Consider the following 72,089-nt stretch of genomic DNA (forward strand, 5'->3'; position numbering starts at 1 on the left):
TTGTGTCACCTGATCATTATCATTCAAATACCTGCTGAGATTCACATATGCTTTGTATTCGTCAGCTTTTTGTCTCTGTGACAAAATACCCTAGGAAAACAACTTAAAAGGAGGAAAGGTTCATTTAGATTCGTGGTTTCCAAGGGTCCAGGTCATGGTCGATGGGCTCCATTTCCTTGGGCTCAAGGTGAGGCAGTGCTGGAGACCAGAGAGACGCTTTCAGGGCACACCCCCAGGGACCTACTTCCTCCAGCCAGGCTCACCTTCTCCTGCCTCCCAGGAAGGCCATCGAATTATGAATCCTCCAAAGGGCAATGCGCTGATGAGTCAGCGCCCTCAGGCTCCAAACGCTTCCCAAAGCCCCACCTCTGAACATCACTACCCTGGGGACCATTCCTTCAGTTTACATGAGCCTTTGGAGGACACTCCACAGCCAAGCCATAACATGTGTCCCCCGAATGTTCATGTGTGGGGAACCTGGTTTCCAGAATGGTAGATGGTCTGAAATCTCTAAGAGGTGGTCCCTGGTGGAAGGTCCTTATGTGATGGGGCATGCTCTTAGAAGGCATTGTGGGACCCCAATCCTTCTCTCTCTCTCTCTCTCTCTCTCTCTCTCTCTCTCTCTCTCTCTCTCTCCCTCTCTCTCCCTCTCTCTCCCTCTCTCTCCCTTTTACTCTATCTCCCCACTTTATGGCTTGGGATGTCACCACTTGCCCTGACATTTTTTTTTTTTGGTGGTACTGGGGTTCCTGGAAACCCTTCTACTTCTGGGCTACACTCCCAGACCTACTTTTTATATTTTTATTTGGAAACAGGGTCTCCTAAGCCAGTGTGGCTGGCTTCGAACCTGCGCGATCCTCCTGACTCCGCCTCCCAAGTGCAGGGATTACAAGCGTGTGCCACCACGCCCGGCCTAATGTTCCCTTTTTCTATCCAACCCAAGCGGTAATACAAGCAAGGAGCAGCCCTCACCAATGACCCCAGGCTCTGCTATTTGGTCTTTCAACCTTCAAAACTGTGAGCTAAATAAACTTTTTCTTCATCAACATCCAATGTCCAATATTTTGTTGTAGTAATGAAAAGCTGACTAATTCAATTCCCTAAAATGGGTGAATTGAAAAAAAAAAATGTCTAAGATACGCTGTTCGGTGAAAAGATCAAGTTGCAAGTGAACATGTACAGATTCGTGTGATCTGTGTGGACACATTCTTTTAAAGAATGTTAGACACATATCACTGCACACATATACACAACGGAAAGACACAGAGTACGTGCCCACGTGGGTGTCGCGACAGGAACACTTCTTTCCCCATGGAAGGACATGCCTGCCTCCCCCACTCATGGCCTGGGTACAGGAGGACCTGGCCTGGGCTCGGCTTCCTGAGGCTCCATAAGCCATTGGGTCCCACTCAGCCAGGCTTCCTGGGGCAGGCCGCTGGATAGCAGAAAGGCAGTTAGCACAGAGGACCTCAGTCCACTCTCCGTTCCCATCCCTGACAGGGAGAGCAAGGCCAAGGACACTCAAAGGAGCAGAGAATCCCAACAGCAGCCTGTTTAGGCTGCAGCGCGTATTGTCTAAGTAGGTGCCTCACGCCTCTGCTTTACAGTCTTTGCTTTCCACTTACCCATTCCTTATTCATTCAGACAGCAGGTATTTACGGAAGACTACCAATGACAACCCTGCTCTGATTGCTGAGGAGAGAGCAGTGCTAGCAATAAATCTCAAACTCTACCCTCCCGCAGCTCGTAATTTAGTGGGAGAAAAACAACAGCAGCAAGATAACTAAGTATAATATTTAGCAGATCAGAAGCCAAGAGGTGCAAATGAGAAAAATAGGGCCAGAGAGGGAAAGGCGAGCGTGTGCGGAGGGCTCCCAGTGTCATTCTCCCAGCACAGCGTGGCGTTGGAAGGCCTGTGAGCGCAGCAGTCTGCTGGGTCGTAGAGAGAAAGTTCCCCGATTTTCACAGGGAAACCAGCGACAGGACTGCCCCTTACAAGTGGCCGAGTGTGTCTGGCAAGGGTGGTTTGTGACGAGTTACTAAGAGGCGCCACACAGTGCGGGCTCAGGACTGTGTGCTTTGGGCAGCCCCTGTGTACCGAACACTGGCACCGGCTCTTTGGATGTTTCTGCTTCGCATCCCTGGATGGTCAGCATGCACCTGATATTTATGAAGTTCTCACTGCACAGGGCTGGGGAACTTCAGTTGAGGGAGGCCTCTGGACGCAGTGGGCCCTGGCCTCCACCTCTGGTTCCACACATGCGGAAGGGAGGTCGACTAACCCCACTGCCATTAGACTAACCCACTGCCATTAGAGAGCTGCTCCCTCAAGACACGGCTTTGCACAACCTTCCTGAGTTGTTTTTTTAATGTAACTCTTAGACTTTGAAAAATTTAATCAAAACCTTCATAAAAGGACATTCTCCTTCAATATTTGAATCAAAAATGTTACATAAGGCAGAGGGAGAAAATAGTCATATAAAAATGCCACTCAAGTGAATCTGCTTTGCTGCTGCTGGAGCTGTATTTCACAGCTGAGCCAAGTGGATCACATGGTGGCTAGCAGCTTGAGAGGGCAGATCTGTCTTCCCATTCGGGGCATCACCAGGGCTTTAAGTAAGCGTGCAGCCTTTGCAGTGCTGATTCCAAGGGCTCCCTGGGGTGGGCTGCACAGAGGACGAGGAGCGCCCAGACTGATGTTCACATTCCCCTGTGCTGACCTCCCACCGCGAAGGCCAGTCATGGAAATAAGAGATTGGCCACTGGACCCGGCGCTTAGTAACAATCTAATATCACTAATAAAAGCCAATCACTAATAAAAGCCAAGCAACAACAGCCATACTTCCATTGTGACTGCTATGCGCCACTTTATGCTAACTGATTGCATTAATTCTTAGAAGAACTCTCTGAAGTCGGTACCATCTGTCTCATAGATGGCTGGAGTGACAGACCGATTGTGGCTTGGGTCAGTCCACACGGCTTGTAAACAGGAAGCCATGATTTCTTCCCTGGACTCCGCAGCCTGTGTTATTGACTAAGCACCATAGGAATGACCATGAGTGTGTTACACAGTCACCGCCTGCCTCAGTTTGTTCCAGCTGCTATAACAAAATGTCTAATCACAATAACCATGCCCAGCTAAATCTGCCAATTCCAACCAATTCTGAGCATCGATACCTGCAACCTTGCCTTTATCTCTGCACCCATTTGTTTATCTTTTGTCACAGTCCTTCACAGCATCAAGGTGGTATTTACTAGAACCTCTGACTCCTTTGTTGTCAAAAGACCAAATCGATTCTATATTCTTTCAATGAAACAGCGTAAACCATGATAAATGGATTGGCTATTGTATAGGCATTGGATATACAATATGTAAAATCTATTTAGTAAGTAGATTATTTACAGATAGTAGTTCTTTTAAAACACTTTTCACGGGAGGAAAAATGAGATCCATGGTGTCGATGACTTTGCGGACCGTGGCTCTAACACACCTGTGTCAATATCTAGTGGATATTCAAGCCAAGGATATCAAGCCAGCAAACAGGACCATAAAGGCAGATCCGATGGCAAGTGCCCCCTTTGTCTCACGTGTCCACCTGTCCTTCCATATTGTTCAAATAGCAGACACACTGTCGATATGAGACTCTTGGGAGCAGGTCGGGGCTTACGGTTGCTGTCTTATTTGCTATGGCTGCCAAAACAAAGTACAACAAACACAATAGAGTGATCTCGCACTTTTGCAAACTAGAAGTGTGGAATCAAAAAGCCAGCAGAAGCTGGGTGTCCTGGAGCACGCCTGTAATACCATACTTGGGAGGCTGAGACCACAGGATCACCGGTCCAAGGCCAGCTTCAGTAAGGAAGGGAGGCCCTCAACAACTCAGCAAGAACCTGTTTCAACATAAAATTCTAGATGTTTAGGAGGTATAGCTCACAGGTAGAGAGCCCCTGGGTTCAATCCCCAGTGCCCAAAATGAAAAATAAAAAGTCAGTTCTGCAGGATTGGTTGGTACTGAGGGCTGAGAAGGAAGGACTTTTCCAGGCCTCCCTCCCTGGCTTATACACTGCTTTTTCCTGGTGTATCTTCATATCTTCCCTCTATGCATGTCTGGTTCTGTGTCCAAACTTCCCATTTTTATCAGGACACAAGACGTACTGGATTGTAGTCCACCCCAGGGGTCTCACTTTAAATTGGTTATCTCTGTAGAATTCTATCTCTGAATTAGCTCAAATTTTGAAGTACGAGGGCTTAGAACTGCACAGTGTGAATTTAAGGGAAACACCTACTCCTAGTGGAAACACCAACTCCAGTTGCCCACACTAGGAACAACTGCTTCCCTTTGAAAGGCTAAGCTCGGGCACATGCCCTGGCACTTTACGTGTGCAATATGCCAAGGTGTACTGACGGATCTCAACAGGGTTTATCTGGGCTTAGGGATTGTGGGTGGGGAGGAGGAAGGAAGGGATGACTCCCAGGCTCCTGGTTGATCTACAGGGTTGATCTTCTGAGCCACTCTTGCTGCAGGGATCACAAGGATAATGATAGCCAGATTCTGGGTTATCTCTGCTAGCTGAAGGGCAGAGACAGACTGGGCACCCTTGGCCTGCAGAAATTAAAGCAGCTACCCTTCCTCTCCTGCCCACTGACCAAGTTGCCCGCAGGATCTCAGTGAATCCCGCCCCAAGACCCAGGACCGCAGCCCCAGAGCACCTCCCTGAACATGCAGAAGGCGGTCCATACAACTCCCTCCAACACCACCCGAGGGCAGTGCAGCGCCAACAGAGCCCAGTCCCCAGTAATGTGACACTGTCCCAGGGCCCCTCCCAGACAGTGAGGCCCCGCCCAACCCTCCCCTGCAGTGGAACACCGTCCTAGAGCCCCTCCCAGCAGTTAATCCCCGCCTCAGGCTCCTCCCTGACAGTAAAGCCCCGCCCCAGGGCTCCTCCTCAGCAGGGAAGCCCGGCCCAGCCCCTCCCAGCAGTGAAGCCTTGCCGGGACCCGCCCAGCAGTGAAGTCCCACCCAGTCCCTCCCAAAAATAAAGCCCCGCATAAGGCTCCCCCCGCCCCGCGGTGAAGCCCCGCCCCAGGGCTCCTCCTCAGCAGTGAAGCCCCGCCCAGCTCCTCCTCAGCAGTGAAGCCCCTCCCAGCCCCGCCCAGCAGTAAGGCCCCGCCCTAAGTCTCCTCCCCAGCAGTGAGGCCCCGCCCCCGAGCTCCTCCCTGACAGTAAAGCCCCGCCCCCGGGCTCCTCTCCAGCAGTGAAGCCCCCCAGGCCCCTGCCTGACTGTGAAGCCTTGCCCCCTCCCCGGGGCGCTGGCTCGCCCTCACCTTGCTCTGGCGGTAGTAGTAGCTGTGCTCTTTGGGGTCTTGGCGGCGAGGCGGAATGTAGCTGAAGGCCGACATCGCAGAGAGGGGCAGGGTCCGGGGCTTGCCCCTCAGCATGGCGGCCGTGATCTCCTCCTCCTCCTCCGGGTCGTTCTCTTCCGTCTCACTCTTTGGGAAGGTTGACATAGACCTTTCCCTCTTCGCAGCCATCTCCCTCTTGGCAGCAGACATCTCCCTCTTCGCAGCCATGGTTGCTTTGTCCCGCCAGCTCAGAATCCCAGAGTGAGCCCTCTGGACACGGGTGCAGGGCCGCGGCATTCGGGTGTTGCCTGGAAACTTGGCAACACTGCCTGGAGTGGCCTGCGGCTGGGGGTGGGGCGCCCCTTCCCACCACCCTCCAGGCACCTCTGGCTGCACCTGGGAGGGGCGCCCCTGCAGAAGTTCCTGGTGAGAGGCCGCTGGGGTCACCCCCCCATTTCCAACTTGGTTCTGGCTGCCCCGGTCAGCAGTGCGGCAACTAAGGACCCAGCACCACTGCCGGCCAGGCGCTGAAGTCCGCCTGAAAACAAGCACCCCTGCCCCCAGGGAGCTTGCAGCCCCGAGGGCAAGACGGAGGGAACCCTGAAGCCGCTTGCAGAGGGGAAGGACTGCACACGCTACACAGCCACATCAAAAGCTGTGACCGCACACATAGAACGGACGCCCTGTTCCTTCAACTCAGTGTGTCCAGACTCTGCATCCCAGCGCGTGGCACTGGCCGCATTCAAGTGCTGATGGCCACATGTGACTAGTGGCTACAGTGCTGGCCAGCGTCAAGTGAATTAAACCTGTCATTCCAAATCTGCCAAAGCTCGAAGACTGCCAGCTAATTACGTCCACTCACACTTCGGTGAGCTATAAACTTGTGTGTGCGCATGTGTGTGTAAAGTGTGTAAAAGGAAAGGTTGCGGTGACTGAGAGATACTTCAGCCAGGGCGTGAGAGCCGCCTCCGAAAGCTGGTCTCTCTGAGAAGGGGTGCTGAGGTGAACTATCCCCAGAGGCTGGGTCTGCCAGTCTGGAAAGTCCTTCCCGGCAGATGGCCGAGTGGAGCTGGGCACCTGAAGCCGACCATTGCCATGTGTTGAAGGGCGTAGGAGAGGGTTGGTGGAGCTTCACGCAGGAGGAGACAGATAGAAAATATGGGTGGACAGTGGGTGGGCTCAGGCTGAGGAGTCTGTGGGACGTAGATGGAGCCCCGTCCTGCCTGGCCCTCCATCCCAAATTAGACACTCGGCTCCAATTTCTCCACACAGGCTATTGGCTTAAAATGCCTCTCTCTGCCCCAGGCACCAAGTAGTTACCTCTGTAGGGCTCCTTATAGTGGATTTGAAGACAGCCCTGTGCCAACCCCATCCTTGGGCTCCGTGAGAATCTCACTGCCTTCTTTGCCCTCGCCAACATGTCTCTTGGTGACACTGGCAGAACACACAACTTACAGAAAGGTCAGACACCTTCCCACCATATTCCTAAGCCAGAGAGAACACATGAACCTAGTCGGGACCACGTGGAGAGACAAAAGTATTCCTGGTTCTTGAAGACAAAATTTCTCCTACGTGAAAAAAAAAAGGGGGGGGGTTTCATTCTTCTCCCAGAGGCAAAAATCCTACATGCATGACTCATAATTTTTTGATCTCATGAAAAAAAAATAGTGTGTAAGAACCCTCTATCATCTACTATCCCTCTCGATGTCTCTCATCTCTGTCAACCTTTCCAAAGATGGACACAGGAGGCGAGCATTGGTGATCTGGGATCATTCTTTGGACATTGAAAATTATTGACAGCAATTATCTTGGGAATTCAGCTAAAATTGAGACCAAAATAAGTGCATTGTGAAATCCTATCACACATCCTCATCGATGTGAATCTGCTTCCATGTAAGTAGGGAATGGCATCGTATTATTAAGGATAAAATTACCCAGTGCCACTTGGTAAAGCACAACAGGGGATAATTTATTCAGGGCCATCTCCACAGGTACAGGGACAGCTGCAGAGGGGATTTCTGTGGGGAGAGAGAGCCAGCTAACCCCAAACACAGCACGGGGAAGTGGAGATTTATAGAGAAGAATCAGGGCAAGGGATCTGTGGATGAGAAATTACTAAGAATAAGCATCAGGTATAAGGGGCTCCCAGCTGAACTGACCTATCGGGATTCCTGCTGAAGAAGGGCCAGGGAGAGGAGACCTCCTGTGGAGAGGGAGGAGTACTATCAGATGAGGCGTGATCAGCTATGGGGGCTGGGGGCGGTCTTGCTAAACTGGCTTATCAGGGTTCTTTTGCCTTGAGGAAGTGCACAGATGAGCCTAGGAGAAGTCATCGGGCTGCTCAAGGCTCTTTGTCATGGTTGGTTAGATGGAGAGCTCTTGAGGGCAAGCTTCCCTGCATCCCTTTCACCTCGGTGTCTCAGGCCTGGCATACAGTAGGCACTCAGCAAGTACTCGGTGATAAATGCAGAGTCGTTGTAGCTTTAAAAGGTGAGACTAGACAAGTGCGTGGGAGCTCAGGGTTTGCTGGGGAGGAAGAAGCAAGGCTGAGGGACCAGGAGCAATGAGAAGCTGGAGCGCTCTGCAGGGCACCCAGCCAGGCTGCTACCCCAGGCAGGTGGTGCTCAGCTACATCCAGGACTTTCAGAGACTAGAAAACGTCTCCGTTTTTTTTTTTTTTTAATATAATGTGCTTTTATGGGTGCAGTGTAGCCTTACATCATGATGTAAATCATGTTGACAGTGACATTCATACACACAGAACTTGGTGGCACCCCATCCTGCCTCCCCATTTCCCTCCTTCCCAGTACAGACTATACTGGGATTGACGGTGGTAATTCACATATCTCTGAATTTTCACCAGTATTCAAGATCAACATGAAGGGCTGCCTTTCCTTTGCTCCCAAGCTCCTTGGTTGAGGCTCACCCCTTGATTGCTCCTGAGATGCTCCTGAGCTTGACCTCTGCCCTGGTAACTCAGCCTCCTCTGGGTTCCATCACCTTGGTGTCAAAGAACCTCTGGGGATGGCAGAGAAAGACACAGGGCATCCATGTGAGCTGAGACAACTCAAAATATCCATCCACAAGGTGCCTGGTGCATGATGGGATGATCCAAAAGCACCGAGGGGGAATCCGATGTGAGGATGCAGAGAGGATGCAGGGCTAGACTGGGATTGACGCTGGTACCAGAGATGGATGGAACAGAGCTAACAAACATTGCGAGTCATGGCTGTTCAAGAATTTTATTTTTTGAGTCTTGACTCACGTTAAAGTCTTGACTACTAAAGAGTTTAATTATTCAGGGCACTGAGGATTGTTCCTAGGGACCTTCTAGCTCTGAGCTAGACTGGACCCTCAGTCCTATTTTTATTTTTTACTTTGAAACAGTATCTTGCTAAATTGTGGAGGACCTTACTAAGTTGCTGAGGCTGGTGGCAAACCTGCGATCCTCCTCATCTTCCTGTCTCAGCCTCCCAAGTACTAGGATTACAAGCATGCACCAACACACTTGTCTTAGTAGTTTTAATTTAATCAACCCCCACAATTCCTATGTGATCATATTATGTATTTCAAGCTCATGAGTGGAATACAAAGTAAAAATAATAATATGCTTAAGTTGCTTACATCTAAATGTGTACTTGTACATTTATATGTCAGGGAAGAACAGAAGAAGCATTGAAAACATTCCTCTAAAGAAGGTAGTGCCAGGTGTGGTGGCACACTCCTGTATCCAGTACTTCAGAGGCTGAGACAGGAGGATCACAGGTTTGAGGTTCGACTCAGCAACTTAGGGAGACTTTATTTCAAAATTTAAATATAAATAAAAGAGAAAGGAGTAAATGTGGATCGAATATACAGATCAACCTCAGTTTCCAATGGCGAGGTCAGGACTCTGGGATGTGTGTCCTCCAGATTCTATCGCAAGACCGTGGACTCGGAACTCAGAGCGTTACAGAGTCGCATTTCCCTCGCCTGGCTTGCTCGGAGCTGACATTCTGTGTGTGTTTTCACATCGCTCTGTCCCGGGTGGACAAAAGGCACCCCAGTGGCTGCATGTGCATCTCAGAGACGCTCATTTACCAGGACCACTGGCGCCTGCATCTCCCCAAAGGTTGATGCAAGCCAACACTTTGCAGGGCTTCGAGCTCAGGGAGCTGGGCAGGTCATGGGAGTTCCCAGGTGTGAAGCCCACATGGGGGCTGAAAACTGCTGTCATTCTTCTCTGCATTTGAGCAAAATGGAAGCTCTTAAGAGATTTGGTGAGAAGACCCTTTTCTTTTAAGCTGAGGCAGGAAAAGAGAAAGCAAAGAGGGCATCTGTTGTGCCCCACGAGCAATGGCTTCAGCACGCCTGGCATGACATATGTGCCCTGTTTGTCTGGAGTCCTTGCACACTCGGGCTTTTGAAGCTGGAAACACCCATCTTGTTCTGATGGGTGAAACTGATGAGGAAACTGAGTCATGGGGAGATTTTGTGACTCAACACAGTCCATGTTGCTCTGGCTACTCTGAAAGGTCTTATAAAATGTCTGCAGAGAGGGGCTGGCTGGCAGAGAGTGTTCTCTTTAGGGCTCTTGGACCACTCCAAGGTGAGTCTAGCTCTGGCCAGAGACTCTCCAGGTGTGACTAGACAGCTGGGAAAACCAGCAGCCTCTTTACTGCCATGGTTTTTTGTTTTGTTTTGTTTTTTGCCCTTATTACCTGAGGTGGAGAGGAGGGACAGAAGCCAGCGACTACATCAGAACCACTCTCCTGCTGTGCATAGAGTTGTATGGTTATAATCCCTGCAGCACCTGTAGGCTGAGACAGGAGGATCTCAGGTTCAGGGCTAGCATGCCTATCTCAAAAAAATTTTTTAAAAGTTAATAGAAGGGCTGGGGTATAACTCAGAGGTGTAACACTCCTGGGTTCAATACCCAGTACTACAAAAATAAATGAATAAATGAAGTGATTCTTCCCTCTTTCAAAAGTCTTCCACTGTAAGTGCAGAGGTTTTCAAACAAGATTATTGCCTACATTCTAATTTAAAATCTTTACAATTGTTCTGTTGTTCAATTGCACTGCAAACTCGTTTAAGTGGTCCAATATAATTGGACTTCAATTCATAGGATCTAACATATCTTGAACATAATTGGAATAAGTACTTCTCTGCATTTGGCATATTTTGTGATGGTTCAGAGTAAGATGGATAAACCTAGACATATTCATGTCTGAACTACGTAGGAAGAGGGTTGCTCAGTCATGCATCCCGCAGACTCAAAAGGCGTCATGAAGTCACAGGTATGGGTCTGATCAACCCGCCTGCACTGGTTTCCAGAGCTCCTTCAGTGCTATTGAACAAGGACTGCAGCCTGGCAAGGAAGCCAGTGCCCATCAACCACCATACATCCTTTCAATCAGTCTTAACTGATGACCGACATGGGCACTGGTCTATGTGGAATAGAGTCAACCTTATTTGATGCCTCCTCCCTAGTAAAAGGATGCAACTGTTGTCAGTAGATTTACAAAATGTGTTTATCCTGTTTTCTCAGTATGCTGACTCATTCAGTTGAAGAAGTCCCTATGGTTGGTAACTTTAAGCATCCTACTTATGAACTGAGGCTTTTAAGGGAAATTTAATTTTAGTGTGTTTACCTTGTTAATTTTGAAATAAAAGCAAATATGATTTTAGATGATAGTTAAAATGAAAAATCCCAAACACTGACAGCTCTAGCAATGAAAACACCACTCACCACCCTGCAGGAACCAGCATTTTGCAGAAAAGGGCTGACTGCCAGGTATCAGTCTGCCAGGTGATGCCACCCAGGGACATCGCCTGTCACAAGGGGAATTTAAAAAACTAATATAACAAGGTCAAAAGAACGAGGGGATCAACATGAAGGGTGACCCGCTCTTCCAAAATGGAATCATTTAGGCAACAAGGAGAAAAACGCAAAGGAATCGAGCAACATGCATACATAAGAGTTCACGAGCTCAAAAATATTCTAAGACAGGCGAGCAAAAAGCTACTAGACGACCAAGCCCTTTCCTACAACTCGACAAATGAAAGGAAGCGTTCGTTTTGTTTCTTATAAAGAAAACCTTATTTTAGAGTACACAAATAGTTGCTGAGAGAAATTTCTTCTTTAGAGATGAATACAAACTCATTCGAAGTAGAAGGAATCATAGAATTAGGAAATGATTTTAGATTTCTTTTCTCTGCCCTTAGTGAAATAATGGATTCAGGTTATGTTTGACAGGAGATACTAAGATAAACAAGGGCAAGGTGGATGGGGAACCCATGATGGACAGACAAGGCCCATGGCCCAGGGACTTGCTCACAGCTTGTAATGACCATCACCAAGCGGGGATAACCAGACATCAGGTCACAGTGCGGAGCGGAACACAGCATGTCTCTATAGACAGTCAAGCTGCATTTAAACAGGCCTGGAGATTTAATTTTTATTTCAACAGAAAATACTCCAAATAGAGAACAAGTTGGTCAACAGAAAATCAGCAATGGGGGGCATTCCACAAGGGCAACTCATTTAATTTCTCCAATAACTTAATGACATGAAAACTACGTGAGAGTGAGGAACAGTTACCAACACCAGAGACTTACACAACATAATAAACAAAAGAAATAAGTGGACTTTGGATCTGGACCCAAACAAATCGACAAGTTATTTTTTTGAGACAGCATAAGTAACTTAAAAATAGGTCAGATATTAAATAGCAGACAGGAGTTATTAATTTTTTTAGTGGAAATAGTGGCTGAATGGATGGGAAAATAGAAAAGGAATAAAAATGGGAAAGAAAAGATGAAATGTGACTGGAAAATTATGGTAAATTTTTCATGCTGTGTAGAGGGACTCATGGGTCCATTACATAATTCTTTCAACTTTTATGCCTGCTCAAGATTTTCTACAACAAAGGTTAAAAACAGTAGGTTAATAGGAAATATTATTTCCTGCTATCAGAGCCCAGAATATAAGTTCTACCCCCAAAAAGTATGAATTATATGCCAGAGGCTGTGGGAGTCACTAGGAAGAAAAATGTTTGGTTTTTTTTTTTTGAGAGATGGGGAAAAAGTACATAAAATTTCTTTTTTGTTTGGTTTTGTTTTTGTGGTACTGAGGATTGAACCCAGAGGGCTTCTACCCCTGAGCTGCTCATTCAGTCCTTTCTACTCTTATTTTGAAACAGAGTCTAAGTTATCTCACATCAACCTCAGATCTTTGATCCTCCTATCTCAGTCTCTCATGTACTGAGATAACAGGTGTGCCACTGCACCCAGCTACAAAATTTCTTTGGAGGGAGCCCAGTAGCCAGAGAGCATCAATATAAAGTTATATTTCCTCATTGGGGCAGCAGAGGAGGCCGCACAACAGAAGAACCAAGAGGCATCTAGCCAGAGTTGTCGGGTTAGGGAAGGGCAGAGGTCAGTAAACCCAGGAAAGCTGGCTGGAGAGACTGAAGCCCAGAAAGTCTGTGTGTTGGAATTAACAGCAAGGCTGGCCTGAACAGCAGACCCGGGATCCTCAAGACACCATCGGTGTGGATTGTTCTGGCTTCAATTCCTGACGCTCTCTAATTGGGTTGGAAATTGAAGCTACTTCTGTGTGTCCAAATGTCCCACATGGCTCAGAGCATGAAGGAAGCAGTGGGCCTTCCATGTCCTTGACTTGATTTCAAACACCACGGGTGTTTTGGCACCGTGACCAGTGCCAATTGTCACAGGCTCACAGTAGTAACAACTTCTAGACATCCCTACAGAACGCTCCCTGCAGGCTGTATCATAAGGTTTAGCAGAGAATGAAGACAACACACGTCCAAGTAAGGATAATCACACCTGTGTTCAGTGAGTACTGTGTCGTATCCTACGCTAGGTATCTGGACTCCAGATGGATCTGGATGTACTTCGGTCAGGGAAATCTCCACCCTTGGAGGTTAATCTGCCTAGCTCACCATCAACAAGCCAGGAGGTCTGCCTGAATCTCCATACTCTTCCAGCACATACATCTTTCCAGAGGGAGCTGACCCTTTCTTATTTCTCCAGAATTTATTCAAAAATGATGAATTCTGCTTTTTCCTTGTTTTTCTTACATCTGAAAATATTGAGCCATGTCCACATGCCCTCAAACCAAGATTTGGACGAATCCTTGTCTGGGCCTGCATCAGGCAAAGTAGGTAAAAAAAATGAGAAAAATTGCCTATCCCGCACGACTCCAGGGTGAATTGTCCTCTCTCTCTCTCTCTCTCTCTCTCTCTCTCTCTCTCTCTCTCTCTCTCTCTCTCTCTCTCTCCACACACACACACACACACACACACACACACACACACACACACACACACACTCCACCAGTCTTCTCCAGGCCAAAGTTCCAACTACTGCAGCCCATTCAATGTTATAAACTTTGCTGCCCCCTAGTGACAGACTAGAATATCACTGCTGCATCAAGGGTTGTCTGTGCACAACTTTTTTCTTTGTTTTCCTTTTAAAAACTAGTATACAGCCAGGTCTGGGGGTGCATGCCTGTAATACCAGTACTTGAGAGGTTGAGACAGGAGGATAGCAAGTTCAAGGGTAACCTCTGCAACTTAATAAGGCTCTCAGCAAACTAGTGAGAACCTGTTTCAAAATAAAAAATAATAATAAAAAGGGCTGAGGGTGTAGCTCAGAAGTAGAGTGCCTCTGGATTCAATCTCTAGTACCAAAAACAAAACAAAAGTTAATATAGCTAATGGAGATCATGCCTCATTGAGCACTCAAGTGCTCGGTATAAACAGCTATCAATCAGACTGAATGTAAACATTCACACCCTTTTTGCTTCTGTAAGTAGACATAAAAATTCAAAGGCATGAAGATTCTATATATAAGGACTTCTCTTTTTTCTCTTCCCTTTGTGTGTTGTACTGGGTATTAAATCCAGGGGTATACTACCTCTGAGCTATACCCTCGGTCCTTTGTTTTTGTGTGTGTGTGGGTCTGGGGATGGAACCCAGGGTCATTTGACCACCAAGCTACACCCTCTGCCCCTTTTTTTATTCTTTATTTTGAAACAGGTCTCACTAAGTTGCAGAGGGCCTCACTAAGTAGCTGAGGCTGTCCGCGAACTGTGATCCTCTGGTCTCAGCCTCCCAAATGCTGGGATTACAAGCGTGTGCCACCACGCCTAGCTCTCTCAGTCCTTTTTTATTAATTTAATTTTATTTTTTGTTTTGAAAGAGTCCCACTAGGTTGCCGAGGCGGTCCTGGAACCTGCGATTCTTGTTTCGGCTCCCCAAATACCGGGACTACAAGTGTGCGTCACCACATCCGGCTGGGACCTGGCTTTTCTAACTTGACAGAGTTTGTCAAATTCACTCCTAGTGGCAAAGCCAGCAATCTCACATCTAGTAGCCCAAACTACTTTTGTAACACACTTATCCACGTTTTCAGGACTGAACCTTGTTTTAAGATGAACGACAGGTAGGCCTAGCCTCTCTTCGCAGGACTGCCCCTTTGGCTTTGCTCTGGCCATTACAGGTTTGGCCATTGTGGCTGCAGAGCCTCCTCTCTTCCTTCTAAATGTCAGCTTATTGGGAGGCTGAGACAGGAGGATCACGGTTTATGGACAGCTTCAGCTACTTAGTGAGGCCTTTTGCAACTCAGTGAGACCCTCTTTCAAAATAAAGAATAAAAATAGGGGTGTGGGTGTAGCTTGGAAGTAGAATGCCCCTGGGTTTCATCCCTAGCACTGACAAAAGAAAAGTCAGCTCACAAGTAACTCCAAGAGGCCACCTTGGAGTCCACCAGCATCTGGCATGTGTGTGTGTGGGGGGCAGCAGGCTAGTCTCTCATCGCCTGCTCACTAACCTGCTCACGCCATCCAACTCCCAGTTCTTCTGGCAGGGCTCCTCCCTACTTGTTCTGAGCTCTAGCAGTGAGGGTGGCACTCTGCATTACCAGAGTTCTTTAGTTGGCATCTGGTGAATGAATACACAGAGCTGGCAGGGGAGAGCCTTCGAGAAAAGGCTCCAGAGAGGTCGTAACGGGGCAGTGGGAGAGGACCTGATTCTAATGGGAGTAACCACAACACACGCTCAGAACGGATGGGGAGGACTTAGACAAACAGAGCAGCCGGGTGAGGCATGTTCTGGCAAATGATTTTGTTTTCTGGAGCATTTATGAAAGATTGTCATTCCTTTCCCTCTTTAAACCAGGGCTGTTAACCTCCATAATGTTTCAGGGCTGAGTTTCATGCCAAGAGGGATCTGACCGTGAGGAGAGTTAGCACAAGAAGGTGGCCAGGGTCCTGACGGGAACACCAGAGGCCACGCTGGGCGGGCCCGAGCCCACAGGAGACAGAGAAGTCACCGGAACAATTTTAGAGGTGAGGGTATATGAAAGGACTTCTGAAGTCTGATGAAACCCAGAGAAGATCTTGGGCTCAAAATCACACATACTGGTTTTAGGTAACTTAATTGCTGCGAAAAGTTGTCAGTGAATTTGTTCAGGTTGTGGAGAGCTGTGAATCCTATAAAATAGTCTGAGTGTCGGGGTCACCTGGGGACATGGGCTCCTCAGGTTCCACGCTGCCTTCCTTCCTCCTGCTGGTTAGTCTCCACTTTCTTTTCTTTTCTTTTTTTCTTTTCTTTTCTTTTCTTTTCTTTTCTTTTCTTTTCTTTTTTTTTTTTTTTTACAGTATTGGGGATGGAACCCAGGGGCATTCTACGTCTGAGCTACACCCCCAGCTCTATTTTATTTATTTAATTAATGAATTTATTTATTTTTTTGTGGTACTGGGGATGGAACCCAGGAGCATTCTGCCTCTAAGCTACATTCTTTGCCCTATTTTTTATTCTTTATTTTGAAACAGGGTCTCACTGAGTTGCAAAGGGCCTCCCTAAGTAAGTAGTTGAGGCTGTAAGCAAACCACGATCCTCCTGTTTCCGCCTCCCGAATGCTGGGACGACAAACGTGTGCCAAAAGAGATGCAAAAGCTTTAGCGAGGTATGCAGAATGATGGGGTGGAAAAGCAGACGCACAAACACGAGCATGTATGTGCTACGTGCCCTCCCCCCCCCTCTCTCCCTCTCTCCCTCCCTCCCCCCTTTCTCTCTGTGAAAGGCACTTTTGTGAGCATTCTTTTTACATTAACTAGTTTAATCTCCATTCAGTCAATTACAGGTTCAATTGTCCCTTCTTCTACCCCTCAAAAAAGATTCGCTGAGGTGCTAACTGGCACGTGTGAATGTGGCCTTATTTGAGTGTGGGGTTTTACAGCTGCAGGTGAATTAAGATGAGCTTATTAGGGTAAACCTTAATCCAATCTGGCTGGAATCCTTTAGGAGAAAAATGTGGACACAGCCATACCAGGAGAATGCCACAGAAGACAGACACATGGACAGGAAGGGTTGTCTGAAGACACAGGGACACCCAAACGCACAGAGGACCGTCATGTGAATGACACGGGGGTAGGGGGTAGAGACAGCAGAGCGTCTCCACAGGCTGGACTGAGCAAGAAAGGGTGCTCCTGCAGGGAAATCACAGGGGTCCTGCCCACACTTCCAACGTGGACTTGCAGCCTCCAGAACGGTGAGAAAGCTTTTGTTGTTGAAAGCCACCCACTTGGTGGCACTGTGTAGCAGCAGCCCTGGGGACTAAGACGCAGCCCTAAGTGTGATTCTCTTCCAGAAAAGGGAAAAGGTCAGCATAAGCAGGAAGCAAAGCTGAGATCAACTCAGGCTGTAGGAATCTGAGCCCTGATTCTGGGCTGCTCTGTTCTGTTGCTTCTCAGGACTAAGTTCGAATCTTCTATTTTTCACCAGTGACCAACAAAATAGGATGTGAATTCTTGCTGAACTGGTCCACCAACTGCAAAAATGGGAGTAATACCGCAATCAGAGGCACGTGAGAGGTACACCAGCATGACACCAGTGCTAAGCATGGCTCAGTCCGGCGGGCGAAGGACAGATAGCAGTGTGTGCTGGTCCATGGTCCCAGCCTCAGGGGCTGGCGGAAGCCCGCATCCCAGCTCTCAAGCTCGACTGCGGTTGGCCTCCTGATCCTCTCCTCCCTTCAACTTTCACCTGTCTATAATGGGATGATGAGACATCTACCGTGAAATAATTTAATTCATTCTTGATTTCAAATTTAGAAGAGCCCCTCTTTAAACACTTTTCTCCAACCCTGCTAAATTCAGCTTGTGTCTGTACTTTTTTAGTTATTTTTGCAGTACTGGGGATGGACCCAGGGGGCATCTTACCTCCGAGCTACACCCCCAGCCCTCTTTATTTTGAAATAGGGTCTCAGTGAGTTGCAAAGGGCCTAAGTAGCTGAGGCTGTCCTCAAACCACAATCCTCCTGTCTCAGCCTCCCAAATGCTGGGATTACAAGTGTTTGCCACCACAGCCGGCTCTTAATTTTGTAATTGTGTTTCCATCCAAAGTACTGTTTTTCACTGTTCCTTCTCCTTATCACATACCACTTCTTGACAAGATATAAAAGAAATGGGAGATAAAATTCCTTCTTTATATTTATTGGAAAATTAAGGTCTCCCACCAAGAGTATAGAAAAGAGTTCCTATTTCCCCACATCCTCACCAGCATCTGTTGACTCTTGATGATGGCCATTCTAAATGAGGGTAGATGGAATCTCAGTGTAGTTTTGGTTTGCATTTCCCAGATTGCTGATGATGTTGAACATTTCTTTATTATTTACTGACCATTTGTATTTCTTTTGTGAAGTGTCTGTTTAGTTCAATTGCCCATTTCTCAATTTAGTTACTTGTTTTTTAGTGTTAAGTCTTTTAAGTACTTTGTATATTCTAAATATTAGTCCTGTATCAGAGGAATAGCTGGCAAAGATCTCCCATTCTGTAGGGTTTCTCTTTAGACTCTTGATAGTTTCCTTTTATCTGCAGAAACATATTAGTTTAATGCCATCCCATTTATTAATTCTTATTTTATTTTCCTGAGCTGTGGGGATATTGTTGAGAAAGTTTCTAACTGTGGGTGTTGGACCTATGCCATCCTCTAGTAATTTCAAAGTCTCTGGTCTAATTTCCAGGTCTCTGATTCATCTCTAGTTGACTCTTGTGCAGGCTAAGAGGTAGGGATTTAATTAATTAATTATTATTATTTTACAAATGAATAACCAGTTTTCCCAAAACCATTTGTTGAAAAGGCTGTATGTTCACCAACGTATGTTTGGCACCTTTGTTGAAAATCAATTGACTACAAGTGCATGGATTTGTTTCTGTATTTTCTGTTCTGTTCCTTGGTCTATGTATCTCTTTTTGTGCACATACTATGCAAATTAAAACATCCGCTATGGAGATCAATGTGGAGATTCCTAAAAAATCCGGGAATGGGTCCACCGTATGATCCAGCTATACCACTCTTGGGTATCTTTCCAAAGGGACTAAAATCAGAATAATATAGTAATATATGCAAATCCATGTTTATAGCAATACAATTCACAATACACAAATTATGGAACCAACCTCTGTGCACATCAACAGATGAATAGATTACAAAATTATGAGATTTATATATAATGGAATTCTATTCAGCAATAAGGAACAAAAGTATGTCATCTGCAGGAAACGGAGCTGGAGGACATCATGTTAAGTGAGATTAGCCAGTCACAGAAAGTGAAGGGGCATATGCTTTCTCTCACAGGTAAGAGCTGGGAGTAATCAGGATACAAGAGGGACTTCAGATAGCGGGAAACTGCAGTGGAGCCAGGGAGGCGGTCGAGGAGAAGTGGGCGTGGGAGAAGAGGGAATCAAGGAAGGAAACTCTTCCGACATTATGAGCATATGTGAGACTCCATCTCAGCACCCTGTATGGGAAAGGGGAGTGGGGAGGCACCAGGTTCTGCGTGCATGCAGGTCACCATCACTGTGAACTACGTATTGTGTGAGACTGTAATGCACCAATAAAAGTATAAAAACTTAATATAAAAAGACAACTAAGGTCTTGAAAGAGCATAATCTTCATTTAGCAGAGAACTATTACAAATGAAAGATTCTAAACTAACAATGGTCCATTATATTCCTTTATTGTACTTGATCAATTCTTTTGATGTATAAAAATATCTGTGACATCAGTATTAAACTAAAATTAATTTTAATTTTACCATCAATAAATAGTAGTAAAGGAAAATACATGGTGTAAGGAAAATCACAGATCCTTTGTCTGTAAATATAATTCTGCATAATAGCTAATTTATAAACTATCTTCTTGGAGTCTGTCCCTTAGAAATTCAAATTCTTTCACTCTCTGAGTCCCAAAGCCAGTACTCCTTCTTGTTACCAATGAACGGTAGAGTTTTGAGAAAAGAGCTTTTTTTGTAAATATTCCACCAATTCGAGTCTGGATCTGAGCATCTCCACCTCATGATAGGGCACCTGTGAAAAGAAGAAGGGGACCAGTTGTGACTCCCACAATCCCTTGCTTCTCACACCCTCCCTCTCAGCCAGAGGTGTGCAGGAGGGCAAAGGTCACGCCCAGCTACTTCACCCTGTGTCTCCCCCAACACACACACCACTGGCATGGGGTGGTGGGCTCAGGGCCTGTGCTGAGGAAACAGGTGGATGGCCAGCCAGACCAGACACGATCTCCTCACAGATCTCAGGAGCCAGAGGCCAAGTTATGATGAACACAAGAAGCAAGGAATACATGCTGAGAAGCCAGAGAGGGAGCCAGCATGTGACTGGATGGGAGTAAGAGGTGAGGCCGAGCTGGGAGTTGATGAGTGCCAGAGACACTGAGGACCAGAGCTGGAGATGGGAGAGCCAGGGCGAGGGAGGAAGGGAGAGGAGGTGGGGGCGGGGAAGGAGAGAGGGTGGGGCCGGGAAAGTAGAGAAAGAGGGTGGTGAGAGTTGGGGAAGGGGAGAGGGGCCAGGGCCTGGACTAGGAGAGACAGAATCGTAAGAGACTGGGAAGGAGAGAGTACTCAGGTGCACCCCTGGGCTGGGCAGCAGCATGTGTCTGGAGGGCCTGGATGTGGGCAGACCACCTGAGGGTTTCAAATGTCAAAATTCAGAGAAAGCAGTAAAAAAAGAAGGTTTTTGAGCGAGCATACATTGGTAGAATTGGCTTTAGGTAATCTGGGGAATGTACAAGATACAGAGGAAAAATGCCACCAAGCCACCAACTAGGAAACCAGAGAGGAGACAGAAAGACCAGCCTGCAGGAGCGCACCTGCCTCCGTAAGACCTGCCTGCCTCACCGTGTGAGAACCCAAGGGAGGGCTTCACCATTAAGGGTGAAGTTCTAAGGATTTAATAATACTAAAAACAAAGTAAAGTATAACTTATAAAGAATACATGTATGTCACACAGAAAAACTGAAGCTTTGAAAGATCTGTGTTTCAAAATAAAAGACAAAATTTTTTTCCCCCTAGTACTGGGGATGGAACCCAGGGGAATTCTAACTCTGATCTACACCACCAGCTCTATTTTTTTTTTTTATTCTCTAATTTGAAACAGGGTTTCAGTGAGTTGCAAAAGGCCTCACAAAATAGCTGAGGCTGGCTGTGAACTGCGATCCTCCTGTCTCAGCCTCCCGAATGCTGAGATTACAAGCGTGCGCCACCACGCCTGGCTGAGACAAGAGATTTAAGACCAATCAAGACAGGCGTGGTTAAACAAGTTAAATTATAAATCTAAGTGTAGATACGCCATTTTTTGTAAATGCATATAACAGAGAAAAAAAAGTGCAACCAACCAGCTTCCTCCCACAAATTCGTAGTTGTGTAACTAGGGGCACTCTGACGGGACAGATGAAGGGATGCATCCGCACCCTGGACCACGGCTGGTTCGCTGTCTGTTTTTACTGTGCTCACCCTTTACAGGCTCCATTCCTATTCCCTTGGGGGAACTCCCAGGGACTATCCAATGACTCAGGAAAGGTTACGTGCTCAAATAAACTTTTAAAACTTTTATTCTGCCTCGATGTACTTAAGAGAACCTTGGAAAACGTCAATTTGAACTAGGAATTGTCTTGGAGGTGAGAAGAGGTGATACTGTACCTGCACAACTTGGTAACCTAGTAACCGTAGGTGTCTTTGTTTAATGGCTTCTTTTCCTAGTAAATGTTGGCTATTAGAGCAAAATCTTTTTGGACCATCAATGCAGAGTGCTATCCTAAGAAATCAAAAGGGAGAAAAACTTAATTTGTAAAAGTAATTTAAGCTATTTATATATTTGCAGTTGTCAGAAGGATTCGGCAAGTCCTTCCTGGGTGTGAATATGATTTTTAAAATAGTGGTTAGTGATTAATCTGCTGATAAAGGATTCAATTAATACTAATATTTACAAAATTCAAGGACTTCCCACACATAATTTGCCGAAAAGTAGCATTTTAGTTTCCCCAACTACATCTATTTTATCACCTTCTTAAGAAGAGTATCAGTTTACCAACTCCTAATAAGTCATACAGCCCTGAGCACTGCACCCACTTTCTTTACCTTTTGTGGACATCTTCATCCACTGTGAATGGCAACACGAATCCTTCTTCATCTAATTTAATTTCAACATCTGGTGAGAGAAGAAGGGAAGAGCCTTCCTGTGAGGCCGCACACTCTCCTGTGCTCCCCGTTCTGCTCTGGTCTTTTCACGCCGCGTTACCAACAAGCCGCAAAGTAGTGGCCACCGCCAGACAGTGGGGAGGATTTCAACCTCATCTGCTCTACACTGAGGGAGCTCAACGACAGGGAGACGCAGCGTGGGTTCTCAGGCGGCGTGCGGCGTGACAAGAACCAGGCCCGCTTCCTTTCCCCCTACAAAAGCGGCGAGGGCGTTTGGGTGCAGAGTGAAGAAGACCTGCAAGTTAAACACTTAGACGCTCGTGCACCTCAAAACTGCTGGAGCCTGCAGTGGAGGAGCAGAAGCTCCTGCACGCCGGCCTGTGGTCCTTGAGCAGGACGGATGCCGCCTTCCTTCCTCTCCTCTGCATAACACCCCTGCCTTGAGAAGGGGCCCAGCAGAAGGCAAGGACTGAGATGTGATCACGAGAAGCGTGAGCTGCTCTCCTTTGAGATGATTTTCTTTCATCATTTTAAAAGACGCATCAGGGCAGGACTTGGCCTCTCTAAGCACTGTGCAACAGAACTCTCTGCAGTAAGGAATGTTTACTCCAGCACCGTCTGCTCAGGCAGCCACGAGCTACAATGTGACTGCGGCACCCTTGAGTAGTGGCTGGCCTGAGGGAGTGAAGAATTGAGATTTGAACGCTTTTTAAACTTGAAATGGCTGCGTACACTAATAGCTACTGTAATGGGGCAGGGCAGGTCTAGGTAACGGCAGCTAACAATCACTGAGCATTTATGATGTTCCAGGTATTGTTATTTCATTCAGTCATTCAACAAACGTTTGAGGTCACTATTCTTTTTCTCTTATTTTGGAGGTAGGATGCAAGTAGAAAAAGTTAAGACACGCGACCTGGGACATTCTGCTGTGATGTGGCCAGTCTGAGGCACGCCCTTGCCTCTCCAGCTCCTCTGTTACCCCACTGTCAGGGAAGAGACAGCTCCATTCTGCGTTTCCAGAGACCTTCTATGGCTACCCAAGTCCCACGTAACCCCACAAAGCAAAACTCCCTACACTACTTACCTATCGTATAACAATAGGGCGTTAATACTTTGGAAGCAAAATACAATCTCTCTCCTAAAAGGTCAATCAGTCCCATCACCACGGATTTATAAAGCTGAAAATCCAGAGGGGTCTCCAGGGAGCAGCATGGAGTAAGAAATGTTTTCACTTGGTATTTAGGAAGAAGTTTTGGACCCTAAAAATCATACATGCAAATATGAGAAAGAAAAAAAAAAGATATAAAAATCAGGATAAATTGAAGGCCACCTGGGTATAGAAGTGTGACACACAATTACTTTATAAGCATGATATTTTTCCAGGACTTAGGACATGCATCTTTTTCAAAATGACTATGCAGAATATTCCTGCTACAGTTCAAAATATCTTTACATATGTTTGAAAAGTAGTCACTGGCTACCAAAAACAGAAAGAGAAGGAAGGAAAGGAAGGAGAAAAGACTGAGAGGAAGGAAAGAGAGGAAGGAGGAGAAGAAACAACAATAAACACAGCATAAAAACATCTCTGGAACTGAGAATGGCTTCCAGAGCCTCACACTCTCATCTAAACCTTTACCAATGAAAACTGTGATACACGTTGACATTTCAGCTGAGTAAGAAAGGATAGTGCTAGATAAATGCTGGCAAACTGGCTACCATGTCCAGAACAGGTCAACTTTCATCACCTGTCATAGACTATACAGTACTCCAGGGGCCTGAGGTGATGACTATGCTTAGTAACAATGCACTGTACTCCTGGACGTTGTAATAAGAGAGTAGATCTTAAGTGTAACCACTACAGGCATGCACAAAGTGTTAGGTAGCACGTGTGTTATATACATCGTGGAATGGCGAAACACGTACAGATTTCAAAACAACACGAATAGGATATATCTATGCTCTTCATTTGTCAATTAAAACACATAAACCAATAAAAATAAATCCAAGTAGATTAAAGATATAAAGGAAAAGAATTTTTAAAGATTTAATAAGATGTTCATATTGACTTGGTAGTAGTAAAATATTCTTAAGTGAAATAAGAAACCCAGAAGTAACAAAAGACACAAACTTTTTGCAGAGCAAAATAACATTCTAAACAACATTAAATAAAAAAAATAAAACAGAAGAAATACGTGCAAAATATGTAACAGTTAACATTTGTTTTATAATGAATCTTATCATAAAAAAGACGAACAATGGGGCCGGGCGTAGTGGCGCATACTTGTAATCCCAGCATTTAAGAGGCTGGACTTCCGGGAAGATGGCAACCGAGAAAAGCGGGGCTTAAGAGCCCCGCTAACAACCAATCTCCATTACCACAAAATCAGCGCCTTTCATAGCCAGAAAACACCATCACCAGAGAAACAAAAAAATCACCAGGCTCCAGAGAGAAAGCGGACTGAGAACAGAGCTCAGAGCCACAGAGGAGATACACTGGCCTCACGCCCGAGGACGTGGCAGCAGCACCATACTGCCAGTGGCAGCAGCGAACACACTGGACGGCCACAGCAAGCCGAGGCTGAGACAGGAGTGTCGTGGTTCGCAGCCAGCCTCAGCTACTTAGTGAGGCCCTTTGTAACTCAGTGAGGCCCTGTTTCAAAATAAAGAATAAAGAATAGAGCTGGGGGTGTAGCTTGGAGGTAGAATGCCCCTGGGCTTCATCCCCAGGACCACACACACAGAAAAAAAGACAAACAATGGTAAAGAAATGAATTAAGGAAGGTCTAGAAAATAACTTGTCGATTGCTCATTAGAATAAAGTTCCAACGTGTGACACGATCGATCGTCCTTCCTCCGTGGACGGGCGAGGGCTGAAGTGAGTACTGGCACCGCAGCAGGACGGGGAGACAAGACACCAACAACACTAGGGGACATCTGTCACTCTCCATCCAAGGCTCACCAAGACTCCGACTTCAAGGAATCTAGTTTACAGGTTACAAGCACAAAGAGGCTCTAGGGCATGGATGTTACTGTGCACTGCTGATACAGGCAAGGGCTGGGAAAACCCTGAAAGTGCTTTCCTACTGAAATGGCAGGATAAATACCATGACAAATCGAGTCCTTCTTAAGAAAGCATTTGACCTACAGGTGCAGAATTCTAGGAATACTCACAATACATTGGGCCTAAAGACAAATTGTACTTTGTTTAGTCAGGCCCATCCTATAGAAGACAAATGTAAGACAGTATGTATGTGTTTGTGTATGTCTAGGCACAGAAAGTGCTGGTAACACTGTTCCTTCAGAGATGGAAGGAGACTGGCTGTGACCACTAATCATTTTTAAATACATTTGTGGTTTTAAAGCTACTTAAAAAAAATGATGCTTTCCACTCATACCTTATTCCAAAAATCAGATACTCTAAAAGCCAAGCGTGGTGGCACATGCTTGTAATCTTAGTACTTGGGAGGCTGAGACAGGGGGATTACAGATTCGAAGCCAGTCTCAGGTACTTAGTGAGACCCTCCTTAACTTAGTGAGACTCTGTTTCAAAATAAAGAATAAAAAATAGGGCTGGAGGTGTGGCTTGGAGGTAGAATGCCCCTGGATTCAATTCCCAGTTCCACACACACACACACAAAATAAAAAAAAAAAAAATCAGATACTCTAAAACTGTAAGAGTATGGAGGACCAGGCAGGAGACAGCCAAGCTTGGTGATCCTATCCCTGATTGTTGTATGGAAACAGCATAATCCACCTGAACTACATTTTACCCAGTGAAAGTGAGATTTCTGGCTTGGCTTAAACAAGTATTGAGAAATACTTTAGGATCTGTTGAGTTTAGAGATTCACACTTCGATCAGAAGGAGATCTATAAGTGCGAACTTGAAGTGCCCTTCAAGTCCCTAGGAGAGAATCTGGGAGTGCAGTAACTCGCATGCACCCGATGAAGCCTTCTGAGGACCACACACAGCAAGAAATTAGTCCTTCCAGGACAAAAACACAGAAATAGGGCCACTTCATATTAAAAAAAAAAAAAAAGGCTACCTGAAGGCAACTAATTCCACATAAATGAAAGCTCTGTTTTTTTTTTTTTTTTTTTGGTGGTACTGGGAGTGAAACCCAGAGGCCTTCTACCTCTGGGCTATACTCCCAGACCTATTTTATATTTTTATTTGGAAACAGGGTCTCACTAAGTTGCTGACAGCCTCACTAAGTAGCTGAGGCTGGCTTCGAACCTGTGCGATCCTCCTGTCTCTGCCTCCCAAGCGCGGGGATTATAAGCGCGCGCCACCACGCCCCGGCTGAAAGCTCTGTTTTTTTTTTTTAACGAAGTTACTGAGATAAACCAAAAGTGAAGAAAACTAATTTCAGGGAGGAAGAGAAAGCCAGTCCTACAGGGAAATCAAGCCACACTGTTCACGTTCATGCTTTTACCTTATAGAAAGGACATTCTAGGATGGAGGTCAGGAAAAGTTGGGTCAGTAGTGCCAGACTCAATCTGTCCAAACGTGACTCTTCACCTGAAATGAAAAACACCCCGCCATAGTTCAGTTTGAATTTTGGTACGGAGAGGGCATGTCATAAATGTACATGAATGAATGTAGTCACTCCAGAAGGAATGAAGTTGTAAAGATACCAGGGAATGAACTCATTAGGATTAACAATGCCCTTTTCTTGCCACTAATGGAACTGACTTCCAAGAACCTAAGATCCTACCTACACATTATAAACTAGTGACAAAATGTTTGTAGAATTAGTGGAAATATTCCTTTATTATGGAGATCTAGAAATTTGACATTTTTGCTTGTGTTGAATTAAGATGAACAAGACTACTCTCTCTTGAAAAAGTGGTCACAGTTGCTTACTCACTGGCGACCCTAACATGTTATAGTGTCTCCTGCAACATTTACCCCGGTGCCCCACAGACAGGCTGCATAGCTCAGACAGGCAGCCATCTCACACTGCTTTCCTCTCTTTGCACCATGACCAGCAGACACTTTTTTGGTACTGGGGATTGGATCCAGAGGGATTCTACCTGAGCTAGACTCCCGGCCCTGTTTGACTTTTTATTTGAAACAGGGTCTCATTATGTTGCTGAGATTGGCCTTGAATTTATGATCCTTCTGTCTCTGCCTACAAAGAACTGAGATTGCAGGCATGCACCACCAAGCCCAGCTTGACCTAGCAGTCTTTAGCTCTGGGTTCATGCGAGCGTCACTAACTATAGATTTCACCTTCAAATTATTATCGAAGAAAAAATAAAAGCAGAACATTGCTCAGTGGAAATAGTACCTGGAAGACCTAAAATTATCACAAGGTCAAGGGTTAGGTTTTTTTTTCCCCTCCAAACGTTAAATGTTATAAACAACTCACCTTGCAACTTTTGAAGGAAAAAAGGGCTGAATATTTTTGCCATGAAGTTGACTGGATGGCATTCGATAAGTGAACAAGAATGGAGAAGTCTCAATAGTGTTTTGGGGGGAAAATGATTGAAATGAGTCAACAGTACATTTTCCAGCTTTCTAAATAAAGCAGAGGCATTTGGTGGCAAATAATTGAGTTTTCCAAATGGTTCAATTAATTCAGAAATCTGACTCAGTGAAAATTTTTCCGACTGGCAAACAAAAGTTTCTGCCACTGCATTGAAGATGGGTTTCGAAAGGAGCAGTTTTCTGTTGCAGTACTCCATGACTTTGCCGGTCACTTCAGGATCCAAGGTAAGACAGCGCACGGCCACGTGTTGTTCTAGGGCTGTGATAAAAAACCTGTCATGGTGTCCGAAATAGATGAAAGCCTCTAAGACATTCCCGAGCTCTTCATTCGTGAAATGAGGAATGTGCCTCACGACGTATTTACCCAATTTTATAACCAGAGGGAGTGCTGGAGTTTGATCAAGAACCACTAGGGCCGTGAGCATTTGACTGATGGATTTCGGACTCAGGTTAGGAACGATCGAAAGGGAAAAGTTGTTTATCTTATTTAAAAATGTTTGGTGTTGGTCCACTTTTTCAGTACATGCCTGAAATATTCGATAAAGTGTCACTATATCCTCCGTGGTAAATGTTTCCAGTTTTTCTGCTTGCAGTTGATATATAATCAGTTCTAGCATCTCACATCCTGGACCTTGCAGTCTAATCAGACTTTCCCCCAGAATACAAAGATTGTGCACTTCCAGGACACCTCTTTTGAGACGATTTTGGCATTCTGCCACCAGATTCAGTATCAGGCTACTTTGAGGGTCCAAATTCAACAAAATCAGAGCTTGCAAAACGGTCACCAAACCAGCGTTTGACAGGCGTGAGGGCTCCTGTTCAAATCGAAAGCATAAAGCTTGAAAGATGCTACTCTCTAGGATTTCTTTTGGTAGCCTTTGATCATCACTAGCTTTTTTTTCTACTTCACAGATCTTTTGTAAGGCTCCGGCAGCCATGGTATCAGGTAGAGTTTCCAGTGTGCTTATAAAACTTAACACTTCTTCCGACGAGGTAAAGTTGTTTAGTCTCCTGTAAAATATCTGTTCATCTTCATTTTTAAGATTTTGTTCCAGCCTGTCCCTGCCATGTACTTGAGAGAAGGCAGGCTCACCAACTGGATGAAGGTCATTTCCATTTTCTGAATGGAACTTTTTGCAACAGGCATGATGAGACCTGACCCTGACAGGCACGGGTTGCAGTGAACAGAACCAAAGCCACAAAGGCCCCTTGGCTACCTTATGAACATGATTCACAGGGTGGTTTTTCAAAGCAGACAGAGCTCCATGTATCAAAAAATCAGATAAAATATAAAAGTTCCTCCCCAAGGTGATTAAAGCCATGCCATCTGACTCTCAGCTCCTCCTGGTTAATAAGTAAAGAAATAAAAAGACATGGTCAAATACACTGAGAACATGACTAACTAAACATCAATATTTATGAACCTAAGAAAGAGTACCCCATAATAGGGATTAATAAAAAATTTCCACAAAAATATATGAACCAGAAAACAGTCTCTATGTTCCAGAGCTTGTAAAAGTGGCTGATATCTAACAATAATGATCGCTATCACTTGCCAGGATCTGAGTACTTTTTGTGCATCGACCTGGACGAATTGTCTGCTTTTGTCGTCGTTTAACAACTGAATAGTTGAAGCACAAAGTAGTTACGGTGCTGTTTCTGCAGTTAGTAAGCGGCAAAGCTGGAATTCAAACTTAGTGGCTCTTAACAGCTCCTCTCACGTGTTGAAAAGGAATTCCATTTGGCTAAAAACAAATCTACCTTTAAAAAACGCGCAAAGAGAGCAAAATTCAGACAGATCGAGACAAGGCAACACATGCTTAAAAGTCTCTGAGGTGCTGGTTTCCCATCGTTATGGAATTGAGGATGCTATTAGGATCGAGGAGGAAGAGGTCTGCCTACCTTGGAAAAATAAGTAAATCAGGGATGTTCAAGGAGGGGGGAGCCCGTCCTGAACTGAACACTCCCTGGGGGGATTTGGGCCACGGTCTGCAGGACAGAAGGGAACGGAGCCCCGGGGCCGCGTTCTCCCTGGAATGAAAGAACCCCTCGGGTCAAGCGCCCCAACCCGGCGCGGTAACGGCCCCAGAAGGGCGGGATGGACCAGGACCCGGGCAGGACTCTGCGCACGGGCAGCCAGGCACCGCTAACCTCGCCGAAAGCCCGCAAGGACTTACCGAACTCCGGCAGCACCGCGCCTGGACGAACCGTGGCGGGAACAGAGCCTCGAGGGCTTCCGTCTGTCAACACAGTCACGGCAGGCACCGCCTCGCGCATGCGCAGCGGGCGGAACGCGCAGGGCCCGCCCACGCCCAGAGCTCTAGGATTGGCCGGGGTGCCCTGCGCGGCTTCCTATTGGTCGAGGATGCCGAGCCTGCGCGCTGGGCCGTGCGCGTGGGTGCTGGTCGGCCCGAGTCCGGGTGATTTGCAGCATTCCTGGCTTGAGTCCCGCTGGTTATCTTTGGTGCGAGATTCTGGGGTTTAGCTGCTCGTAGCGGCGCGAGGTCTGCGGGGGCAGCCAGGTCGCAGGCGTGGGGCCCCGGCCGTGGGGCCCGGCTCGGAGCTCAGCCCGGATCCCGGCCAGGCGCCGAGGTCGCGGGCGCCTGCGGCTGTGTGCCCGGCTTCCAGACTCTGGGAGCCTCTGGCCGGACCCAGGGCGGCGAGACCGTGCCATACACTGCATGCCAGTGCTGTTCTGGTTATCACAGCATGGGGTGTGTGTGGGGGCGGGTGTGTGTGTGTCTGTGTACAACGTAGTGTGTGTTGATAAAGTGGTGTGTGTGTGTGTGTGTGTGTGTGTGTGTGTGTGTTTTGCCTTTAGGCCAGAAGAGTATAACACTGTAGTTGGCTCATTCACCAAAAGCCGGTATTTTGGTTTGTCTTTCAGTTTAAATTAGTCTCCACAGATTGACAGTTCTCCAGGAATAAGGTTAGTCAATGATTGAATATGGAAAAAAATCCTTTGAGTGTCTTTATTTTGCCCCTGGTTATCTTTAAGGAAAGACAAAAGTTTGGAAGTGTTTTTCCTTTGTGTTAACATATACACATGTTTGATGTTGAAATAACAAAGTCTAGGCACTTTGATTTACTATAGTACTCTCCCCCCCTCATTAGAATGAAATAGGAAGGATCCAGTAATCCTACAATTTTGCTTTTAAATTTTTTTTAAAAGCAGAAACAAAAATATAGCAAGACGTTTTAAAGTGATATTATGGCATATGCATTGCAGAGGTGCTTTGCATACTCCACATCTTTATCAGGCGCTATCCTGAGTTTAAAGACAAGGGAGCTGAGGTCGTTGGGATAGGCGAGTAGCTTGTCTACAGGTATGCGCTTCTGAATGACAGTTTCAGGCCCCAAAGTAGCTTGGCTTCATAATCTGATTTCAGAGCCAGCGATTTAGAGTTTTATTATTGTACTCTCCTGAATTTGGTTATTTCTCTCTTAATTGAATTCATTTAGAATTAGTGCTATTAATCCTAAAAGAAGCACATGTAGAGAAGACCATGTCATCTTATGGGTGAATATTTTTGCATTCTTGTCTAAAGATGGCGATAGAATTCATACCTGCAGGTTATTGCTTTTTCATTAAGACGGAAACCTTTTTTCTTACTTGTCTTTCAGTGTCAATCTTTTAGTTACAGCACGTGCCTTGACATGATGAGGAGGTTTTTGTTACTCTATGCTACACAGAAAGGACAGGCAAAGGCCATCGCAGAGGAAATAAGTGAGCAGGCTGTGCCGCGTGGGTTTTCTGCAGATCTCCACTGTCTCAGTGAGTTGGATAAGGTGAGAGCCGTCGCTCCCGTGGACCTAACTGGGTTTTATGCTCTGATGGGTTTTGGTTAGGAAGTGATACAGCATTTGTGATGCACATTTATCAGAACAAGAGATGGCTGTATTTGCATGCAAACCTGAGTTTTTTGCTTCATAAACTTCAGTGCCCCACTTTAGCTCCTCAAAAGAAAGAACTTGCCATTCATGTTAGAATTCTTCCAAATTAAGGACCACCTAGATTCTTCTGTGAAATACGATGTTAAAGTAGTGTTTACAGTCTGAGACCCCTTGTTTGTATATTAAGTTTCTGCAAGAAGTTCTTGCCCTACAGTAGAGAGGAGGAGGTCCCACCCTGTGACCGTAGGAGGCCCTTCACTGAGGTCAAGATGTGCCCTGGGAACCCTTTTCTGGCTATTTATTAATCATGTGTACTTATTATCTAGTCTCTTTATTTCTGAATATCACCTTCCCCCTTTAAAAATCATTTTACTTTTTATTTATTTATTTCTTCTTTGTTATGAAAAGACATTTCTACACAATTGCCTTTCCTGCTTAACAGTTCATGGATATGCATGTGTGTGTGTGTATGTGCCTTGGAGATCAGGGTTCACAGTTAATATTTGGCCCAGGGCACAATGGCAAAGGATTGATCCTATCTATTGCTTCTCTGATCTCCCTGAAATGAGGGGTTGGACTAGATGGGAATCTGGGGTGATGGGTCCCATCTGTGTGGGACTGCATGGAAAGATAGACATGGTTGGTTCTCTTAACCTCTTGATGCATATTAGCATCACAAATGAGTGGTTGTATTGAGTGATGTCCTACTTTAGGGAAATTAATAAAACAAGGGCATCTGGTCACTGGTCCGGCCACTCTGGTGTGCATCTCCAGTAACCTGGCAAGCTAGAAAACTGAAAGGAAATACAAGACCAGGAATGCAGCTGACTGCCTTGTTTCCACTGGTGTGTTAATTCACAAATACACCAGCATATGACTCTTCTATCATTGTTTTGCAGTATGATCTAGAAAGGGAAACTGCACCTCTCGTGGTGGTGGTTTCAACTACAGGCACTGGAGACCCGCCTGACACAGCCCGCAAGTTTGTTAAAAAAATACAGGACAAGACACTGCCAGCCGACTTCTTTGCTCATCTACGATATGGATTATTGGGTAATGAACTATATTTTCTTCTCTTACTGTACACCGTTATTACTGGTTTAAACCTGAGTTTGAGTATATCTTTCAAAACCATAAAATATAATTATAGGTTTTATCTTTATTTTTAATAAAAACCATCTGTATGTATATGCACACAAAAGGAATAAGTATAAACCATGTGCTACCTGTTCTGAATGCCTCTCAGTCTCTATCCCACAGTGCCCCTTCTGCACAACCTCTGGATGTAGTTTTCTTAACCAAGGGCGCACGTCAGATTCAAGCATGAAACAGTTTTCAAGATTAGTGGCTAAGCCTTTCCCCAGATCTGCCAAAACAGAATTCTTGAAGAGCAACCCTTTATGCTGTTTCATTGTTTAAAACAACAAAGCAACAAAGCTCAAAAAACTTCCAGATCAGGCCGGGCGTGGTGGCGCACCCTTGTAATCCCCGTGCTTGGGAGGCGGAGATAGGGGGATCCTGCTGGTTTGTAGCCCGGAGGTAAAGGGGTTTCCAGAAACCCCAGTACCACCAAAAAAAAAACCCCAAAAAACAAAAACCTTCCAGATCTTTTTCTTTTTCTTCTTCTTCTTCTTGTGGTGCTGGGGATTAAACCCAGGGTCATTCTACCTCCCAGGTCATTTTGATACCTTCTATAAACTCCGTACCTCAAGGATGGTGGTTTCCCACCATCAGCCACACATTAAGATCAGCTAAGGGATTTCTTAGTAGTTCCTTCAGCTGGGCCACCTCCCGTGCTTCTGGTGTTCTGAGGCGCAATCTGGTGTCTGGATGTTGAAAGCTCCGAGGTGATTCTGATTTGCCTCCCAGGTTAATCCATGGGTTCTGCGGAACATAGTTTAAGCAGATTAAAGGATCAGAAGGATCATCATAGCAACATGTGAGAACAGAGAGAATGTTGAGGGTCCAGGCTTGTGACAAGTATTGCCCATCTTTGAGGATTAATTTGGGGGAAGAGTGTCTAGCAAGGATGGATTGTTTTTTGATAAGGAACTGATTGCAAATTTGAGCTTGTAATGGTGGCCATGATATGGCCAACTTGTGTAATTTGTTCATGAGGGCATTTTATATTATTTACTAGTTTTTTAAATTGAGGTTTTCCCAGTTTCTGTTTTCAAGAGCACATATTGCTTTGAATATACTTAAAAGAAAAGTAGTATAAAGACAATCCTAAAAGCTCTCCAGCTGTTTTAGTCAATATGGGGCCCTTGTATAGACCTACTAACTTCTCACCATTTTATTGGAAAGAACAGGGGCTAATTAAACAACTAAAAAAATGTAAGCCTTCAGTTTAAATATATCAACCAATATGAAAATGCTAGTCTGTTTCCTTGCCACATAGAATCTTTTTCTACTTTTTCAATACAAACGTTTAGAGCGGCTGGTTATTTCCAGCAGATGCGCCTCTGTGCCATAGGTCAGGAGTTGTATAGGCTCTGGAGGGCCAGATAGTAGGTATTTGGGGCTTTGTGGGCCGTCTGGTCTCTATCACAGCAGCTCGACTCTGCTGTGGTAGCTTCAAAGCTGCCATAAGCAATATGCAAACAGATGTGCTGTCTCCCAATAAAAACTGCAGTCACAAAAAGCACAGTAGACTGTAGTTCAGGGGTGGTGATTGGCAGACCCACCGAGCATAGCATCAAAAATGTGAACAGATACTATGGTTTTTAAACATGTATATTTCTGTGTATATTTCTTTGAAGAGGAGTCACAGTAATTTGTTTTTAGTAGCAGCATATGTGGTACTTTTATGTTGTGAAATAGAAGAATGTTACCTGTACACTTAGTGTTACTCAAGGTAATTGAGAAAATATGAAGTTACATGTTAGTTTTTGCTTTCCCTTTAAGAGTGTGCGGTAATTTAGGCTTTAGATATTTACCTGTTTGTTATATTGTTGAATCTTAGTGTGCACTCTTATCTACCTTGACTCCTTAGGCTTGGGTGACTCAGAATACACGTACTTCTGTAATGGGGGGAAGATAATTGATAAGCGACTTCAAGAGCTTGGCGCCCAGCACTTCTATGACACTGGACACGCAGATGACTGTGTAGGGTAAGGGCAATGTATCTCTGTTTTTTCTTTTTTATTGCTGTTTGTGTGTTTTTTTCCAGTAAACCCTTATTTGTGCATGGTAATCAGTTTATAAAACAAGTTGACTTTAGGTTTATCACTGACACTTTTGTCTTGAGAGTCGTATTTTAGTTTCAGCTTGGTGAGCTCCAGGACCCACAGTGGCCCGCCGGAGCTTGCTTTGCCTCTTTTGCTGATTTACTTATTTGTTGTAAGTGCATTTGTCTGTGTCTCCTCCTTCTTGGTGTCTCTTAAAGCGTGGATGTATTTGTAATTGTTAAGTGTCCTTAGGAGCTCTGATAGTGAGCGTGTGCTTATCTCTGCCGTGTGCATGGGAAGTCGTTGGATTCGGCTCTTGACGTGGCGTCATCGTAGAGAAGATGCATCCCTGGGCCTTCCCGCAGACTGCTTATCTTGGCTGTGTCGCTTATCACCTTCATGGCTGTTGGCCACCATGCTAGTCAGAAATGTACCTTCTCTCTTCATTTCCTTCCTTCCTTCCTTGGCTATTCTGAAAAACATGGTATAAGCAATCTTCACCCCTGCCTCATAGCTGGGGCTACAGGCAAACACCACTGTGCCCAGCCTGTCTCTTGTTTTATAACTCAGTGTTTCCCCTGGCACCCTCCAAAGCATCCCAACATATCTAGTCAAAGATCTCTTAGGCACTGTCATGGCTCTTACTCTGCCTCTTACCCTGAAGCTGTTTTGATTTTAGCTAGCTAGCAGCGCACACACACTCATTTCCTACTAGGTGCAGGTGTTGAGTGAATTTTCACTCACAGTGTTAGTAAATGATTCTGTTTATGAAAATGACATATTCAGAAAATGCCTTGTTTTTTGCCATGCCTCCTCTTGATGGTGTTTATTATGGGTTAGATGTATATAGTATCCCATTCAGGTTAGATGACAAATGATAAAGATATTATTCCCTAAGTCCTGACACATCCCTTCTTCTCCATTCACTTTACTTACCTAGAGGAATATAGGAAATGTTATTGTTGAGTTATAGTTCATTAGTAATATCTAGATTACTGCACTTTAAGAATTTATTTATTAGTTCAACTTTCCTAAGGGATGGATGATTTCCTACTTTCCGTTAGGAAAACCTCCTTAAAAGTAATAAATTATTCAGAACTGAAAGAAAGTTTGGAACTTTGAATTAGTCAAAACACTGGCCTTAATCCAGAGTGATTTTTTTTGTGATATTTTATTCTGTGGGAGATAGATCAACAAAGTAGACAGAGAAAGATAGTGTGCTCAGTTGATGTAATGATCATTTGCAACTTTGGGTAGCCTTGGATTCTGGCTAAGTTCTTTTTGCTTCATCAGATTTTAGCATGCCTGTTTAAAATTAAAAATTCCTAATTATTTTGAGAAATTACGAATCGTATTCCTGATGTCTTGCTCATATCCCACTGCATTTCTTTGACTTGCGCATATTTGTTACATGTCCTCACATTATTTACAGCTAGAGTATTAATAAGCACAAAGTAATGTTCCAGTTTAAAAAATGTAATGATTCCTGTTTATTTAGAGTTTCTAATGCAGACAGGTGGGCTTTGCCGTTATCCCATTATCATGTTCAAATGGACAATTTACGCATTTGGTCCTTTTCTCTCTTTGGATTGCACGCCAGGTTAGAACTTGTGGTTGAGCCATGGATTGCTGGGCTCTGGGCCGCCCTCACGAGGCACTTTGGGTCGAGTAGAGCACAAGAGGAGGTGAGCGGCGCTCTCCCGAGGACACCGGGTGCCTCCTCGCACACAGACGCCGCCACGCCAGAGCTCCCACACCTTGAATCGGGAGTGCAGCTCCTGAGATTGGATGACCCGGGAGGAAAGCGTGCTGAGGTGTTGGAAAGTGGAGCAGACGGCAGCCAGTCCGCTGCATCTGTTGAAGACGCTGGCCCCTCGCTCGTCCGCTCAGTGCCCCCACTCTCGCAGGCCCCCCTGACTGTTCCCGCTTTACCCCCAGAATATTTACAGGTGCAGCTGCAGGAGGCGCTCGGCCGGGTGAGCAGATTTTTGTGTGCTGTACGTGATGATGTTTTATAGCCATGGGTGGTTATTTTGGTTCATTTTTTGATTTCTATAAAACAAAGGTCAAAAAACGATGGCTCTCTGGCCATATGTGGCCAATTGGCCTCTCTAGTAAATAGAACGTGTTGGCACACAGCCACCCACATTTCTCTAGGTAGCGTCTGCGGCTGCTCTGGGGCTGGAGTGGCAGAGGAGTTGAGGGTTACCACCAAGGCTGGTAAAGCCAGAGCTCTGGCTGTCTGGCCCTCCAGAGGACGTTTGTCTACCCAGGTGTTACAGGGGCCATACGTTATAGGTCGAACATTGCTACTCCGAATCCAAAGTGCTCGGAAATCCCAGACTCTGTTGCTAGAACCAGAAAACCCCCATCCTGACCTCATGGGATGGGTTGCATTCAGAATGCAGTGCTCGAAAGGTATTGCGTCAAATTACCTTTGAACTGCGCATGAGTTTCTGTGTAGACCTGGATTCCATCCTCAAGACATCTCATACATGTAGTCCATTGGTAGAGTGCTTGCCTAGCATGAGGAAGGTCTGGAATTTGATCCCAGGCATGGCAAAACAAAGAGAGAGAGAGAGAGAGAGAGAGAGAGAGAGAGAGAGAGAGAGAGAAAGAACATATCTGTGTGTATAGAGAGTTTGTATTAATAAAGTGTTTATTTTTAAATATTACATTAATTTGCACATTTTCAAAAATTCAAAATACTTTTGATTTTAGCCATTTCTTTTTCTTTTCTTTTTTTTGTGGTACTGGGCATTCTTTTTTTTTTTTTTTGCGGGTTTGGGGATGGAACCCAGGGGCATTTGACCTTTTGATCTCTGAGCTACATCCTGTGCCCTATTTTTTTTTTTATTCTTTATTTTGAAACAGGGCCTCACTAAGTTACAGAGGGCCTCACTAATTAGCTGAGGCTGTCCGCGAACCACGATCCTCCGGTCTCAGACTCTCAAATGCTGGGATTACAAGTGTGCACCACCACACCCAGCTGGGCATTCTAACTTAGAGTTACACCCCAGTCCTATGTTTTCATGTTTTCATTATTTTTATTTTTTGAAACAAGGTCTCACTCAGTTGTGAAGGGCCTCACTAAATAACTGAGGCTGTCCAGGAACAGTGATCCTCGGTCTCTGCCTCCTGAGTGCTGGGATTACAAGCGTGTGCCACCACGCCCAGCTAGTGATTTCTAATAAGGGATATTCAGTCTATATGGCATTACTTCTGTTTGTGAGGAAATAAATGGTTTATTTTGCAGAACTAATTTCTTAGTTTTTTTTTTAATCTTAGATGTGAGTCAAGCAAAGGTACGTTTTATTTCTTCATGAGCAATGAAGAAATTACCTCAGCAGTTAGATTTATTTATAGTTCAGTCTTTCAATGTGGATTTTGGTATCCTGGGATGCTTCGTTTTTTTTTTTTTTTTCCAGATAATATCTTGCATGTGTTTGTCTATATTGTCAGAATATATTGTCAGAATTCTGTTTTGCCAGAAATAGTTTTATTAGTAAATAAATGACTTTCAAGTGATTTGTAGGTTTTTTTGTATCAAGTTGAATAGTAAGCTAATTTGTCTTCACTAGTGCCAACATATGGCACTCTGACATTTCTTCAATATGTTTAACAAAAATTTCTAGTACAAGTGAATCTTTTAATGTGGGGCCTCAGCGGCTCCCCTTCGAGTTGCTCCAGTACCAGGGGGTTTCCTGAGCTGCATGCCGCAGCTGCAGGGCGTATTTGGGCACCATCACCTGGACCTCTGTCCAGCCCAGAGCTGGCAGCCTTCTGCGTCACCTGGAGCAGGAGCAGCCCTCGCTGGTGCTAGCAGGTGTTCTGTTCTGTATTTCTCTAGGGCAGGTGAGGTGAAGGTACACTTGTGCGCCCCTAACTTGAGTGGATTTCCTAGAGTGCAGCAGACCCTTGGATCCCATCAGGTTCTCATCAAAATGGGCCCTTTGCTCTGTGGGGCCTGGTGTTCCCTGAGGCTCCCGCACCTTAGTCACTCCTTGCATTCGGCATTATGAGCACAGGCCGCCTAGTGAGCTAGGTGATGCCTTGCGAGTGCCCCATGTTTATGAAGAATATCTTAGGGTGAAGACAGGAACATTGTAAACGCGCTAAATAAACTTCTCTCTTACAGTAGAAGACAGGCAGGTTGTAAACGTATACACTGAGATGAGAACGAGCACACTGTCGTCATCCAGGTACTGTGTTCCTGAGGCTGTGTCAGTCTGCTCTGCCAGAGAGAACACGGCTAGGAGGCGACAGTGAGGTCTCTTACTGGCCTGAACTTCCAACAGTTCACTGTTACTCCCCAGACACCGTCTGGTTATGATGAAGGCCAGATTGGCGGATTAACTGGAGTTATGATAAACACCATCCACTGTATCTGCCATTCCCACAGGGTCTGGGCTTGTACGGTCATTGATTAGCTATGGGATGTGGGCCTCTTCTGGAAGGAGGCGTGGCCTGAGAATGTCTGGGTAACTCTCACAGTTCTGGGGCTAGCTCAGGCTGACATCCTGTTGCTGAAGGCAGTCTTTCTCAGGGGCAAAGCCCCGAGTTCCCTGCGCTATTATACTAGACATCCATCCCTGGCCCTCCTCCCAGTTATAAACTGACTAGCACTTGTTAAAATGTTGTTTTCTATGTTTGAACATAGAAATATAAAGTTAGAAAAAGAATTGGGGCGTAGTACGAAGAATTTGGTTTCTTGCATTTTCTTAAGACCTGCTTAGTAAAGGGACCCCTTAGCCACGTGCAGCTACTTAAATTTATAAACAGTAATTAAGAGTTCAGTTCCTAAGCCACAACATCCACAGTGCAAGTGCTCAGAGCCGAGTGAACAACGCCGCTCAATGCTGGATGGTCCTGTGACCACTGCACAGGCAGGCCCAGCCTGAATCAGGGCCTTGCCTTCAGAATCACCTTCCTCACACTCTGTATCTACACTATTTTCCTTAGGAAGGTTACTAGGTCTTTATGTGAAAATGGTACTATTAGTATTTTCTATTTGTATCTCAAAAATTCTAATTCTAGTAGACAAGGAGTTAAAATGCACACCTACTGATGTTCTTAAAAATGAGATCAATATGTCTGTACCTGTTTATCTTAGAAGTGATTGCTGAACAGATAGCCAGAAAGCTTTGTAAGATCATACCGATCTTGAATGGTCACTAAGTAAAGGAATGGTAATTTCAAAATTGCATTTAGTTACATTTTATTATCATTCTTTCTCCAGGAGGAAAGCCAAACATCTGTGACTTCAGCGGATCCAATTTTTCAAGTTCCAATTTCAAAGGCAGTTCAACTTACTTCAAATGATGCCATAAAAACCACTCTACTGCTCGAATTGGACATTTCAGTAAGTACAGAATTTATGTCTCAGCACAGTTACATTGTCAAGACGTGCAGAGTGCCTCGTGTAATTCCTGGTCATGCGAGCTCTGCAGGAGGAGGTCTCTGGTCTCGGGTAGGACATCTGGCCATTTTGTTCTTGACCCATCGTTTTTCTGCTCCACCTTATGTCTATTGTCTTTTCCCTTCAGGGAAGGGGTAAGAGGAGGAGTGACTGGAGGTGACTCAGCCAGCATAGGATTGCAGTCTTACTCATTAAGCTACAAAAGAATAATGGAATCAGAGCAGCATTTTACGTAGAAGAGGTGCGCAACAGGAAGCTGTTCGCCTACAGTCAGCCAGCTGGTTAGGAACAGGATACACAGTCAGGTAAGGGTCACCCTCTCAGAGCAGTGGTCTGATTTCTTTGAAAACTGGGAAACAATTAGGGACTGTATCTCCAGAGAAACGATTATTTGGTAATACTTGCAGACAGTTTCAGGGGGTCATGCGTCACCTCTTGACTGCCATCCGTGGGCCTCTCCTCACCCCCTCCCCTGCTGGTCCGAGACCGTCAGCGCTTCAAGACTCCTTGTAGATATTTAGCTCAGTCCGTTGTTTTGATGACCATCCTAAGAGGTTGAGTAGCTTGTGCTTTCAGAACGATAAGAACACTTCAAGATTGGCTATGCAGATTTAACTGAACTTACTAGAGAAAAGAAGGATCTCAGGCATCAGAACTATAATGATTTTCTTTCCAGACCTTTGAGTAGTTCTACCTTCATTTTGAACATATTGGTAAACCCTATTATTAGATACTGGTTCTGTGTATACCCAGACATTTTATTGGCTTATCCTGGTAGTCGATATTTTTGTTATATAGAGAAGCAAGGATTGGGGTGTTGAGTCAAGTTGGTTTCCCTCCCGGCCAGGAATGTGAGAAGTCCTCGTGCCCACCCCTGTTCTTCCCCAGAGGAAGGAGCAAAGTGAGGAGGAGGAAATTGAAAAGCAGAACAGGTCGTCTTCATTAGCTTCTTGGGTTGTAATGTGTGCACACATGTGCGTGTGTGTGTTTTTAAGAGAAAAAATTTTGCATTGATTATTAAAAGCACTGTGTGGTACCTTACTCTGTAGAAAGGAAGTTCCGATTTGCATTCTATAACTATGCTGTAACAGAAGGAAAAAGACTGGATAATTACTGAATTTAGTTTTTAAAGTGATCAATAAAAGTTTGGTTGTTTGATGAGTTGCATTGCTTAGTTTCTTGCTGCTGTTAGAAATTCTTTCTCTCTGAGTTCCTATATTTAAATGGAAATACAGTGAAATTATATGCTTGTTACTTTGCTATTTAAACTCTTTGAGCCATACAATATTATTTCTTTTATTTTGATTCTCTTTTAAGAACACAGATTTTTCCTATCAGCCTGGAGATGCCTTCAGTGTAATCTGTCCAAATAGTGATTCCGAGGTGCAGAACCTGCTCCAGCGACTGCAGCTTGCTGATAAACGAGATCACCACGTCCTCCTGGAAGTCAAGGCAGACACAAAGAAGAAAGGTGCACTGGCCACGCTGGGCTTGCCGGTGCCATGGTCAGCGAGCCGGGCCGCGTCTGCAGAGGGCCGGCCTCCCATGCCGTGCGCTGGCTGCTCGGAAGCCGAGCCTCAGACACGCGTGGGGTCGGGTCAGGGGACAAGCACTTGCCAGTGTTGCTGGTTTCTTCCCTTTCACATTAATTACGTGGAGCAAGATTGCAGTAGGTTTTACACTTACTGGACACTTGTGGCCATGCCAAGGGAACGGAGCTGTAGTCTTTGAGATGCAAGGACTAGAACCTTGTAGCAAATGTTTTCCTTGTGTTTACTTCCCAAAGCATACTTTTTATAACATCAAAATAATTTTCCATAGTTAAAAAGTTACTGATTTTTAAATATAAATATCGGTTATTTGCTGACAATCTTGAACTTGAATTCAGTGCTAAAATTCTTTTTTAGAGAATAATAGGTAATAGTAAATTCTGATGGTATGCTGGTGTATTTTGCTTTTTCTTTAGTTTTAGATAATTTTGTTCTTTTATCTGGGATATTTTCAATTTATAATTTTTTATTTTCCTACAAGGCAAAATTTTTCTGCCAAATTCATTCTGGGAGAATTATTTGGCTAAACATTGCCACCCACCAATCATTGCACTTGATAGCATTATGACATGAAGTGCTGCAGCGTACTGTGTTTGGGGGATGCAGGACGCAGTCTGGAAATGTGATTTGTTTATTTTCTACACCATGAACCTCTTTCCTGTCTCTACCTCACCAGGAGCTGCCTTGCCCCAGCATATACCTGAGCGGTGTTCTCTCCAATTCATTCTTACCTGGTGTCTTGAAATACGAGCGACTCCTAAAAAGGTAACTGCCGGGGCCCAGCCCTAGCAGGAGTCGGGGTCCGTGAGCGGTGGGGTGGGGAGTCGGCAGAGTACAGCGGAGAACAGCATGCAGACGCGATGGAGGGTGAAGCTGCTCTCTTTATTTTCAGTTTTTGCTCTCTCTGCTTTCAGTTTTGGCAAGCATTTTATACTTTCTTTTTTAGCCGCATTCTACTCTTACAATTTTTTTCAGAATTAATACAGCGGTAAATATACAAAAAACTAATACATCAAGGCAAGGTGGCAGATGGCCAGTTTCTCTTTTAAGGGAACATTTTCTCTTACAAGCAACCAAGGAAAAGATGAGAAGTTTATTATTAACTACTAATGTAATATAATAATATCCTATAATAAGCATTAAACTCTGATTGATGTACATCATTGTTTTTTAATCAATAGGCACTACTAAGAAGAGGATCATTTCATACTTTCCCATGTCCCAAGGCTGTGCCTGGGAACCCATCTATTCTTCTGCTCTCCACATATCCAGTGTATGACCAAGGGGGTAGGGTTCCTGGGGGTCAGAGGCACTCTACCATAGCCCACCTCTGATAACACATGGTGGCCTCCCAGAACTCATGGCAGTTGGAACAATTTGCCTTGGCTCTGTTTTAGGTTTATTGTTAACATTTTCTTGGGAAAAGCCTGGGGAAAATCAGTTGCCTTTAAGGCTTGTTCTGATTGTGATTGTCTAAGTCTTTATAGAATTTTTTGTTAGCTTGGTCATTAATAACATAAGTCTCAAGTACCTTTTTGGAAACAAGGCCAATTTCAAGAAATCCCCAAATCCCCATGTCTAATCTATTCCCCAGAAGGAGATGCCGCGCGCCCGTTCCTGGGAATGTGTGCCGTGCAGCATTCCTGCCAAAACGAGCCTTGCTCAGTGTTAGACTGGGAAGAAGGCACGGCAGGTAATTTTCTGACTTTTGTGAGTACTGTTTTAAAATGTGCTTAGTTCTCTTTGGGCTTCTTAAATAGACCTGGTGTCTGTTCTTTCTTAAGATTTAAAAACCATGGTCTTCATAACACTTTTTAAAGTGATTCTCAGGAGTTTTTGGCATATTTATAATATTACAGACACGTTTTTATGTTATGCTTAGATCAAAGTATTTATGTTTTATATTATAATGAGATTTATAGAATAGGTGTCTTTCTTACTCTTATTTTTAACAGATATCAACTTGTAGCAAATAGCAATCAAACCTTGTGTTACCTGCTACATGTTGCTACTTCTATTGATGACTTATGAGAGCTGAGGGTTTTCCATCCCAGCCTGCTTGCATTATTACGTTCCGTGTCATGCTGTGTAATTACTATTATTGAGCCAGAGTTCCTCAGGAAAGTTTGAAGACTTGTTAGGTTCTGTTGAGGTTTGATGAAGTTGGAGCTAGAATGATCCACTAGAGGTCAGTATTATACCAGGAATTGTATTTTAAAAATCACTGGACCTGTAAACAAGCATTTTCCTCAGATGGCTATTATTGAGTAAAGTTTTCTAAGCGCTGCCTTGCCAAGCTCGTTTTGTTAGAGCGTCTCATGAGTGCTATGCTGAGGCCACCCTCTCCCCATGGTAGTTTTAATTCTGCTTCATTCATACGTTTATTGCATTTTTAGTCTTTAGGAAGCAGGCCACTTCAGAGAGAAGATAAGGTCTAGATATAACTTGAGTAAATTTAAAGGGGCCTTTTTTTTTTTATCTGTTTGAACTCAGGACGGTGCATTTGCTAGGCAAGCGCCTGCCACTGAGCTGCATCCCAGCCCTAACTTGAATACATTTAAAATTGATACCTGTGATGAGAACGTCTTGGTCAAATTTAGTACACTCACAGTTAGGTTTAATTCTTCCACTTAAGTGTTTGCAAAGCATATGTATGAACGTAGTTTTTTCTTAACTATAGAAATAATATGCTTATTGCAAAAATTATGGATGTGGAAATAAAATAACCTAGATAGTAAAAGTCTTTTACAATCAAACTCAGAATTTTATTATGAAGCCCTCTAGTGTTATGTGCTATTTCACAGCTTGTCTCTTATACTTTAAAAGAAATCAAGAGTTTGAGTATTACAGTGAGGAAAGACTAAAGATAATTCTAATGGACACATAACTTAGTGGTTTAATTATTGTCAATTGGGTTGATTCCAGTGGTTTGCTATGGTAGAAAAAAGTCTAGGTCCATATTCTTATATTTGTTTGTACACACTGGTTTGAAGCATTTCCATTAAAAATTATTTGGAGTAAAATTGCTATTTTAGAAACATTTAAATTGTAGAAATATTTAAATTACAGTAATGTTTGTCTGGTCTGTCAGTTTGCTTTACACAAACCATACAGTGTTTTCTATTTTAGGACCTATACGGTCCCTGTTGTTTCAAAGTAAAAATTAGTTTAAAGGACTTAGGATTAACATTGACTCAGCCTCTGATTAGATTTCCAGCCTGGCACTGGTAGGGCTCTTCTGTTACCTGGCAGTGGTCAGTGCAGACAGGGCCTTTGGTTCAGCAGTGTTGTGTGCACTTGGGGAATGCTCAGCTTCAGGACCTTACGCAGAGGCTCTTAGCACAGCCGTCGCAGACCTGCGACTGCCCTGCAGCATCGATGCTGTCACCCTGTTGACGGGTCCCTGGCTCGGCCGCCCTGGGCCATGAAGTGAAAGACAGGTGCCCATTCGCACTTCACGTAACGTTTGATCCAAGAACCTACTGATGGGCTTTGTTTCTAAAAAGCAGTAAGCTCTGTCACTTAATGAATAAGCTTGTAATCGTCTTGAAACCAGATTTGCTCATCACAAATTTGATGTTTTGTCCAGGAGCTTGAACGTGGTTTAGTGTTTGGGACTTGGGACTTAACCTTTCTTGTTTTGCCTTTAGTTTACACTGCCCTCTTTCCACACGGGGTGAAATGATTAAGAACTCACACACAGGGGGCTCTTGATACTCTGGCTCCTGAGCCTTCTGTTTCTTGCACCTGTGTTACCTTCTCCGTGTTCAGTTGCGCCGGGTCCCACGGGTGCCGGGCTTTGCCGGTCTCCCCTGCCTTCAGGTCCTGGACGTCTGCATAGACGTCTTCCCTCCCCTGTCAGCTCCACGCGTGTCCTGGGAAGCCGTGGTGTTCTTAGAGGTGCTTCGTCTGTCATGCACCCCTGCTGTGGTAGTTAGCCTGTTGTGTACCCATTTCTCCTTCCCCTCGCCCTCGCACCCACCAGCCGGTGACCCCAACAGAAAGCCGCAGGTGCCATCCTGTCCCCAGGACCCCACCCACCCGGTGCCTGCCTTTTAAAAAGCACTTCCCAGTTGTCAAGTAAATGTTGAGTGAGGGTGTAGTCATCTGGTTAAAGACAAAAAGTACGTGTTCTGAGATAAATCCTGAGTTACAAGACTTTGTGGTCATATTTTGATATATCTGGCAAATAATTTGAGGTCATACATGTGACTTAATAGGTTGTTTAGGACAGAGGGAAAGTGACTGAAAGTAGAACATAAAAGTTGAGGATTTCTAGTGGGATAGCATTAAAGCAAGTAAAACATGGAATTCAGTTCTGCTGACTGCACACCTCTCCCTTGGGTGGGTGAGCACCTCAGGCTGACTGCAGCCCAATATTCTCCTTGTGCATTTGGTTTGTTTTGCTTTTTCCTTGCAGGGCTGGGGATCGAACCCAGGGCCTTGCATACTAGGCAGGTCGTATCCCTGTCCCCCTATCGCAGTACTACAGTAGCCTTTGCCCCCAAGCAGCTCAAAACCTAAGTGGGCCTCCTCTCCTCAGGCATTTTTACGGTCCCTGGTCGACTACACCAGCGATGGCGCTGAGAAGCGGAGGCTGCAGGAGCTGTGCAGTAAACAGGGGGCCGCGGATTACACGCGCTTCGTGCGAGACGCCTGCGCCTGCGTGCTGGACCTTCTCCTGGCCTTCCCGTCCTGCAGGCCGCCGCTTGGCCTCCTGCTTGGTGAGTCGCCAGTGCCGTCAGTTCTTCATGCACGCATACGTAGGCATCTGTCCACTCAAGATAGCTTTCTCTCTGTTTTAATTCTAAGCAGACCTGGCAGAACATGTCCAAACAAATAGCGATTGTTGAGTAAAATCTTGTAGCTTGCCTTCAGGGTATGGTGACATGTGAATGCCTTCTGTAAGCCAAGAGATCCCTTTTCTAAACTTAAAGTCGGTCTTATTTTTTTTTTTTTCACAACTTAGCATCTTTTCTGATTTAACTCTGTGTGTGTGTGTGTGTGTGTGTGTGTGTGTGTGTGTGTGTGTGTGTGGTGCTGGGGACTGAACCCAGGGCATTCTAACTCCAAGCTAGACTCCCAGCCTTATATTTTATTCTTTATTTGAAACAGGTTCTCACTAAGTTGTAGAGGGCCTCACTGAGTAGGTGAGGCTTTCCACAAACTGAGATCCTCCTGTCTCAGCCTCCCAAGTACTAGGATTGCAGGATTGCAGGTGTCCACCACTACGCCCAGCTTAACTATTTTTATGAGTTTTTTAAGCCACATTTTATCTAAAAATTAACTTTCTAAGAAAAAATTATTTTTGTCAAAAATAGTGTAACCGCGCACTTGTAATCCCAGCATTTGGGAGGCTGAGACAGGAGGATCACTGTTCAAGGACAGCCTCAGCTACTTAGTGAGGCACTTTGCAACTCAGTAAGACCCTGTTTCAAAATAAAGAATAAAAAATAGGGCTGTAGGTGTAGCTCAGAGGTAGAATGCCCCTGGGTTTCATCCCCAGTACCAGATACACACACACACACACACACACACACACACACACAATGAACAACATACTTAATTGGCAGAGTTAGTTAATGAAGCCTATACTCCATGTGTAAAATGCAAATATGTTCCCATCCAGGTAAGTCCAGGCTTAGTGTCCCTCAGGAGCAAAAGAGGACTCCTCATGTTGTCCCCGTGTAAGTCGATGTACTCGGGGTACTTGGAGGCAGAGACCCACCACACAGTATTTCAGGGAGAGGGTCACCCAGTTCAGCGCCCAGTCTGTCTCTTGGGGGCCTAGATCTAATCTGAAGAGGCTGCCTGTTCTTTTTGGAGACCTTGCTTCAAGAGAGGCTTCAGGGAAGCCTCGTAAGGGACTGGGAGTGTTACCAGGGCTATAGTGCGGCAGACTGGCTCAATCGGGAATAATAAATCCAGCACTGAATATGGCCACTGAATACTCTCGAGATCGAGTTTCTCAGAAAGATGTGCAAAGGATTCGGGTGCAGTTCTGCAGCCACTTATCTGCAGCGATTCTTTCCCTTTTATGAAATAAACTCCTTTAAGTTCCTAAAGGTGGAGATTCCTCTCCGGGAAAGAATCTGACACGGACAAAAGCCTCTTGTGCGATTGATCACTTTATTCTAGACACAAGATTTTTTATATTTCCCCATTTCCCCGTGATTCCCTAGTAGAAAAGTGCAAACGCCCAAAATACAATAGTGATATACATGTAAATCACCAACCCGGAACAAGATAAAAGTAAGGCCTGTGACATCACAGGTCTTTGTGATTGAAATCAGTCCCATGACCCTGCAGGTGGGTCTTGTGCTTCAAGTCAGCCCCTTTGGCCTTGCCTTGGCCTTGCAGCTGCAGAGGCTTTTAGTGGGCAAATTCCAAAAGAACAAAAGTCACACCCAAAATCACTTGAAGAATTCAGTTTTTAAGAGTTTTCTTTAACCCTTTCTCGGAACCTTTTATTCCTAGGGCTTAGTCCAATGTCCTTCTCTATCTAGCAACCTCCTTTGAGCTGAATGGGGACGAAGTCGGAGATTCCAGCTTTCATACATGTAGTTGGCGTAGGGAAATCCGTGTACATTTATGATGATTTAGAGGATTTCGATGAATGTCTGATGGATATTGTCTGCAATACCATCCGCTGTCTGAACACTTCACCCTATTAAACACTTAAGATATATTTTAGTAGACAGGGCCCAAAAAACAACATGAAGTTTTTATTATATGTCTTTTGTTCTGTCATAGCTATTTTAACCAGGTGGTGTCTGTCGCCCTGTCTCCAGGCAGTGCTGTCACTAGGTGCAAAGGTCAAGATTCCTCCTAGTCCTTGGCTCTATTGTAATGATTAGAACGAAGGTCAAAGATAGGGAGGAGTTCTGCATTTGTAATTGTGGTAGCAGGACTGCTTCCACAGTATCTGAATTCTGACTAGATTTACATCTTTGAGCAAAGCCGAGGGCGTTTAGAGGCTTAGACAAAGTACTAGAAGATTTATTTTCCACGGACTCAGTTTCTCCCACAGTCCTGATCTTACATCACCGGAGCAATTTGTGTGGAGAGTTAAAAGAATCATTACCAAAAGAATAGTAGTTATGAAAGAATATCTAAGAGTGGGGGAGTACTTTGGCCAAAGGCAACGCTCTCTCGGGGCTGTTCCTTGAGATGCCACGTCAGCCATTCGTCAGTCATTCGTGAGGGCACACGCAGACATCAAGGGAAGCGGGCCGTGGCACTATAGTAATAAGACTCCTAGGTTTTTAAGCTGTGGGTAGTTTGTCGTATTCTCCACTGTCCCGTGGTGGACGTGGTCAAGTCTTTAACCTGCATGTCTTGGGTGGCACCAGAGCGTTTTCTTCTTTTTTTTAATGATTATGCCAACAGGGTCCCTTTGGACGGGCTCTCCTTTTCCTCGTCTTCTTATTTCCTAGTGTTCCTTTATCTATCATGCTCCTCAGAATGGTTAAAAAGAAAGGAAGTGAGCCGGGCGTGGTGGCGCACGCTTGTAATCCCAGTACTTGGGAGGCTAAAACCGGAGGGTCCGGGTTCGTGGCCAGCCTCAGCTACTTATGAGGCTCACTGCAACTTAGTGAGACCCTATTTCAAAATAAAGAATAAAAAAAACAAATTAGGCTGGGGGTGTAGCTTGGAAGTAGAATGCCCCTGGGTTCAAGCCCAGCACCACACACAATAAAAGAAGAAGAAAAGAAGTTACTGAGTGAGCGAGGCTGGCTCCCATACCCTCAGACGGTGCCCTGGTGCCTTTCAGTTGGACCTCAGAGCTGACAACTAGAACAGCAATCAGGAAACTGGAAAGTTCTCTAGAACTTTGGTCTTGTCAATTTCCTGTAACCTTTTCAAGTGTGTATAAAAATACCACTCATCATATATATTATAAAAAATTACATTGGGACCTATAAAAGTTTAAATTATTTTCTAATTTGTTTAAGAAAGTTAATATATTTAAAGCTTAAGGTAAGCCTTTTACTCTACCTTACTCAAATATTTATTTAAACTCTAAGCCAGTTTAACTTAATATAACATACTATACAGAAAAATTCTAAAGCTTCTTAGTGGACAGTTCAAATATTTATAACTGAAATTACTTTTTTAGGGGCATTTTACTTATGTATTTTGAAACCACTGAGTTTCTGAATGATTTAGTTTAAAAATGTGCACCACTATACACACCCATTTAAATTATATAAATACAGGAAGGAAAGATATTTTACATGGGTGTGTATTTCAAGTAATCCTTAAAATGGCGTTCTCTAATCTTTTTGAGGTCATGGCTTTATTTAAAATATGAAAACTTTAGACACCTCCTCCCGGAAAATGGCACATACACAAAAAGTTTAATGAGTTTCTTGACTGAAGTCCATTCATAGACCCTATTATTGGTATATTTTGGTTTATGAAACCAGTATATGGGTAAAAATACTAATTTCAGAGTATGGCGATGCATATGTGGCTTTCAACTTCACTAATTGGAAGAAGAAGTAGTAATGTTTTATTTGGGCACAGTGAATTTACATGTGCTATAAAACAGGGTTTAAAACTGGAACATAAGTCATGTTGAAATCTCTAAGAGGAGTGGAAATAAAAATAAGGCCTTGAATTATTTTTTTTTACTCTGTGAAAATAAGGTTATTTTCAGTAGCATTGAATTGACAATTGCTTTTTTTCCCCCCAGAACATCTTCCAAAACTGCAGCCCAGACCGTATTCATGTGCAAGGTATTCATACACCTTTAAACAACATACAGTATCTTTTCTCTCAAATATTATGAAACTCAGACTTTGAAATTCTTAGTGACTGCGGCTTTATTCAGTGGAAACTTACTTGATTTCTGGAAGACAATAAGCATAAGTTGTGCAAAAGGTGAGCTGACAGACTCCCGTCCTCCAGGAATTGCTAGGATTAAGGTGCTGAGTGGCCCCCGTCCTCGGGCAGGGCCTCCTGTCCTCCACCTTGCGTCCTGTACGCCCATCACCCAGCACAGTTACCCCGCCTGGGGCAGGAGGCCTCCAGCTCCCCCAGCCTAGAACAGCCCCTTGGGCCCTCCTCCACTGCGCAGACTCAGCTCCATCACTGCTCTCCTGAGCCGCTCCACAGTGACGCTCCAGGAAGGACCACTTGTCGGAGTTCCTTTGAGGTTACCTGGAGCATAGCATCACTTGGAATGCTTTTTGTGGAAATATCTCATAAAGATGTTCTCTCTTTCAATTTTTAGAGTTTTAGGTATATATAGGCTTTAATCACTTTCGGCCTGTATTAACTTAATAAGAAATGTATGGGATATTTGTCCGGATTTAGCCCCATCCATTCCTGTGATAAAAGGTAAATAGTAAATGACCCTCAGGGCATTTCAGTTTTTATAAATCTTACCTCGTATTGAAGGCAGCCACTACAACTGGAAACTGATAGTGGAAAGCGGGCAGGGGCGGGTGCAAAGGGTAAATAAGATTGCTTTTCTCTCCGAGGGTCCAGAGGTAGATTAGAGCCCATAACTAACTGTCCCCTCACTGCAATTAAAAAAAAATATTTTGGTTTTTGTGTATAAGTCCCAATGCAGAATTCAAAACTTATCCGTGTGTCTTCACAGCTCAAGCTTATTCCTCCCGGGCAAGCTGCACTTTATTTTCAATGTTGTGGAGTTTCCCACTCACAGCCCCGGGGAGGCCCTGCGGAAGGGCGTGTGCACGGGCTGGCTGGCCACGCTGGCCGCCTCCGTCCCGCAGCCGAGCGCGCCGGCCTCGCGCGCAGAGAGCGGAGAAGCCCCAGCTCCTCAGGTACTGAGGCTGATGTGACTTCAGATTCCTTGGGATTCTAGTCTCTGACTGCAGAAAACAACGCTATTTCTTCTACAGTGACTCTTGCTATGACATTATAAAATGTGTGCTATACTTGAACTTTAAAATCTCTGGTCAAAAAACAATGTATATCAATTTTCACTTATTCTTAACTCATCCAAATAGTTCCTGACTATATAAAACATTCGTTTTTAAAAATCAGTCTTCTTGCTTGCTGTAATCTTATAAATCAGACCTTCTCTGTGAATATTCTTGGTAGGTTGGTTTAGGTAAAAGTGGAGAAAAAAAACAGAAGCCGGATGGGTGGTGATGCTGTCACAGCTGTATTTATGAGACTGCCGTAGGTCTCAAGTAAGTGCCCTTACACCCTCCACTTGAGGAGCAGGGTCCCCTCCTCATCCTCATTTTTCCTCTTTTGTCACAGTCCTAGTGTGTGGGCCTTGAGTCTGTTCCATTAATGGGGAAGAAGTTATAGTGGGAAATCACTTTAAACCACCCAGGAGAAAGATGGTTATATGGTTCTGTTGTTGTTGTTGTTGTTGTTTTCTGAGCAAATTGTGGACACACGGACACTGAGACTTAGTGATAGCCCTCACGGCAAAGCCTCCTTTGGGGCCACACACATGGGGAACACTTTTTTTTTTTTTTTTTTTTGGGTGGTACTGGGGTTCCTGGAAGCCCTTCTACTTCCGGGCTACACTCCCAGAATTATTTTTTTATATTTTATTTATTTGGAAACGGTCTCTTAAGCCAGCGAGGCTGGCTCTGAACCAGCGTGGTCCTCCTGTCTCCACCTCCCAAGCGTGGGGATTACAAGCCCCCTCTTTGGACTCACTTCTCCATTGTAACAGATTTTACTGAATACCTAATAAGTAAGCACTGGAGGTACAGATATAAAGGATATAGTTTAAAACCATCGTGTGTGTGTGTGTGTGTGTGTGTGTGTGTGTGTGTGAGAGAGAGAGAGAGAGAGAGAGAGAGAGAGAGAGAGAGAGAGAAGAGGAGAGAGAGAACATCCTTTTGTACAGTGTAGAAAATGTTGACCTTTGATCCATCACAACAACACGGGCAGCCAGTAGGGTTGCTCACAGAACCAACCCCTCCCTGCAGACCCGTCAGAGGGCCGAGCTCCCTCCCTCGCCTCGTGAGCAAACAGGCCTGAGGGGTGAGTCGTGACCCATTGGGGTGGTGGGGCTGGTCCTCTTGATCTTCTCTGTCGTGGGGTAGGCATGACCGAGCCAGGGATACTGACTGTCAGCGAGGGAGGCCATATAGCAGAGCCTCGGGTGGGGAGAGGCAGAAACGTGTCGGCGCTGGAAGCCGTCTGAGGCCTCCCGCAGCCAGCACTGGCACTGACTCCTCGCTGTCCCTGGAGCTCAGAGCTCGAGCTATCATCTTGGGGTCTGCGCTTTGTCTCTTCAGCCGGGACCTGGCTCCAGCTTGGCCGACTCTCACTTGGTCAGGCCACTGTGAAGGTCTCCTGTGGGTCTCAGCTTTTTGTGACCTTGGTCAGCATTCTGTGACCTTGGTGTTTAAATTGGCAGCACCCTGGCACGCCCATTGGTGCCTTCCCCTGTTTAAGTTTTCTTTACATGACTAGGCCTCACCCAGCCTTCTGTGGTTACCTGTTTGCTGATTCTCCTTCTTCCACCTGCTGGCTCAAGGACTTTGTTTCATTCACTTCTGTGTTCCTAGTGTCTGGCACATTGAGTCCTTTCAGAAACTTTGTTAAAAGAGTAAACCAATGAATCCGGGGGAGGTAACACTAAATTACAGCTTCCTTTCTAAATAAGAACAGTTGGCACCAGTTACTTTCCAGCTTCATCTTGATGTTAATCTTCATTGACCCTTTATTGCAGACATGAATTGTGTCTTAATTTTTTGGTGCATTTCTCTGTGTGTAAAAAATGGCCTAGAAAAATAAGTTATTATCTATTGAGCATCCTCAAAAATATCATACCTGTCCTTGAAAAGCTTTTTGATATGGGTAGAAAATTAGAAATTTGCAAGGCACACATTGAGTTTTCTGTAGTGACAGATATGTTCAGGTTTCAATAAGATACCACGCTGCTATTTAATTTAGTGAGGTCTCTTTAAGGGGAATCTGCCCTTTCCGATTTTCTCAGCAAAGATCATTTTGGTTATATGCTCTTGCCTCAGTTTTCTCTCCGACTTACCACAGCTGGTTTAATATTCCAGATATCCATCTCTCCTCGAGCGGCAAACACTTTCCATTTACCAAATGATTCCTCCATCCCCGTCATAATGGTGGGCCCAGGAACTGGCATAGCACCCTTCATTGGTTTCCTCCAACACAGGTAGGTGCTTGGTCTGGCCAGCAGGGAACTGTACCACTTGGGATCTCAGCTAGAAATATAATAGCCTTTTCTGATTCTTCAGTAGTTTTTAGAATAATTGACTTTGGTCATAAAATTTTTATTTTAAAAATTATTATCAAACGCATGGCAGCAGAAGTTGGTCACCATGGGAGAAGTGAAAGCAGTATGTTCCAGAGGCCGGCTCCACAGCGAGCTTCCTCCTTCACTATGGCACTCTGAGCTACGTTTTATTTTTTCAGCTGCGTGGTGGTTTATAGCGCATGTAGGTGAGGACGAATCTCGAGCACACCTTCATGCTCTGATGAGGTACAGCTGTTGTCTCTACGCCTTACCTGGGTAAAATTGGTAGTAACCCAGAGCCAATTATACCAGAAGGTTCAAACAAACCTCGGACATCAGTCATTTTTAGTAGAGTGTTAATTGGTATAACTTAGTATCATAAGAGGACTTGTGCTCTAAAGTAAATGAATCATACTCCTCTTCATGCTGTGCGTTAGGGAGCGAGTCTTAGCTAGTGGAGTCCTGCCTGTGACCACGGCTTTTGTTTTCCCATGCTCCGGTTGTCTCCCAGCGAGCGCAGCGCGGCAGGCCATGTTGTGGGCCTCTCTAGTGTGGCCCTAGGCTCACGGGCACTTTCTGCTCATCCTGCTCTTCACAGCCTCTGCTGCTTTTCCACTTCTACCAGCCAGAGTTAAGTTATTCACAATGTTGCTACAAATGTTATCTAAGTAGAGGCTGTTCTAGGTGTTGCAGTTGCTACTTTGAATTATCCTTGACCTCTGTCGGCCTCCTACAAACACAAACACACTCACTCAGTGTCCTGTCTGTTGGAGTGACCGTGACCGCTGTGCGGCAGGGGAAATGCTGTGCTAGTCAGCTTCTAGTCATGATAATGAAATGTCTCAGACAATCAGTATATTTGGCTCATGGTTTTGGAAGTTCTGGTCCATTATCAGTTGGCCCTGTTCTTCTGGGCCCATAGCAAGTCCGAACATCCTAGCAGGAGTGTTCAGCAGAGCAGAATCACCCACCTCATGACCAGAAGTAGAAGGCTGGAGCTCCACAGTGCCCGGAGGGTAGACTCTATCCCCAGTGACCCCAAGACCTGCCACTGGGCTCTGCAACATTGAAATTGAATCGGGGGTCATGAAGGAGGCAAACACCAGCCAAGTTATTAAAGGCCTCTTTAATCAAAACTAGTACCTTTGGGCAAGGTCTGCCGACCGTGGGGGAAAGGACTGATGACCTAGCAGCAGACCCACACGGTCTTCAGAGTCACGGTTGGTCAGCAGAGTCACAAAGACAGGAAGTACAAATATTTATAGTGGGGGTCTGGGGTGGAGCTAGCAGCTTGGGAATGCTGATTCTTTTGTGACATCTGGAGTCTGTTTTGCGATGTCTGGAGTCTCATGACACCTGGGGTCTCACGACATCTCCGCTTTTGGCTTCCTGGGTTCCGCCTCCTGTCCCTGCTGCAGGGTCCTGTGGCGGAAGGGAGGGACCCAACCTATCAGGCTCCATCTCTTAAAAGTTTACCCCTACCCATTATGTGCCCCTAGGGTAAAGGTGGTCACACGTGGGCCTTTTGGGGACGTTCATTTCAGAACCAGAGTGGGTGCACCTTAGTGGTAGAGTGCTTGCCTAGACTGTGTAAGAGCCTGGGTTAGATCCCCAGCCCTCCATAAAAAAACAAATCTGGACCTTGAATCAAAGCAAATGTTACCTAAATGAGCATGCAGTGAATACAGAGGTGGATTTTATAAACATCAGTTTATTGGCGGTGTTTCCTGATGAGTTTTGTTTTATATAGTCTTTATATTTCAAAGCAAAACTTTCTTTTTTTCTTAGAGAGAAACTCCAAGAACAACACCCAGATGGAAGTTTTGGAGCAATGTGGTTGTTTTTTGGCTGCAGACATAAAGACAGGGACTACTTATTCAGGTACTGCACACTTCTGTGGATACTCAGCCATGAGACTTTGCTGGTGAGAGTCCAGTGAGTGTACAGTTGTTTACAGAGCGCACGGTATACAGTTGAGCATAGTTACAGTGTGCAGACTTTGCAACTTAAAACTGTAACCTTGCAGTAATCCAAGCTGTATTGTGCTTCAGAGAAGAGCTCGGGCATTTCGTCGGTTGTGGGATCCTGACTCACTTGAAGGTCTCCTTCTCAAGAGATGCCCCTTTGAGGGAGGAGGAAGCGCCGGTGAAGTATGTGCAGGACAGCCTCCGGCTTCACAGCGCCCAGGTGGCGAGGATCCTCCTGCAGGAGAACGGCCGCATCTACGTGTGCGGGTGAGTGGCTGGCTCCATGCCGGGCAGGGAGGCGGCTGCCGATACCACAGAAGAAACAAGACAGGGAAGAGTCATTTGGTTCTTACATACAGGAACAGAAATCTAAGTTCCCAAATAACACCAGCATACATTAATAGCCAAGAGGTTGTCATTATTAGGGAAATAATGGTAGAAATGAATTCTTTCATTGGGGAATTTTACATACATGTTTTTAGGCTCTAAAAATTGTATTCCTGATAAGACATTGATCATTTAACTTGAATGCCTGGAATGATTTTGTTGTATAAAAGAACTTGTGATTTGCACCATTTAACTGGCTTAGGGGGATACGATACTATTTTGACTCTTAAGGATATAGTTACATCATTAACATCCTTTTTCTTAAAGGCATAATTTGTGGTTTTGACTCCAGGAGTCAATCTTATGTTACTAAGTTCTATCTACTTTCTGAGGCTTGCCTTTTGATCTTTTATAAAAACCCCAAATTGATCTAGAGAGAAGTGCATGATCTTCATTTTGTTTGTATAGGATAATGCCATCAGTGGTCCAAAACAGGCTGACGTTTTAGCGTCTCCAAGTTGTACAAACAGAGTTAACTGTACTAATACACAAGTAACCGGGAGTTGAAAGCCTGGAGAATGACAGACACCCAAACTCTGAGCGCTTCTCCCAGAGGTAGCTCTTCAGACGCATGCTGGGCTTTCCCTTCTGTGCAGGGGATTCGAAGCGTTAGCAGCAGCTCCCAGAGGTGAGGGTCCAGATGAATCCTCGCAGGAGCAGAGGAGACCGAGGGGCAGCCACTGAGGGAGGTGTGAACTTGCCCAAAGCCCGGGGGCACTGCAGGGAGCAGGCTCCTGCTCAGGCCTAGGCAGAAGAGGCGGGAGATGTAGGTTTGCCCTTGGCAGCCAGCCAAGGGTGGGGCCATGAGATTGAAGCTCCAGGGAGCAATTGATGGGCAGGATGAGGGAGATGCTCCCTTAGGCGCTCCCAGGGCGCCTCGCTGTGCGATGCCGGAAAGTGCGGGTCTGGCGCTGGGAGTCCTGTCCATCGCCTCCTTCCACAGCAGACCTGGAGCACCTGCTGGGCACTTGGCATGTTGAGGTGTTGAGAGAAACGGGGATCCCTCACACAGCCTCCCCTTGGCGGGAAAGCTGTGGAAGGGTGAGCTTCACACACCCAGCGCTCTGTAGCAGACGCAGGGGCACACGGCAGGCGCCTCCCTGCTCTGTAAGTACCAGTGCTAAGAACCATGGGAACATCCAGAAAACACCAGTCCGTACCGCACGTGTGGGGCACAGATGCTGTGCCTTGGGGGGTGTGCGGGTCCACTGTGGCCCGAGAGGAGGGAGGGCCGGCTGGGGCGCCGGATCTGCGGGCACGTGGGAGGCCGTGGCTGCTCAGCCACGGGAGCCCGCGAGGGCTTGCAGCTGCCACCGTGCGCTCAGCGCTGTTTTGAAGTAGTCGCCTTGGGTGAAGGCCTGATGTGGAGAGGGCAGGCAGGAAGACCTGTGGGACATGTTCCAGAATATAGAGCAAGAACTAAGAAGGTGGCGTGAGAGGGAAGCACATTTGTGAACTAGGAGGATTTGGCGAAAGTCCCGTTTTGTGAAGGCCGCTGTTACTTTCTTTTCCAGAGATGCTAAGAACATGGCCAGGGATGTAAACGATGCCCTTGTGGAAATCATAAGCAAAGAGGCTGGAGTCGACAAACTAGAAGCCTTGAAGACTCTGGCTACTTTAAAAGAAGAAAAACGCTATCTTCAGGATATTTGGTCATAAAACTGGAGACTAAAGGAAGAAACTAAGCCTTTTGGGCTGAAAACACTAAAAGGCAATTCTCCTACAGCTGAGATTTAAGTTTTCTTTGTGTGTGGTACTGGGATGGACCCAGGGGGTGTGTGTTCTGCCTCTGAGCTTCACCTCCTGCTCTTTTTATTTTTTTGTTTGAAAACGGTCTAGGTTGCATGGTGTCTCTATTTGCTGAGGCTGTCCTCGAACTTGTGATCCTCCTGTGTCGGCCTCCCAAGTACTGGGATTACAAATGTGTGCCTAACATCCAGCTGCTGTAAAAGTTTGAAGTAACTTTTCACATTTCTGGGAGGATGAGGTGGGGTAGAGAGCAGATAGTCGGGTGTGAGCCTCGGCTTCCTGAGTGGAAGCTCCCATGTTCCCACTCCCGCCCTGCGTCTGCCGTCTTCAGCAGAGGGCCCCGAGCTGAGGGCAGCCTACTCGCCAGCGCCTCTACATCCCGTGAACTTGCACACGCCGTGAGCAGGGGCTCCACATTGGATGTGCGAAGCTCCCAGCAGGGGAGTGGGTACCAGGATTGACCAAAGGCATAACTCTTATGAATGTATGCTGCCAATATTTAAAAAATAATGTAAAAGCAGTGTATCATTTTTATATGAAGTATACTCAAAGAATATTCACATTAATATATTTAAGTTACACATGTAAAATATACGCTGTTGCATTTGTTATATAACTATCAAATGGTATATATGGCTGTTACCAAATTATTTTCATAAAATACCTTTTCATAAAAATACCTTAAGGTAATTCCCTATGAAGGGTGTTTTAATGGTGCTAGAAATATGAAATATATTTTGAAGTTTTATTCTGGTATATGATTTTTTATTATAACAGTTATTTTTGCAATCATAGTTCCAGAATTTAGAGATGTTTGCATTTATTTTATACACATTTTTGGAAAAGTACAACCTTTTTTTCTTTCTCCTTCCTGACTCATTTCATTTCTGCTTCTCCTTGGCACAGTTTCGAGTTTTCCCAAATAATTTATTTTACTTGCATGATACGTTTACTCGGTACTGACAATTGTAGGAATAAGGTTTTCTTACTACAGTGAGCCATCAGCTATCTCAGTGGCGTCACCTAGTGGCCAGGAGGTGCTATTTTAGCTAGATACAATTTTTTACCTTGTTTGTTTAAGGATGATGAGTACTCTTATATTCAGTTCCCTTATCTTAAATAGCTCTGTACTAGCAGTAGCACGCAGGACCTTTTCTAACCCTTATTCTAGTAAGACGCTGTTGCACCAATTACTTTCAGTAATGTTTATATTGCAGATCTGGGATTACGGAGTAGCTTATCTTAGTTCTGCAGTATGGCTTTCTTGAGCATTCTCACTCGAGCATGTCTCGAGTCCTGTGGCATAGACCTGGAGTGTCTGTGACATACTCAATTGTCAAATAAAAAGAGAATTTGGATTTTCCTGTGAGCGTATACTGTATTCAGTAAACTGGGCACCCTGTTGGTTTCACACATAATTGAAATGTGAACTAGTTTGTAAGGACAGACGTTAAGCAACTGTATAAAATAAGTCATGATGGAGTTAACTATAGATGACCTAAAAGCCACTGTGAAGAATTTGAAATGCAGTGTTTCCACCAGCATTCTCACTGCTGCGTCCTACAGAACCCGATGACAACCTGAGGGAGGAAGATTTCTTTGCTCACAGTTCTGGAGATTTCAGAGATTCAGTCTATGTTAGGCTAGGTGATGTCAGGGCAGGGAGCAGAAAGAGGAGCAGAAAGCTTTACTCACATCACGGAGGCTGGAAGCAAGAGGGGTAGCTCAAGAAGGGGGTGCAAGGACACATGCATAGGCCCTAAGCCACATCCCAGGGGCCGTCTCAGTAGCCAAGCCCCACCTCCAACTTGGCTGCCTTGTCTACATGAGTTTTGGGGAAAGAGCATATACAAATGATTAATGATTTAGAATACTTAAGGTACACGTGGAGGGCAGGCAAAACAATACCAAGGAGAAAGTTTCATTCTTAAACACAAATATTTGGGTGCCTACTTCAAGGTGCTATGGACACAGCCATGATGACAGTAGTTAACACACCTTTGTTTTCAGGGAGCTGACATTCCTACACCGGGGAGAAATGTGAAATAATGTTTAAATAGATAAACCGCATGGTATCTGAGAAGGTGATGAAGCCTATGGAGAAACAGACTGGGGCAAAGTGGACTTGTGATACCGTGTTGAAGCGGTTGCGCAGATTTAGGGAAAGTTTCAGAAGGTAAAAACATAGGAGAGAACAAAGCAGTAACTGTTGTTGGTGTCTTCCGGCGGAGGCAGGGGTTGGAACTAAGGCTCCGCGGTGGAATCGCCAGCTGACGCAGAGGCGTAGCAAGGAGAGCAGTGGACACAGGCAGATGAAGTGCACCCCGATTAAAACAAGGGGTGTGTGGAAGAGTAACGGGGTGAGTGGAGGAGAGAATGAGGCACGATGTTGCTTTGTCCTGGCGCCAGTGCGTGGGGCCTTTGGATACCAGGAGTGGCATGGACCACCTCGCATTCTAAAGGGCTCACTGTGGCTCTTGTGGTTGAGACTGAATGGAGGAGCCAAGGACGGAACAAGGGAGGCCACCCAGAGAGCTGAGAACAAAGGGTCAATCCCGGAGCCTGCTCACAAGAGTGAGACATCTGACCAGTGTCAAGCTTGCCAGCTCCTGAGTGCAGGCAGTTCCACATCACTGCCTACATCTTGCCCCAGGCCTTGCTGAACCAGGCTCTCCAGCTGAGGCTTTATATCTGATGTATGAGCGATCATTTGCAAAAAAGAGATACTTGGGTCATGGACCACATTTTATACCAAATACTGTACATTATAAGGCAAAAATTACACAGCTAGTGTAACACTTTCTGGAAAACCAGCACCCATTTTACTGTATATCCGAGGTTTATTTATGGCATGCACTCTAGTCAACCCAAACATTTCTTGCCTATTCAGTATTTATACTAAATGTAATTGCACTAAGAAACTCAAGCAAAAGATTATTGAGCGAGCCCACCACTATGCTGTTTAGAAGAGATACATTTAAGATACAGAAAGCTTGAAAAATTGAATAAAGATAAACCATGCACATTGCAAGAAAGCATCGATGTAAAAAGTAGACTTAAAGCCAGAAACGTTACCAGTGATAGATATGTTCATAGTGATGAGTCAGTTGAAGAGGAAGACATGAAAACTTCCAGTTTGTATGCACTTAACATGAAGCGTTAAGATAAAGCAAAAGTTGTCAGAACTAAAAGGAGAATAAAAGCCAAATCCTGTCGCTATCCTGTGACATCCTATCGCGTTATGTGAGACTGCAACGCACCAATAAAAGTACATAAAAATCAGTTTGGAAACAACACATCACTCCGAGTAGCAGAAAGACAGACAGAATGCACAGTGATTAAAACACAACTAACCCTCAGGACCTAATCGACATGGAATAGTCATGCCAATAACTGCAGAACAGAAAGTTTCTTCTCGTTTACATTGAGTTCATCAGCATAGATCAACCCCCCAGAAGATAGACAGCTAAATAATGTGTTTTTAAAAATTAAACCAGAAGACAGTAATGACACAAAATTAGAATAGTTCCTAAATATTTGGAGAATAAGCAACACACAAAATAACTCCCCATGAGTCACAGAAAAAATCAGAGGTGTTAGGAAATATTTTAATGAAAAGAAAGGCTATAATACAATTTGTCGATTCTGCTGTAGCAGTGCTTTGAGGGAAATGTATTAATGTACATGCTTATATTATAAACAAAAAGCTTAAAAGTCAATGTTACAGTATTTCACCCCGGAGGAAAAAAAGCATATTATGCACAAAGAAGAGAGAAAAATTAGAGGTAAAATTAAATGAAATAGGAGAAAAGAAAGTTTAAACTAGCATAACAAAAGTTGCTTAAGATTAATATAATTGTTACAGCAAAGAATCAGAGAAAAACATATTGAAAGACAAAACATTATTACATATTCTATAAGCTTAAAGAAAATCCTGAGGATATACTAAACATTCCTATGCCCATAATTTGAAAATTTAGACCAATTGGAAAAGTTCCTTGAAATTTTAAACTTAAAACTGACAAAAAAAAAAGAAAGAAAAACAGTACCTGTTGTATTAGCCGTTAACTCTAACAAATGCCTGTAACAAAATGTAACAAATGAGCCAGGCATGGTGGCTCACGCTTGTCATCCCAGCATTCAGGAGGCTGAGACAGGAGGATCAGCTTAGCAGACAGCCTCAGCTACTTAGTGAGGCCCTCTGCAACTCAGTGAGACCCGGTTTAAAAATAAGGAATAAAAATTAGGGCAGGGGGTGTAGCTCAGAAGTCGAACTCCCCTGGGTTCCATCCCCAGACCTGCAAAAAAAAAAAAAAAAAAAAAAAAAAAAACCAAATGTAACAAAAGGACAAATTTTGGCTCCTAGTCTTAAAGATTTTAGTCCATGATCAATGGGACAGCACGTGATGGTAGAGTGTTCCTGGGGGGGCAGAGCACTCATATCGGTCACAACTTTTCATATGCCATTGCAGGAAAGCCCCTGTAGAAATAACATGAACAAGGAAGAAGCTGTGTTTCACTAAAACTTCATTTACCAAGTGCCATAGTTTGTAGACCCCTGCTCTATATACACAGAGAAAATCGTTTGATAAAATGCAATATCCATTTGTGATAAAAATTCTTCATAAGCTAGAAATTCAAATGCTAATCTGTTTCAGAAACACTCTCACAGACTCACCCAGAAATAATGTTTTCCAGCTTTCTGGGCATCTCTGAACTCAGTCAAGCTGACACATATAATTAACCATCACAAGCACCAAAAGGCAACTACCCAGGAATAAATCTAATGAAAGATGTGCAGGAACTCTCCACTGGAAGCCAGAAAACACCAGTGATAGAAATGAGAGGAAACCTGAAGGAAATGGCGTAAATTCATGTTAATTAATTGGAAAACTCAGTATAGTTAAGATGTCAACGCTCCCCAGCTTAATCTATAGATTTAATATGGAGTCGATATAACCCCAATCAGATCTTAGCAAGTTATTTGTATTCTTCTGGAAATCATTATGCATATTCTGAAATTTATATGATAACAAAGGATAAAGAAATCCAAGGCAATCTTTTTAAAATAAAAGTTGTAAGATTTATATGACAAAAGAAACAGAATCAAAATGTATGAATAGAATGTTTAATATGTAAAAGTAACATAAGAACCTAGACCATATCTAATGATCAGATGAATAAGCAGTAATATACCGCCTTCCACCTTCTCTTCTGTTTTCTTGTAACCTATACTCTCAGTTAATTGGCAAACTCTGTCTTTTCTATACTTTTTTCTTTTCTTCTCTCTCTCTCTCTCTCTCTCTCTCTCTCTCTCTCTCTCTCTTTCTTTTTGATGATACTGGGGATGGAACCCTTCTACCTCCGGGCTACACTCCTAGACCTATGTTTTTATATTTTATTTGGAAACAGGGTCTCATAAGCCAGCAAGGCTGGTTTCAAACCTGAGCGATCCTCCTGTCTTCGCCTCCCAACTGCGGGGATTACAAGCGTGTGCCACCACGCCCGGCTCTTCTTCTCATTTTTGATTATTGTACCCTAGCTCTGTGGTCTGAGTCCATCACCTTCCTATAATGCTTTCTTTTTCATATGTACCCAGGTGTAGGAGATTGAAGGGAGTTTATTGTCTCCAGAATATCCCTAGGGCCATGGAGATCATTTATGCCCCGGGCAGGGAAGAGAGGTTTGTGGAATTATGGATGCTAGTGGAAGGAAGTCTTCTGAGGTCTGCGGGGTGATGCCTGTCAAAGATGCACCACAGGCTGTGGCAGGGGTTGTGGAGGGTGCTGCCAGGCACAGGAGGTCACCTCGGGCCAGCTCTAATGTAATGGAAACGCAGCCCAGGCACCTGTGATGGCTGCCAGGGAAAGTGGAGGCACAGAGAAGGGTGGGAAGCAATTCTGCAGAAGAAGCCAAGTTGCCTGCAGAGACCGTGTCTAAGGGATGTAGAATTTCTCTGCATGGGCAACTCCAGTGGTGCCTGGACTTCTGTGTAAGTACACAGGATCCTGCACAAGGGCACTGGGCCAGGAAAGCAAGCAGGGACTGGAATCTAACAGCACCCGTTTTCCAAATATTGCAGTTTAGAAGGGCTGTGTTCCCCAGAACAAAGTAAGGGTTTGACTAGTTTGTCTGAGGGCCACCTGCCATGTGGGCCAGGGCAGGGCCTGGGAACAGGGCCTTATTTACAGCAGAGACCTTCTAGTTTCTTACTGTCTCAGCCACCCAGCTTTCTTCTCTGTAACAAGAGAATAATATCTGTATCATGGGGTTGTTTTAGGCTTAAAGGGCCAAGTGGATAAACTCCTTACTTAGAACTGTAATTGGCTCAGAGTTTTGAGCATCCTTAGCCACTGTTTTACTTCTCTCCCCTGCTGTCTCCCTTTCCACCTCTCTCTCCATCTCTCCATCTGTCCTTAGTTCTTTCCTTTTTCTGGTTTTCTTTATTTTTTTTTCTTTCTCTCTTTGTGTTGCTATGATGTAATAAGAATGCATATTTGGTCATTGCCCCCAGTTCTTGATACGGAGTTCCTAAAACCTTTGCAGTTTGTCAAGTGGTATCAGTCATAGCAACATCTTTTGTTCCAATATCAAGTCTTTTATCCCAAGCTCCTGATACAGAGCTTTAAAATTCCTCGAGCTTTCCTGGGTTGCAGAAGCAGCATTTGTTCTAGAGAAGTCCCTTTGGTGCTCCCTTTGTTGAACTCTGGGCTGAGGATTGGTTCCCAGAAAGACCCAGGCGTAATTCTGTGGCTAGAGTTTTAGTCACATCTTTCAGCTTCCAAGTTGGGAAGGAAGGGCTGGAGATCATGGCTAGATGTTAGTCAGTCGTGCTTAAGTAACACAACCCCCATTAAACCTCCGAAAAGCCACAGTTCCTTGAGCTTCTGTGTCGGAGAGCCTGTCTTGGCCCTGGGAGGGGGGTACAGCTGAGGACACGGGGCTCAGGGATGCTCCTTCTCACCCCACACTGCATCCAAGCCAGCACTTCTGTCTGGCTGCTTCCAAGTAATATCCTTTATAATAAGCAGTAAGTAGAAGTCTTTCCTGAGATCTCTGAGCTGTTCTAGCAAAAAATCAAATGTGAGGAGGTATCCTGGGAACCACAATTTATGATGGGTTGGTCAGAAGAGCAGATGGCAGTCTGGAGCTGGTGATCTGGCTGATGTGGGGACAGACTTGTGGGACTGCACCTTAATCCCAGCATTTGGGAGGTGGAGACAAGAGGATTGCGGTTAGTGGACAGCCTCAGCTACTTAGTGAGGCCCTTTGCAACCCACTGAGATTGTGTTTCAAAATAATAATTAAAGAGTAGGGCTGGGAGTTTCACTTGGAGGTAGAATACCCCTAGGTTCCATCCTCAGTTCCTCAAAAAAAAAAAAAAAAGAAAAGAAAAGAAAAATAAATGTGTAGTAACTCCACTAGAGCAAGAATTGAATTGAATTTAGTGGTGGTGTTTATAGAGACTTGGGGAAATAATTGTGTAAAGGGAAAACCCCATAGAGTAGGTGTCAGAAGTGCTGTGAACAAAGGTAATTTAGTTATCAGTCCTGGAATAAGTGACTAATGATAAAGAAAAATGAAGCCACATATATGTGTGTATTTATAGTGTGTGTTTATTTATTTATTTATTTATTTATTTATTTATTTATTTATTGTTTATTTATTTTACTAGAAATTGAACCCAGGAACATTCTACCTCCAAGCTACATCACCAGCCTTTTAAAAATTGTTTCTTGTTTGGAAACAGGGTTTCCCTAGGTTTCCGAGAGTTCTACTGCATTGCCGAGGCTCTCCTTGAACCTAGGATTTTCCTGTCTCAGTCTCTTAAATACTGGGGTTACAGGCATGTGCCGCCACACCTGGCTAGCCATCATATTTTTATACACTCAGATTGTAACTATAAATTTAAAACTTTCTCATAAAAAATAAATATCTAAATAAACCTTGAGCCTGGGTTTTCTGAGCCAAATTCAATGCATTCCTCGAACTTGTCATTGCCTCCCAAGTACCTTGATTTCAAAGGCTCTAGCCATAACTCCGTGGTTTCCAACAAGCTGGGGTTTCTAGGATATGCTTAATAGCTCACCCAATGCAGTAGCCTATTTTTCTGTTTCAGGAATTTATTTCACTGCCTATGACTTGGCTTTAATTGAATTTTCCTAAAATGCTCTCACCAAATAGATTATACTTCCATTTAATCGTTAATCAGTCAAATGGATACAATGAAACACTTAGAAGAATACCCAGGCTCATAAATTTAAGCTTTACATTCTATAAAACAGTAATTCTTACACATTAAAGCTATTTTGTCTTGAATTTGTATTTTACCACGAATGGGGATATTTTATCTACTTACTTACTTACTTATCTACTTCAGTTAAATACTTAGCTTATCTTATTTATGTAAAGACTTCAATATGGAGGGAGTGAATGTTTAGTTATAGACAGTTCTGTTCTGTTTCAAGATGTGTTTGAAAAGTATCATGGTATAGGTAGGTGGAGAGTGCCCAGCCAGGGTCTGGAGTTAGAAAGTTAAAACTGCAAAAGTTTGGAGAGAAAGAGAGAAAGCACTGGAGTTAAAAGAATGGATACTGGACCCATGTTCCAAACACGCGCTCAAAGACATGTATTCCAAACCTACCTCTCACACCAGGTCTGTGCTCTTGGTCAAGTTAAGTAACTTGACCAAGGCATTTTGGGGAGTTCAGGGTTCTCTCCTTATAGGGGACTTTCGTGAGGGTCGGGCTAGAGAAGGTATGTGAGGATGAGCTCCGTCTGGTAGTCCCAAGGCAGTTTATGGTGGGCAGGTGGTCTGGTCAGCCTTAGGGTGGATGAGCTCAGTCCAGTAGTCCTGAGTTCTTTTTGCCCCAGTCTGTTCAGTGTGAATAGGATGGTATCTATTTGTGGATAGTCAGGGTAGGTAAGTGAGTTATTTCAAGAAAAGACTTAGAATAGCTCCCAGCACTCAATGAGCCCAAAGAAAAACAAGCCACAATTACTACTGATAACAACTTTATATATAACTTGTGTTTTCTGTATGCTGTACATTTTCTCTTTTTTTCTATAAAATGTAGCCAAAGTAGAAACTAGAATTGCATATGGTCCCATCAGGTTCTCATTGGATTTTGTGCCTGTGGTCTTAATAATAAATATTTTAAGATATTTAAACTTAAAGGTGAGTATTTATGAATGTGGGCGTGTTAAACAGGATCTAGCCAGAGCTGCATGAATTAAACATTGTGGTGAGATTCTGGGACACAGGCTGTCAGCCGCGTAGACTACCCCAGTGCTGAGGTCTTGTCCACGCTCACCGGCCTCCTATGATTCAGACTCCTGCTTCTACCTCGCTCAGGTACTGTGCCTCTTCTAGTGTACCTGGACATCAAAGTGACTTATTTCCATCAAATAAAACTGAGATAATTTAAATATATTTGCAATATTTGAATGGGTAGGATGAGCCTTTCCCCCCTAAGACGGAGCATTGACTCAAAGGTAATAAAAGTGGTGTTATTTACACTGACACTAAATCAATTCTTGTCAGCTTTATGTTTTATTTAAAGTTAACATTCTTCTTTATAAATGTGGTTGGCTGACGTTTTGCGGAAATCCAAATGCTACTTTTGACACCCATTAAATTTGCAGGACTCGTGGTTCTGATGCGTTTTCTCAAGTTAGGACAATTTTTACTTTTAAAAGTATCCTGTGCGTGGGAGAAAGAGTTGGCTGAAGTAGACTGAACGTATTTTATTGTGTCTGACCAGTTTCTTTTACAGCATTTACCTGTTGCCTTGGGTGTACCAGTCAGTGTCACCCGCTGTTCCAAGGAGTGGTATGGTCAGAGAGGAGGGAGCCCACTCAAACTGTTGGGGTGCCAAAGATGTTGGGGTGAGTTCTCGGTTCAGGAACTCGGGGTCTGCAGGGTCCTTGGTTAACGTGATGGAAAAGAATTTCAGCACGCTCCAGTTAGAGACATAGACAGAGGTTTATTGGGGAAAGGGAGGAAATACACATTCAAGAGAGAATGCGGCCCCTCAAGATGAGGAAGGCATTTTGGGGAGTTCAGGGTTCTCTCCTTATAGGGGACTTTCGTGAGGGGTGGGCTAGAGAAGGTGTGTGAGGATGAGCTCAGTCTGGTAGTCCCAAGGCGGTTTATGGTGGGCAGGTGGTCTGGTTGGCCTTAGGGTGGGTGAGCTCAGTCCAGTAGTCCCGAGGCACTTCCTGATGGTCTGGTGGTCTGGTCAGCCTTAGAGTGGATGATCTTGGGTTGATTGGGGTCCTCATTAGTTGATTAATGGATAAGCTGGGATATCCTAAATTATAGGTTTTCTCGGAAATATTGTTAACTCTAGGATCTATAGGTTTCCCAAGAATTTATGGTAGAGTCAGTTCTGGGAAAGAGAACTGGTTTGTAGACTAGAGGCAGAAGCACTTCAGCTCCAGGTTCTTATATCAAAGTTATATTTTTTACTTTTCCTTCCTGTCTGTCTCCTTTCTACCTACTTATTCCTTCTATCCTACATCAAAACCAGGGGTCCCCTGGGGCTGCCCATGTCACCCTGTTTCTCTCAAGGAGATGGGAGTGTTGATCAACTCTACCCATCAAGCAGTGTCAGAAGACCTTTGCAGGTCCTATGGATTCATCAATGAAATTTTATAAGATATTGTTTTTGTTCTTATTTTGCAGATGAAGAAGTTTGGACTGAGAGGGTCCATGGTGGCAAAGGAGACAGGGACAGCCAGACTTCAGACCTTGTGTTGTTTGGCTCCAATATCATTGTCTTTTATCAAAAAACATTTTTGTATTATGATAATTAATCCATAAGAAACATTATATATAGGTGCTATTTATGTTTAATAGTAAAGGGAACCTAATATACTTATATAGCCTCATTTTTCTTCTAAAGGTATATTCTTTGAATTCCTAGCTCTTTGATACCCTTTATAAGCTTTAACTTATATAATTTTTAGCTGGGCAGAGTGGCACACATTGTAATCCCAGTACTTGGGAGGCTGATACAGGAGGATCGCTGGTTCGCGGTCAGCCTCCACAACTGTGAAGCCCTGTTTCAAAATAAAGAATAAAAATTGGGCTGGGTCTGGAGCTCAGAGGTAGAATGTTCCTGGGTTCAATCCCTAGTAACACACACACACACACACACACACACACACACACACACACACACCACACTAACTTTTTCACTTCATCAAAATACCCTGGTGAGATTTTTAAGTTGGAATTGCCTTGAATGAACAGATTTTTAAAGGACAGAAACCTTTGTCCTATTATGGCTTGCTGACCACTCAAATGGTATTATTGTTCTCTATTTTATTAAATTTTATAATGCCCACCAATAAGGTTTTATAATCTTACCCACACAGGATTTGTACAAACATGTTAACATTATTCTTAGAAATACCAGATAGTCTATAATTCCTAAATTATTTTATAAACTTTAAACAAAAGACTTTCTAAAATTTAAAAATCTATTTTGAAATATGATTTAGAAAAGATTAATTATAATAATTTAGTGTATTTACCAAATAATATTACAAACTTACTAGATCATGAAATAGTCTTATTATAGAATTAATTCTACTGAGATTTAAAATTTTAAATTTTAGGGTTTATTTCAATCCCCCTCCTCCTTCTCCTCCTTCTCCTCCTCCCTCCCCTTCTCTCCCTCCTCCTCCCCTCCCCCCTCCTCCTCCTTCTTTCTCCCAGTACTGGAGATTGAACCCAGGGCCTTATGCATGCTAAGCAAGCTCTCTCTCACTGAACCTTCCCCAACCCCCCAATTTCACTTTTCCATTAACATTTCTGTTCCAGAATCCCACTCGGGATTAAACTTAGTTCTTTCTCCTTTAGCATCCTCCAGTCTTTGACAGTTTCTCCATCTTTGCTGACGTTGAAGCTCAGAGGAGCCCTGGTCAGTTATCTTATAGAAAGTCCTCTCTTTTTCTGTCAGATGTTAGCCACTGATCACATGTGGTCTGTGGGGGTTTGAGAACACAGGAGAGTTGAGATGGCTCTCACTCTTTCTCATATAGGGCTCATGTATAGCAAGGTTAATCAGAGGGATTTTAACCCTGATCACTACTTTCAGTGTTGGCTACCACATTCCTCCAGCATCAAATTACTAAATGTTTTCTTTTCATATTATATTCTTTGGGAATAAGTCACTAAGCCCAGTTTACATAGAAAGAGAGGGGAAACTGAGTTCTACATTTGCTTCGATTTCCTACATTTATTATTTGTAACTATTTTTTAAGGAAACGGTCTCACCCTAACTTGTGTACATTTTAATCATTTCTAGTAGTGTAGACTCAGAGATATCTGATACTTTGGACTATCATATTATACTACATTATTTATTTTGTTCATCTAATATTTTACCTTGGCTACTACTATGTCTTTCAGGTTGGCTCTTGTATGGCTGTGATGTGCTCTTTTTGTTTGTATGTTTTGTTCCAAACATTCCTAAATTCTTTGAAGATATCATTTCACCTCTAAGAGGTTTAATTGTTAAATGAAATTATATATTTGTAGTGTACAATGTGATCTTCTGATGCATATATAATTTGTTTTGAGTACTTCTTTGTTTTCTGGCATTCCAAGATGCTCCAGGATCATCTTGTATTTTCCCTGCCCTAGTGTTAGAATCAACCATTTGTCAAAAAGAATTCAAATTCCTTTTACTAGAGAACCTCTGACAAGCCTTGAACCATTTTCATTTCCGTAGTTTTGCCTTTTCCAGGCTGAGATATGTGACCGGAATTACACAGCATGTAGCTTTCCGGCTTGGACTACTTACACTTATCAAAGCACATTTAAAATTTATTTGAGCTGAGTTGATTGATGGCTGGTTCTTTTTTTATTGTTAAGAAAAATTCTACTGTATGGCCATGCTGTAGTATATTAATCCATTTCTTGATTGAAGAAAATCTTAGTTGCTTCCAGTTTGGCACAATTATGATTGAGATGCTATAAATATCTGTGTAGATTACTATGTGAGCATAAGTTTTTGGTTCACTTTGGTAGATTCCCAGAATTTCTGGCCATATGCTGTTTTTATTTTCTTTCAATTTCTGAGAAACTGCTAACCTGTATTACAAAGTAGCCATCTCATTTTGTATTCCTGCCAGCTGTGAGTGAGCAGGGCTCCTGCCTCTCTTCTGAGAGTACAGTTTAAATGGCTCAGACTTGTTTGAGCTTGCATCTGGTGTGGTCCATGTCTCCAGCCCCTGCAGTATTATGTGCTCCTTCATTTAAACAATAGATCCAAAACTTAAAACAATCTCACAGAGATTATGAGTACAAAAGAATATGACTTGAGTTACTTCAATATAGTTTTTCTGAGTGGCCACTTGAGAATTGTATGGTGACTTTTTTAAACATACGAGAAATAATTACTTATTCCTTTCACTTTAGAGATTAAAAAAAAAATACTGCAGAATGTAGGTGCAGCCATGGAAAGACTGTCCCTGCTGACAAGATGTGCTCACAAAAAACTCGGTAGGCAGTAGTGTTGGAGAGACGACCTCAGCTGTGAACTGCGATGAAAGCTGAAAGTTTGCATGGTCACAGAAGCTTCTTTTCTGCTGTATAAGATTATTTTTCTCAAAGGTATCTTTTTTTTTATCTTGCAATGAACCTTTAAATCAAGAAAATAATTTTTTAAACTTTTAAATCAAGTAAATCAAGTAAATCGATTTTAAAAATGATACTGTGAAACATGACTTATAAAACTGTTTCTAGAAGATCAGTGCAGAAAATTTTTGGAGAAAACTATTAACTATACAGCAAGAAAATATAAGCAATATATTATATATAATGTATATGATTTATTATTATTATTATTATTATTATTATTATTATTGTTATTATTATTAGGTACTAGAGATTGAACCCAGAGGCATTCTACCTCCAAGCTACACCCCCAGCTCAGGTTTTTATTTATTTGGAAATAAGGTCTCACTAGGTTGCTGAGAGCCTTGCTAAGTTGCCAAGGCTGGCATTGAACCTGCTGTCCTCTTGTCTCAGCCTCCCAAGTACAGGAATCACAAGCATGCTCTACCAGGGCGGGCTGTGATATATATGCAAAAATATGGAAAAGAGGAGTCAAATCTCAAGGAATAACATCCTCTTGGATAAGCAAAGGGACAAAAGATGTGGCTCTGTGTTGTCAGAAGGAGTCAGGGCATGCGTGGATATTCTGATTACTTAACGCACTGAATACTTCTTGAGAGTGAATTAAACATGCTTAATACTTGTTAACATTCAGTCATTTTCTCAGGTTATTTTGACAGAAGAAGAAAAACTAAATAGAAGCTGGTGATGAATTTCCCGTGAACGTAACATAGTGGATATTCTTCAATTCCAGAAATGTTTGAAAACCA

The 72,089-nt window shown here is 44.2% G+C and overlaps 2 protein-coding genes across 2 annotated transcripts; one reads left to right on the forward strand and one right to left on the reverse strand.

Moving 5' to 3' along the window:
• Positions 1-19,622: 19,622 nt before the first annotated feature.
• Positions 19,623-28,658, reverse strand: FASTKD3 (FAST kinase domains 3; the record flags this gene model as incomplete). The annotated part of the gene is made up of 6 exons (XM_080692968.1): positions 19,623-19,721; positions 21,347-21,461; positions 21,785-21,854; positions 22,929-23,103; positions 26,279-26,364; positions 27,218-28,658. The coding sequence occupies 6 exons, from the start codon at positions 28,656-28,658 to the stop codon at positions 19,623-19,625; spliced, it is 1,986 nt and encodes a 661-aa protein (XP_080549094.1).
• Positions 28,659-30,996: 2,338 nt separating this feature from the next.
• On the forward strand, positions 30,997-57,599 carry MTRR (5-methyltetrahydrofolate-homocysteine methyltransferase reductase; the record flags this gene model as incomplete). Its single annotated transcript, XM_080716170.1, has 14 exons — positions 30,997-31,125; positions 32,130-32,283; positions 34,226-34,343; positions 36,001-36,376; positions 39,640-39,762; positions 41,137-41,290; positions 42,046-42,134; positions 45,913-46,093; positions 50,068-50,110; positions 50,980-51,166; positions 53,387-53,505; positions 55,375-55,467; positions 55,638-55,820; positions 57,455-57,599. 14 exons carry the CDS (start codon positions 30,997-30,999, stop codon positions 57,597-57,599), a joined length of 2,094 nt encoding a protein of 697 aa, XP_080572296.1.
• Between the last annotated feature and the right edge of the window lie 14,490 nt (positions 57,600-72,089).

Source organism: Muscardinus avellanarius, assembly GCF_963383645.1.
Source record: "Muscardinus avellanarius genome assembly, chromosome: 1".
Classification (NCBI taxonomy): Eukaryota; Metazoa; Chordata; class Mammalia; order Rodentia; family Gliridae; genus Muscardinus; species Muscardinus avellanarius.